This window comes from Cryptomeria japonica, unplaced genomic scaffold, assembly GCF_030272615.1.
Source record: "Cryptomeria japonica unplaced genomic scaffold, Sugi_1.0 HiC_scaffold_187, whole genome shotgun sequence".
NCBI classification, from domain to species: Eukaryota; Viridiplantae; Streptophyta; class Pinopsida; order Cupressales; family Cupressaceae; genus Cryptomeria; species Cryptomeria japonica.
Window position 1 is genome coordinate 214,592 of NW_026729009.1, and position 72,089 is coordinate 286,680.

The following is a 72,089-nucleotide window of genomic DNA, read 5'->3' on the forward strand; positions in this document are numbered from 1 at the left end:
AACAATACATATGGGCTGCATAAGAATAAAAGGGCTTGAAGCACAACTAGCATCTCCAATTACTTGCATGATGGTTTTCGTGTCCTCTTCCTAAACCAATCGTGACAGCTATATGAATTGGAACCTCAATACAATTTAACCCCAAATGCTTGATCTATGATATATCGTAGCTCCAAATAAGACATCATACAAGATAGAAGGAACACACATCTACCTTCCAATGTTTAATTTCACAGCTTACTAGATACCTCATAACAAGGTTAAAATAGGTGCAAACACCTCTAAAATTAGTTTATCGCAATAACATGTTATTGGGAAAAACTAATTTAGAGGTGTTTGCACATATTTCAACAAGTTATTGGACTAAACTACTTTTTATGATGTTTGAACCTATTTTGACCTTCTTTTCTACTATCTGGTAAGCTATGAAATTAAACATTGGAAGGTAGATGTGGTTTCCTTATCTTTATAAACTCCTCCATCTTGATGATGGATGATGGAGTATAATCTAAAATGTTGATGTGAAAAATATCTCACACAATTGAAATATAAATTGTGATATATAGTGAGATCACTCTTAGAAACAACAAACTAGTGCACGGTTCTCTTTCAATTAATCCCCCATGGTGTGTTCAACAATTTGCATCAAAGTAAAAATTAGAGAGCAATGCGGGACCGGGAGAAGGGAGAGACTTTGAATTTGAAATTAGGACTAGGCGGCAAAACCCTGCAATGGACAAGCAAACCAGGGGGAGGGCGGAAAGGATGGATCTCAGGACTGCCTGATTCCTCTGAGCCAAATGGAAAGGACCTAGTGGATGGGAACCCAAAAGCTGGTGACAAGCCTCTCGATCCTGATGGGGGGGATGGAGCATCATGTGCTAGACACAGCCCAAGGAAGAGACCTATTTGTAGGGACAATGGTCGATCGTAGACGTCTCTATTCGTTGTCAAACCGAGTGGAAAGTCCTCGCTACTCCCAGTTCATAATATCTCAGAACCAGAAAAGGGTAGATCTTCTATTGCAGTTCCAGACCCAGTAATTGAGCATAACATTAGCCTTATGGCAATGACTCGGGTTGGAAAAATTTTGTGCCCAACGCTGAATATTGATGTTGTCGGGACATTTGTGAAACATAAATGGACGCATAAAGGTCAAGTGGAGATAACGGCTATATCCAAAGGTGCGTTATTGATGCCATTTTCATGTGAAGAAGACATGTTGAGGGTGCTTTGTGATGGTCCTTGCTTGATTGGAAAATCTACGCTTGCACAAAATGGTCGCCTAAGATGGACCTAAATGAGTTATTTTTGGTACAAGCTCCTGTTTGGGTCAGATTGTCGAGCCTTCCTCTAGAGTTATGGGTTGAGGATGTTTTAAAGGAATCGCTAGTTCCTTTTGGGAACTCTTATCTATGGATCCTATCACAATAGCTAGAAGAATACTTACCTTTGCAAGGATTTGTATGGGAGTTATGCAAGGCACGAATATGCCATTATCTATCAAGATTAACTCCAGATTGGGGAAGTGGATCCAACCTATAGAATATGAAAGTGTCCCTTTTGCATGTTTTCACTGCAAAAAATCGAGGCATAATTCTAGAAAATGCCCTCTACAGGTCGTCAAATAGAAAGAGAAGAAAGATAAGACAACGCAATGGAGAGCCAAAAAACCTTCTAAGCAACTGAAGATTGCTGAAAAAGAAAAAAATGGCAGAAGAACCCCAAAGTGTTAGCATCCCTGATACCTTCGAGTAACATGGGAAAATTAACATGGAAAAACCCAAAAACCAGATGGTTGAAGAAGGGAAAGAGGATCAAACAGGAAAATACGAGAGAGAACGGCAAAACACCAATCAGGAGGAACAATGAAGTGATACTCTGGAAGATGGAGAAATATAGGTGGTGTTGCAGACCAAGGAGGAAGCGGATTTGAATTGAATTGTGGAAAACACTAACAGAGATGGCCCTAGATCCGACTATGAGGAAGCCTAGAGGTTTTTGATCCTTGGAGGGATCTTGTGTGATAAAATTTAATTCAAACCATGTGTGATAAGGGCTCAAAGAAGTCAGTCATCATACATTTTCTTGAATATATTTTTGCCCTATTAAGAGATCCCTCTTGAATTTATATAAAAAATAATACATTTTATTGAGAAGGGTCTAAATGAGCATGTAGAATTCCTCATAATTAAAAGAATATTTTAAAAGTGTAGCCAGATTGAGATATTCTCAATCCTCTGTTGACGCAGTTGATGTAGAACCAGGTGATGCAGTGAATAAAAGAGTTTTGAAATTTGTGACGCCGCTGAAAAAGAAATCTGCTTAAAGAACAAACCTAGTTCATTGTCAAAGATCTTACAGTTGTTTGATTCAAGACCTATTTCCATAGTATTATATACACCAACATAATGGGGCTTCCTCTTCAAGCATTTCTTAGGGAAAATTCATCTATCCATCCCTTACCATTAAACAAGTCATGCTTTTTCACAACCCTTTAATTATCATGATCAATAGATATGAACCCGACCATGACATATAGAACACAAATGGAACAAAGATCCATAATTCTGAAGAAAATCAAATATATTAGATAGGAATACAAAAACAACCTGAGAAGGAAAAAAAGTTGAGGAACCTTTAGATTAAGAACCTCTTCGCCCACTATAATAATGATCGCCCTCTAGATTGTCGCACAATCCCACTTGAAGATGTACTTCATATGCTTCATTGTGTGGGACACATGAGTTGGAAACTCACAGTCAGTAAATGTAATTGAAATGCATTATTTCAAATGCTTATACTCTATTATTTCAACCAGCAGTAGACAAAGAGAACAAAGAGAAAAAAATGATGAAACAAAATGTTCATTTTTCCCTCCTAAATCCATCTCCTCAAATGCCACCCAAATCTACGGAAACAGTAAGCTCAAAATAGAAATGTAATCATACAAGTGAGGGATTTGAAGTAGATTGAAGTAATTATTTTCCTACTTTCTTAACCTTGCCAGTATCTGATCAAAACCTATTGCACATCGAAAAATCATTTCCATTTTTATGAGATGCTCTAGGAATGTACCACGATTCCCTAAGGAAAAGCAACTTGACAGTCAAATCAGAAAGAAGGAATTATAATCGGCCTTAAATGGTGTTACCAATATATATTTCCCACACTACTTGGTAATCTTGCACAAATGTTGGAAAGATGCCACCTCAGTCATGTCGAAGAACACTTTTCCTATGATGTGAGAAGAATGACAGTCTTTTAAATCTTCACTACCATGCTTCATCTGAATGTGTTGTGTCTTATGTCCGTTAAATATGATGCATGCGTCAGTTCGCCTGAAATAATCAGAACAAAATAAGGCTAATTAAATGGTTGTGACATGGCTAAGGGTGTCAATTCTTCATCCATGAGGATTTCTTCATAAATTAACAAAATTTCGCCCAAATTTAGCCAACATCCTTTATCGGCTAGGAAATCTTCTAATCCATTGGAAGATCCAAGTTTCCATCCAGCCATCCTTATGATTGAAGGTTTTTGTCCTCACTGATGAGATAATGTAAAGCATTAGACAAATTCATCAAATCAATCATGCCTTTCTTCTTCCATCCAATCTCCCTATAAAGAACTCCAAGAAGCATCTAGAACATTAGGTCGTCTTAGCTGATTAAAATGTTAATTATACTTTGGAGAACTTTATTATAATAAAGTGATATATATATATATATATATATAATTTAATTAAAATAATTACATTAAAATAATTACATTAAATCATCATTTAAATATTTTTAATAATTTTTACCACTTAATAAACGTAAATTTAATTATAAATGTCACGTAAAAATTGGGAACATTACACTTTTTTGTTTTCAATTGATTTTTCTTGATGATTCATATTGTCCTGCAAATCTTTTTGAGTGATACTCAACTACTAATTTCTTTGTTACTACTACTTCTAACTTTCTTAGAGGATTTTTTAGGACGAACCATTTCACTATTCAACTTTCACTATGATCCTTTGATATCATCACAAGTTGTGAAACTTGAACCAAGATATGTCTCTAAATTTCTTTCAAGAAGTGGGTTATCTCAATGGGAAAACCTTTTATCATCTATTTTGAAAATTAGCTTATCTCCAACCCAATGGAGAAATAGAAATAATGCAGGTATTATAAACTAGAAATAAGTTTCCTATTTAGACCATTCATATCAGTCTAATTCTAAATAATTGTCTTCTAAATTTACTTCATTTTTTATTCCCAGTTAGTGTCAACGTGTAATGTTCCCTTTTGGGATGATCCTAAATCTTTCCCTAAAATCAAATGTTCAATTAAAAATAAGAAATATAGAATATTAATTATAAATTTCCTTTCCAATGTAAACTTTGGTACTAACCCTACAAATATAGAATATAGAACTCCATTTCCCATAATCAACCATAATAGGGGTTGGAGAAGAAGCACGATAAGACACCTGGAACAGTCACCATAACTAAGCCCAAGAGTGTGGAGCATCTAACGAGGAAAACATGATACCTTGGCCCCAAGTGGCAGGAACGCTTCTCCATCCAACATGAGGTAAGCTACTTAAAAGGAGGACTTGTATCAACTCTCCAAACTGTGGTTGCACAATAGGGTTCCTGGAATGTTCGCCATAATTAAGACCAATGGCATGTAGCTCTATTCTTGGGTGTGAGAAAGTTACAATCACATGGGGAGGGGGGGGGGGGGGTGGTGGGCAACATTTTCTTGTTCAATGCACCTTGTATGTCTTATTAAAAAAGAATACACAAGTGTGAGACATCTATGATAGGAGAGGAATCACTGTATTCTTCATAATTATGAAAGGTAGTGATGATGACCTCTTGTCCTAGTTTATGAATAGCATGAAAAGTGGGAGATTTATGGTGGGTGGTATCAATTTAGAGGTTTCAGAAGAGATTATTGTCCGAGTGATTGCGTTGAAGTGTGATGGAAAAAAAGTCTCTCGAATAAGTAAACAAATTCTTATGAGGAGTGCATTTCAATGTTTCTAGAGAATGGTGAGGGACTAAAGAGACACTAGAATCGATTTAGAAAAGAAAACATTTCATTATTGTGAGGATCCATTACCTACCATATGATAAAGTACTTCATATTGGAGGGACAATTTGTAACAATCCACAGGTACAATTTCCCCATTCTTAATCACTTAAGACATAATAAGCTTGTTAGTTATCCATTATTTTTATTTTCTTCCCTGGACAAGTGTTCTTTTAAAGATTTTTACCCACCCTTATATAAGGGCTTCATTTATACCATTTACAATTACTGCTTGGATAAAACCCCACTCTCAACCCCACTGCACCGTATAATTCTCCTAATGATCATGACCAGAAGCCTCCTCATCCTAGTAGTTCCAAAAGGAAATTTTCCTCTAAAGATGAAAGACGCATCTCTCTCCCACGCCATTTTATTTGGATGTCTAATGGTTTGGGGTCATTCCTTACTTAATCTAATAAAAAACAACTAGAAACTATAGAAGATTGAGGAAACCAACATGCGAGCACTAGAGAAACTAAGATTGATCTAACAATAGTAGGTCTTATATGGCCTACCACTCCTTATTGAGAAACTCTTGTTTTACTTCAAATGACTTTTCACTACGGAAGAGGCTTGAACCAGCCACTGCAAGCAAAGGAGGATACAAGTAGGGAGTGTCCTCTAAATGGCTTTTCTTTTTTTGAACTAGAGTGGTGAGAACTATGATGAGGCTAAAGACCAGCTTATTGCAACTTTCATTTCTCTTTTCTCTTATGCAACTCCTATTGAAAATATTGAATAATAATGACTATACTATTGACAAATACCTTACAATAAACAATTAAATTCAGATTGTATTTTTTAAAGTATAGTATAACATCATGTAAACCAAAAATATTTTTCCAATACTTGATACAAATATATAATACAATAATTACTTACTACACGTATGTATATTATATTAAAGCATTAATCCTAAAACCGAATTTTAACAATAGTATTATATCTTAAATCAAACTACAAACTTTCACCTGCCTTAGCCTGTAATTAGAATCGTTTTCTCCCTTACTATTCATCAACGAACAACGATAATTACTAACGGTAGCATTGCGGTGCAGACGGAAAATAATACAAATCAAAACAAATGCTAAAACTTATAATTCTTGTGAACAAGAACAAATCAAAATTGAAGGTAAAACGTATATATCTTGTGAAACGTATAATTCTTGTGAACAACAATCGAAAAAAAGACAAATGATATAAGGCATCAACCTGATTTCTCGTATTAACTGTTTGAGGTGCTGAGTATTTATCGTTTATTTTGTGGTGTCCCATGCTCTAAATCTTGCAGTTCCCATGCATTACTCAGCAACAGAAACTCATACACAGTCCTCGTGATAAATACTAGCTTTATCCCACGACTAACAAGTCTATAAATTTAGCGCACAATTCTAAATTGCATATCAAAGAAAGAAGAGAATCCATATGGCCAAGGCAATGGAAGCGCTTTTGGCAGTGGTGTTGTTGCTGTTTTGTGGTGAGTGGCAGGTGGTTCGTGGAGAATTCGATTACAGAGATGCTCTATCTAAGTCTATCCTCTTTCTAGAGGCCCAACGATCCGGTAAACTCCCACAATCTCAGCGAGTAAAGTGGAGAGGAGATTCTGGCCTCACAGATGGGAAGTTGCAAAACGTAAGTAGAAGGAGAAATAAATCCCTATTCAATTTATTTAGAAATAAAAATAGAAGTGGATCATACTATCATTCCAAATTGACTCCATACAAAATTTTATGTGCAACTCAACTGCAGGTTGATTTAGCTGGGGGTTACTACGATGCAGGCGATAACGTGAAATATGGGCTTCCCATGGCATTCACTATCACCACACTCGCTTGGGGCACACTGGATTATGGGAAAGAGTTGAAAGCTGCAGGAGAGATTCAGAATGCAAGGGACGCTATTAGATGGGGAACTGACTACTTTCTCAAGGCTAGTGCAACTCCAAATGAATTATGGGTTCAGGTAAAGAAATCTAATCTAAAATATTCAGCATTCATTCTTCAAGATTATGAAAAACTGACGAGGTTGATCTTGATGCATGAAATAGGTGGGTGATCCCCAGGCAGACCATAATTGTTGGGAGCGTCCAGAAGATATGGACACTCCTCGATCTCTTTACAAGATTGATAAAGACACCCCTGGATCAGAAATTGCAGCAGAAACGGCCGCAGCCTTGGCTGCCTCCTCCATTGTTTTCAGATTCACAAACCCTCGTTACTCACACCTTCTCCTCCAACGTTCTCAATCGGTATGTTTGGGTGCTCAAGTAAAATAGAAAACATAGCTGTTAACTAACACAGCAAAATCAACAAGTTTCATCCATCCATTTTGAGAAAAACCTTATACATCCATCTTCTTTCTAACCGGCCATTCATGTTTCCCTTCAGCTCTTCAGCTTTGCCGATCGATACAAGGGCACCTACGGAGGAGAGTGTCCATTTTATTGCTCTGTTTCAGGCTACAATGTAAGAAGACTTTGGTTTTCTCTTAACATATGCACTTGTAACCAGAATTTGGTTTTCTTTTAACATATGCACTTGTAAATATGATCTCAGGACGAGCTTCTATGGGCTGCATCTTGGCTATACAGAGCTACCAAATCCTCATATTATTCCAACTATATTATCCAGCACGACGATGTAAAGGCATATGTTAATGAATTCAACTGGGACCTCAAATATGCTGGAGTTCAAGTGCTTCTAACAGACGTAAGCGTAGACTGATTGGTGCAATTTTTTAAATAAAATGTAATATAAACATACTCTAGCTTAAAGCTAACTTATGCACTTCACCAACCAGTTATATTTCCAAGGGGAAGCTCAATTCTCAGCCTATAGAAGTAATGCAGAACGCTTTGTTTGTTCACTTCTTCCAGGCAGTCCCATTCGTTCTGTTAAAACCACCCCAGGTGAACTCTCTATCTCTTCACCAGTACCACTAACAATCAATCCTTTTTCTAGTCACAACCATATAAATCCTCTGTTACTACTCCTCTTCTAATCATAGCCCTCAAAATTCTCTTAGTGATATCTGTAATACAATTCTTTTGTTACAGGAGGTTTGTTGTATGTTAGAGATGGCGCCAACACTCAATATGTTACCAGTGCTGCTTTTTTGATGGCAAGATACAGTGATTTACTATCAGCTAAGAAGCGAACATTGTCATGCGGCAACACTCTCTTTAAACCCAACGACGTTATGGGCTTCGCAAAGCTACAAGTAAGCACACTACATTATCTGTTTTTGTATTTTGGAGCATACAATATAACGAATCCTAATCATATCCTTTGCAGATTGATTATTTATTAGGAAGGAATCCTCTGGGCATTTCATATATGGTAGGATACGGTTCCAAATATCCAAGGCAACCACATCACAGAGGAGCATCTGTAGTTTCCATTCATCAACAACCAAGGAAGATCAAATGCATTGAAGGTTTTATGAACTGGTTTCACAAAGATTCTTCCAATCCAAACACACTAATTGGGGCAATAGTGGGGGGCCCAGATAAATATGATCGTTTTGTAGACCTCAGGACCAAATCTAGCATGCTTGAACCTACAACATACATAAATTCTCCTCTTGTGGGTGTTCTTGCAAAATTGTACAGAATGACATGCAAAACTAACAGGCAGTGTTGATTTTCTTGGACATCAAAGAACTAGGAAAAATCTTTCCATCAATCATTGGAAATGACAGATTATGTTGCACTAGAGTATTTACAATTGTGGGAGGCTATATGAGAAAAGGCCCCCAAGATGAATCATGTCATTATTAACACAATAAAAATTATTATTTTCAAGTTACAGCTTTTATGTTGGTTCTAAAGTAAAAAATATATAAATCTATTTATGTTAGAATTAGAATTGAATATTATTAATAGTTTATGTTTTAATATAATAAAAAAGTGATATTATTAATTTTTTTGTTATGCTGATAGGTATTATACAATTTCATTAGGGGTAGTTAGAATTTGTATACATACAAATTTCTCCTTAAATCACATGGATGAACAATAATCATGGTCATTATTACTTGATTATGAAACTAGTTTACTTTTTAATATTGTTACAATTATTAATATGAAATTTAATATTGTTAAAATTGCTAAATTGAAATGTGTAATGTGCTCAAAGGTGTGATATGATTATATTAAGGATGGTGATAACTTGTGCACATACAAACTTTTTCTTAAATTACATTCATCAACAATAACCATTGTCATCAATTAATTATAATACTTTCACCCTCTAAAAAATGGAAATCCCCCATCCCATGTCTTCATTATTATACATGAGCCAAATTTATTTGTTGGATTGTACATTGTCTCTCACATTATTATACATCAACCAATTTATTTGTTGCATTGTACATTGTCTCTCGCGCTTTTTTATCACAAATTCATAGGTGCTCAATGAAGCCGTGCCTATTTACTCTAAAGCATATTTTCTAAACAATTTAATTCACTCATCTCACTATTTCTTTTAAATACAAGTAATAATAACTCAATGTGACAATAATTCTCGCAACAATAATATATTAATGAATAAAAACTCAATCGCCAATAAGTTGAAAACAGCAATTATGCTTTTACCATGAGCCCAAGTACCTTGGAAAGAAATAATAAAGCAATAAATAAAATGCATCATTCACATTATAGCCATCAACAAATGGCTGAAGAGAGAAACCCTTCACGCCGATGTGCAATTGGTTATGTAGCTTTTGAATACCACATTATTTTATTTTTCTAAAGAAAATATGATGTTTTATTTTCATTTTATATTTTCTTCCCCTACAAGTTCCCATTCATTCACCTGGCAATATATTGATTTACTTCTTATGATTTTGATTTTTTTTTAAATAATTGTTTACAATTTTATATTTATAGGTAATTCTTTTATTGACAAGTTGTGGAATGAGGGCCCACTCATATAAAAAATGGCATATAAAATAGAGAGTGAAATCTAATTGAAAAATGAGGAGAAAAGAAGAGGAAGAAGACAGAGGAAGTTGACAAAGTTTAAGTTTGCTAAAACATATTAACAAACCATCCTTCCAAAATTTGACTAAAAGTAACTTTGCTTTAATGTCAAAGGACAAAAAGACTTCACTATTTTTCTTTAATTTTCTCTTGGTAAGGAGTGCTTGAGAGATCCACTAAGAGGCCTTTCAAATAGAGGCTTGGGATTCCATTTTATATTTTTCAACCCTGGATTTCATACTTGGTCACTTATCAAGTTTACCAATGTTTAATCAAAATCGTACTCTTAGTCTAGCGTGATATTCGTGATGTTAGGGCAAATAAATTCATCTTAATGGTCCAAAAATTCATTCAGAAAACAAATGCGCTACTTACATGAAACATGAAGGAGATCCTCATCTTCAAAAGGATGGAATTTTTCCTATTGAGAAATATCCTTACTTTTAGAGGTTTGATGATTGCACTGGAAAGTCACCAAACAACACAATTCTACAGCACAAGAGAGAACTATATTCATAGAAATAACCCCAACAACCATAGTAATAAAGGAATTTTGCAAGGAATAATTTAATAAAATCCAATTGTTTTGTCAAAATAAGTCAAGATTAGAGCTACCATTTTTGTAAATCCCTTTCTGGAGGTCACCAATATAAAGATTTGATATATATTTTGTATTGCAGCCCATAATTTTGAGCCCCATTTATTAAATCTAAAACAACGCTCTGAAAGACCATAACGACTAGTATGCTGAAACCATGCACCATATAAAATTTAATTCCAACCATGTGTGATAAAGGCTCAAAGAAGTTAGCCATCATGCATTTTCTTGAATATATTTTTGCCCTATTAAGAGATCCCTCTTTAATTTCTATAAAAAATAATACACTTTATTGAGAAGGGTCTAAATGAGCATGTATAATTCCTCATAATTAAAAGAATATTTTAAAAGTGTAGCCAAATTGAGATATTCTCGATCCTATGTTGACGCAGTTGATGTAGAACCAAGTGATGACGTGAATAAAAGAGTTCTGAAATTTGGGATGCCTCTGAAGAAGGAATCTGCTCAAAGAACAAACTTGGTTCATTGTCAAAGATCTTACAGTTGTTTGATTCAAGACCTATTTTCATAGTATTATCTAGACTAACATAATGGGGCTTCTTCAAAAGAAAAATTTAGGGAAAATACATCTATCCATCCCTTACCTTTAAACAAGTCATGCTTTTTCACAACCCTTTCAATATCATGATCAGTAGATACGAACCCGTACCTGACATATAGAACACAAATGGAACAGAGATCCATAATTCTGAAGCAAATCAAATGCATTAGATAGGAATACAAAAACAACCTAAGAAGGAAAAAAAAATTGAGGAGCCTTCAGGTTAAGAACCTCTTCGCCCACTATAATAATGATCGCCCGCTAGATTGTCGCACAATCCCACTTGAAGATGTACTTCATATGCTTCGTTGTGTAGGACACATATGTTGGAAACTCACAGTTAGTAAATGTAACTCAAATGCATCAGTTCAAAGGATTATACTCTATTATTTCAACCACTAGTAGACATAGAGAACAAAGAGAAAAAAATGATGAAACAAAATGTTCATTTTTCCCTCCTAAATCCATCTCCTCAAATGCCACCCAAATCTACGGAAACAGTAAGCTCAAAATAGAAATGTAATCATACAAGTGAGGTATTTGAAGTAGATTGAAGTAATTATTTTCTTACTTTCTTAACCTTTCCAGTGTCTAATCAAAACCTATTGCACATCAAAAAATCATTTCTATTTTCATGAGATGCGCTAGAAAAGTACCATGATTTCCTAAGGAAAAGCCACTTGACACTCAAATCAGAAAAAAGGAATTATAATCGACCTTAAATGGTGTTACTAATATATACATACATAGATACATACATATATCTTTGTGTGTGTTTGTGTGTACGTAGACAAATTTGTCATCCCATTATGGAGGCGAGATGTGGGCATATAAGGAAAGAAAGTAGACAAATGGTCCATTCAAGTTAAGCTAGGAGGTCAAATGACAAATGTACTTTCAAGTCCTTGAACTTAATGGATAGGCTCAAGGAACCTTATATGATCTCTCGTGGGCTTCATAGCATGGATGAGTCATTGGGTAAATCCTCAAAGAAAACTCACATGTATTTATAATTATTAGGATTATGATTAGAATTGTCTTTATAACTTGTTGGACTATATGTGTATCTTTTGATAACAAATTTGATTGCAAGTTATAAATCAAGACACTAAGTTGACAAATCTCTACTTCCAACACAATCCCAACACTTGTTCAGAATTTTAGGGACAATCAAATAGAGCCCTAATAGAAATTAGTGATTCTCATGATAGCAACAAAATAGTGGAAGATGACCAAAAAGAGGGCACAATAAAGTAGGTCAACCTTTGGAGACTCAATGTTTAACCAATTTCATTTGGATTGACCTGAAAACTCTTTCACAAAAGGATGCTTTTCCATAATTTCCAAGATAATAATCCTAGAGTCAAGTTTCCAAGACATATCTTAGATACAATCATCATAGATCTTAAAATCAAGAGGCTCAAAAGGAAAGGTGACCTTAATATCCCTAAGAGATAAAAGGTAGGGTTGATTTCCAGTTCTAATGAAGGGTAGGAAAAGTGAGAGAAAGAGGAATGTTCTCCCCATACATATAAGGAGGACACACAACCTCAACTTTATAATTTAACCATATGTCTAATGTGGGCTATTTTTTAAATTTGGGATTCTAAAAAACACTATATATCTAATAAGGCTTCGAAACATTTTTTTAGTGTTGTGTATCAATATAGATGTAAAGGCTCCTTTATCAAAAGGGAGACTCTAGAGAGGTAGCTTCAGCTAAGGGTAGAAACATAGAACTAGAGTCCTTGTATTTCTGTTAGGGGGAACACAAATATTTAGATCGACCTCTCTGTGATCATTCCAATCTAACCATATTATCCTATAAAAATGGAAAATGCACGACAAGATTGTTTCCCGCAAGGAATTAGTAATTGTGTCAAGTAATAATTCATCAAAGATGCAACTATTGTGGACAACAGATAATGAGTCCACAATCATTTCCATGTGATTTCACTACCTTAAATTCAACTCATTTCACTCTTACCCTTACGTTATTTACTCCTTAACACCCTATTGATTTTTTATCTTTTTAGGTCTTTCCCTACATAACAAATCCATTATTTCAATGACTGAAATTTCCTACATTAGCCACTGTTGACCACCCTATACAAAACACCTTTTCCCTCTCAATGTCATTTTCCCTAATTCATTTTTCATTTATAATATTGCACTCGTCATTGACCAGCTTTCACTTGGCAATGCATATTAAAAATTGATTTTTTTTTTTGGATTGGCTAGAACCTTTGAATATATCTCTAATATTAGAAAGCCACATAAGTCAACCACATGTATAGTCAAACTGAGACAATAGTGAGAGACAAAAAATATGTAAATAAATATCTTAATGCATTAACTCAATGAAATATTTAACTTAATAAGATATAAATTTAAATTGAAATATTTTTTGTCATCTAGAATAGAAAGTTTTCTATCTAGGATAGAGACATGTGATGACCATACAAGATAGCACACAGGAACAAATCATATAAAAAGTACATAGTATTCACAAGTAAGGTTATTTAGAAAAAATATCTACACTAACACCCTCCATGCACAACTAGGTGGATACAAAGAGATTAGGGTCTTGAAAAGTACAAAGAAACCCTAACAAAGTTGTTAAAGAGAAAACACCTAGTGGGAAAGACTTCCCATTGATGTGGAAAGAGGATGGAAGCAGATTAACTCCATAATATGTTAATGAAAAAGTCTTGAATATTCATGCCTACCTTGATGTTGATCTTGAGTTATGACTAAAACTGATATATGGTAACAAGTACCACAAAGATTCAAGCACACTAACCATAATGAATGACCCTCAAACTAACATGTGACATGATGCAAATGAAATGACATATTCAAGATCATTAACCAAATGCTCTAAATATGAGATGTTATCTCAAATGTACTAAAATGTGTGATGTTATGAGTATGATGTGCTCAAGAAAAACTAAATAATCTAGATACAATTCATGCAAGTTGTCATCAAGAAGAAGATGATATGCAATTAAACGTTTTATGCATGAATCTTCTCTAGGATGGAACATTATTGAAGTTCAATTATTACAATACCCTCGAACCACGCTTGACTTAGTACTTTATCATATTCATTTCCTCGATTAGCACTAACAATTTTTAAAATAATCTCTATAGTCAAATGGGATAAATGAAGCATGCAAAAAACAAGTAGAACATACAATTACCAAGAATGAAAAGAAGCTTATAGTATGCAAAAACAAAATCCTTCTGGTCTTTACAACACGTATAGGAAACTAATCTAAACAATACATATGGGCTGCATAAGAATAAAAGGGCTTGTAGCACAACTAGCATCTCCAATTACTTGCATGATGGTTTTCGTGTCCTCTTCCTAAACCAATGATGACAACTATATGAATTGGAACCTCAATACAATTTAACCCCAAATGCTTGATCTATGATATATCGTAGCTCCAAATAAGAAATCATACAAGATAGAAGGAACACACATCTACCTTCCAATGTTTAATTTCACAGCTTACTAGATACCTCATAACAAGGTTAAAATAGGTGCAAACACCTCTAAAATTAGTTTATCGCAATAACATGTTATTGGGAAAAACTAATTTAGAGGTGTTTGCACATATTTCAACAAGTTATTGGACTAAACTACTTTTTATGATGTTTGAACCTATTTCGACCTTCTTTTCTACTATCTAGTAAGCTATGAAATTAAACATTGGAAGGTAGATGTGGTTTCCTTATCTTTATAAACTCCTCCATCTTGATGATGGATGATGGAGTATAATCTAAAATGTTGATGTGAAAAATATCTCACACAATTGAAATATAAATTGTGATATATAGTGAGATCACTCTTAGAAACAACAAACTAGTGCACGGTTCTCTTTCAATTAATCCCCCATGGTCTGTTCAACAATTTGCATCAAAGTAAAAATTAGAGAGCGATGCGGGACCGGGAGAAGGGAGAGACTTTGAATTTGAAATTAGGACTAGGTGGGAAACCCTGCAATGGACAAGCAAACCAGGGGGAGGGCGGAAAGGATGGATCTCAGGACTGCCTGATTCCTCTGAGCCAAATGGAAAGGACCTAGTCGATGGGAACCCAAAAGCTGGAGACTCAACGTTTAACCAATTTCATTTGGATTGACCTGAAAACTCTTTCAAAAAAGGATGCTTTTCCATAATTTCCAAGATAATAATCCTAGAGTCAAGTTTCCAAGACATATCTTAGATACAATCATCATAGATCTTAAAATCAAGAGGCTCAAAAGGAAAGGTGCCCTTAATATCCCTAAGAGATAAAAGGTAGGGTTGATTTCCAGTTCTAATGAAGGGTAGGAAAAGTGAGAGAAAGAGGAATGTTCTCCCCATACATATAAGGAGGACACACAACCTCAACTTTATAATTTAAACATATGTCTAATGTGGGCTATTTTATAAATTTGGGATTCTAAAAAACACTATATATCTAATAAGGCTTCGAAACATTTTTTTAGTGTTGTGTATCAATATAGATGTAAAGGCTCCTTTATCAAAAGGGAGACTCTAGAGAGGTAGCTTGAGCTAAGGGTAGAAACATAGAACTAGAGTCCTTGTATTTTTGTTAGGGGGAACACAAATATTTAGATCGACCTCTCTTTGATCATTCCAATCTAACCATATTATCCTATAAAAATGGAAAATGCACGACAAGATTGTTTCCCGCAAGGAATTAGTAATTGTGTCAAGTAATAATTCATCAAAGATGCAACTATTGTGGACAACAGATAATGAGTCCACAATCATTTCCATGTGATTTCACTGCCTTAAATTCAACTCATTTCACTCTTACCCTTACGTTATTTACTCCTTAACACCCTATTGATTTTTTATTTTTTTAGGTCTTTCCCTACATAACAAATCCATTATTTCAATGACTGAAATTTCCTACATTAGCCACTGTTGACCACCCTATACAAAACACCTTTTCCCTCTCAATGTCATTTTCCCTAATTCATTTTTCATTTATAATATTGCACTCGTCATTGACCAGCTTACACTTGGCAATGCATATTAAAAATTGAATTTTTTTTTTGGATTGGCTAGAACCTTTGAATATATCTCTAATATTAGAAAGCCACATAAGTCAACCACATGTATAGTCAAACTGAGACAATAGTGAGAGACAAAAAATATGTAAATAAATAGCTTAATGCATTAACTCAATGAAATATTTAACTTAATAAGATATAAATTTAAATTGAAATATTTTTTGTCATCTAGAATAGAAAGTTTTCTATCTAGGATAGAGACATGTGATGACCATACAAGATAGCACACAGGAACAAATCATATAAAAAGTACATAGTATTCACAAGTAAGGTTATCTAGAAAAAATATCTACACTAACACCCTCCATGCACAACTAGGTGGATACAAAGAGATTAGGGTCTTGAAAACTACAAAGAAACCCTAACAAAGTTGTTAAAGAGAAAACACCTAGTGGGAAAGACTTCCCATTGATGTGGAAAGAGGATGGAAGCAGATTAACTCCACAATATGTTAATGAAGAAGTCTTGAATATTCATGCCTACCTTGATGTTGATCTTGAGTTATGATTAAAACTGATATATAGTAACAAGTACCACAAAGATTCAAGCACACTAACCATAATGAATGACCCTCAAACTAACATGTGACATGATGCAAATGAAATGACATATTCAAGATCATTAACCAAATGCTCTAAATATGAGATGTTATCTCAAATGTACTAAAATGTGTGATGTTATGAGTATGATGTGCTCAAGAAAAACTAAATAATCTAGATACAATTCATGCAAGTTGTCATCAAGAAGAAGATGATATGCAATTAAACTTTTTATGCATGAATCTTCTCTAGGATGGAACATTATTGAAGTTCAATTATTACAATACCCTCGAACCACGCTTGACTTAGTACTTTATCATATTCATTTCCTCGATTAGCACTAACAATTTTTAAAATAATCTCTATAGTCAAATGGGATAAATGAAGCATGCAAAAAACAAGTAGAACATACAATTACCAAGAATGAAAAGAAGCTTATAGTATGCAAAAACAAAATCCTTCTGGTCTTTACAACACGTATAGGAAACTAATCTAAACAATACATATGGGCTGCATAAGAATAAAAGGGCTTGAAGCACAACTAGCATCTCCAATTACTTGCATGATGGTTTTCGTGTCCTCTTCCTAAACCAATCGTGACAGCTATATGAATTGGAACCTCAATACAATTTAACCCCAAATGCTTGATCTATGATATATCGTAGCTCCAAATAAGACATCATACAAGATAGAAGGAACACACATCTACCTTCCAATGTTTAATTTCACAGCTTACTAGATACCTCATAACAAGGTTAAAATAGGTGCAAACACCTCTAAAATTAGTTTATCGCAATAACATGTTATTGGGAAAAACTAATTTAGAGGTGTTTGCACATATTTCAACAAGTTATTGGACTAAACTACTTTTTATGATGTTTGAACCTATTTTGACCTTCTTTTCTACTATCTGGTAAGCTATGAAATTAAACATTGGAAGGTAGATGTGGTTTCCTTATCTTTATAAACTCCTCCATCTTGATGATGGATGATGGAGTATAATCTAAAATGTTGATGTGAAAAATATCTCACACAATTGAAATATAAATTGTGATATATAGTGAGATCACTCTTAGAAACAACAAACTAGTGCACGGTTCTCTTTCAATTAATCCCCCATGGTGTGTTCAACAATTTGCATCAAAGTAAAAATTAGAGAGCAATGCGGGACCGGGAGAAGGGAGAGACTTTGAATTTGAAATTAGGACTAGGCGGCAAAACCCTGCAATGGACAAGCAAACCAGGGGGAGGGCGGAAAGGATGGATCTCAGGACTGCCTGATTCCTCTGAGCCAAATGGAAAGGACCTAGTGGATGGGAACCCAAAAGCTGGTGACAAGCCTCTCGATCCTGATGGGGGGGATGGAGCATCATGTGCTAGACACAGCCCAAGGAAGAGACCTATTTGTAGGGACAATGGTCGATCGTAGACGTCTCTATTCGTTGTCAAACCGAGTGGAAAGTCCTCGCTACTCCCAGTTCATAATATCTCAGAACCAGAAAAGGGTAGATCTTCTATTGCAGTTCCAGACCCAGTAATTGAGCATAACATTAGCCTTATGGCAATGACTCGGGTTGGAAAAATTTTGTGCCCAACGCTGAATATTGATGTTGTCGGGACATTTGTGAAACATAAATGGACGCATAAAGGTCAAGTGGAGATAACGGCTATATCCAAAGGTGCGTTATTGATGCCATTTTCATGTGAAGAAGACATGTTGAGGGTGCTTTGTGATGGTCCTTGCTTGATTGGAAAATCTACGCTTGCACAAAATGGTCGCCTAAGATGGACCTAAATGAGTTATTTTTGGTACAAGCTCCTGTTTGGGTCAGATTGTCGAGCCTTCCTCTAGAGTTATGGGTTGAGGATGTTTTAAAGGAATCGCTAGTTCCTTTTGGGAACTCTTATCTATGGATCCTATCACAATAGCTAGAAGAATACTTACCTTTGCAAGGATTTGTATGGGAGTTATGCAAGGCACGAATATGCCATTATCTATCAAGATTAACTCCAGATTGGGGAAGTGGATCCAACCTATAGAATATGAAAGTGTCCCTTTTGCATGTTTTCACTGCAAAAAATCGAGGCATAATTCTAGAAAATGCCCTCTACAGGTCGTCAAATAGAAAGAGAAGAAAGATAAGACAACGCAATGGAGAGCCAAAAAACCTTCTAAGCAACTGAAGATTGCTGAAAAAGAAAAAAATGGCAGAAGAACCCCAAAGTGTTAGCATCCCTGATACCTTCGAGTAACATGGGAAAATTAACATGGAAAAACCCAAAAACCAGATGGTTGAAGAAGGGAAAGAGGATCAAACAGGAAAATACGAGAGAGAACGGCAAAACACCAATCAGGAGGAACAATGAAGTGATACTCTGGAAGATGGAGAAATATAGGTGGTGTTGCAGACCAAGGAGGAAGCGGATTTGAATTGAATTGTGGAAAACACTAACAGAGATGGCCCTAGATCCGACTATGAGGAAGCCTAGAGGTTTTTGATCCTTGGAGGGATCTTGTGTGATAAAATTTAATTCAAACCATGTGTGATAAGGGCTCAAAGAAGTCAGTCATCATACATTTTCTTGAATATATTTTTGCCCTATTAAGAGATCCCTCTTGAATTTATATAAAAAAATAATACATTTTATTGAGAAGGGTCTAAATGAGCATGTAGAATTCCTCATAATTAAAAGAATATTTTAAAAGTGTAGCCAGATTGAGATATTCTCAATCCTCTGTTGACGCAGTTGATGTAGAACCAGGTGATGCAGTGAATAAAAGAGTTTTGAAATTTGTGACGCCGCTGAAAAAGAAATCTGCTTAAAGAACAAACCTAGTTCATTGTCAAAGATCTTACAGTTGTTTGATTCAAGACCTATTTCCATAGTATTATATACACCAACATAATGGGGCTTCCTCTTCAAGCATTTCTTAGGGAAAATTCATCTATCCATCCCTTACCATTAAACAAGTCATGCTTTTTCACAACCCTTTAATTATCATGATCAATAGATATGAACCCGACCATGACATATAGAACACAAATGGAACAAAGATCCATAATTCTGAAGAAAATCAAATATATTAGATAGGAATACAAAAACAACCTGAGAAGGAAAAAAAGTTGAGGAACCTTTAGATTAAGAACCTCTTCGCCCACTATAATAATGATCGCCCTCTAGATTGTCGCACAATCCCACTTGAAGATGTACTTCATATGCTTCATTGTGTGGGACACATGAGTTGGAAACTCACAGTCAGTAAATGTAATTGAAATGCATTATTTCAAATGCTTATACTCTATTATTTCAACCAGCAGTAGACAAAGAGAACAAAGAGAAAAAAATGATGAAACAAAATGTTCATTTTTCCCTCCTAAATCCATCTCCTCAAATGCCACCCAAATCTACGGAAACAGTAAGCTCAAAATAGAAATGTAATCATACAAGTGAGGGATTTGAAGTAGATTGAAGTAATTATTTTCCTACTTTCTTAACCTTGCCAGTATCTGATCAAAACCTATTGCACATCGAAAAATCATTTCCATTTTTATGAGATGCTCTAGGAATGTACCACGATTCCCTAAGGAAAAGCAACTTGACAGTCAAATCAGAAAGAAGGAATTATAATCGGCCTTAAATGGTGTTACCAATATATATTTCCCACACTACTTGGTAATCTTGCACAAATGTTGGAAAGATGCCACCTCAGTCATGTCGAAGAACACTTTTCCTATGATGTGAGAAGAATGACAGTCTTTTAAATCTTCACTACCATGCTTCATCTGAATGTGTTGTGTCTTATGTCCGTTAAATATGATGCATGCGTCAGTTCGCCTGAAATAATCAGAACAAAATAAGGCTAATTAAATGGTTGTGACATGGCTAAGGGTGTCAATTCTTCATCCATGAGGATTTCTTCATAAATTAACAAAATTTCGCCCAAATTTAGCCAACATCCTTTATCGGCTAGGAAATCTTCTAATCCATTGGAAGATCCAAGTTTCCATCCAGCCATCCTTATGATTGAAGGTTTTTGTCCTCACTGATGAGATAATGTAAAGCATTAGACAAATTCATCAAATCAATCATGCCTTTCTTCTTCCATCCAATCTCCCTATAAAGAACTCCAAGAAGCATCTAGAACATTAGGTCGTCTTAGCTGATTAAAATGTTAATTATACTTTGGAGAACTTTATTATAATAAAGTGATATATATATATATATATATATAATTTAATTAAAATAATTACATTAAAATAATTACATTAAATCATCATTTAAATATTTTTAATAATTTTTACCACTTAATAAACGTAAATTTAATTATAAATGTCACGTAAAAATTGGGAACATTACACTTTTTTGTTTTCAATTGATTTTTCTTGATGATTCATATTGTCCTGCAAATCTTTTTGAGTGATACTCAACTACTAATTTCTTTGTTACTACTACTTCTAACTTTCTTAGAGGATTTTTTAGGACGAACCATTTCACTATTCAACTTTCACTATGATCCTTTGATATCATCACAAGTTGTGAAACTTGAACCAAGATATGTCTCTAAATTTCTTTCAAGAAGTGGGTTATCTCAATGGGAAAACCTTTTATCATCTATTTTGAAAATTAGCTTATCTCCAACCCAATGGAGAAATAGAAATAATGCAGGTATTATAAACTAGAAATAAGTTTCCTATTTAGACCATTCATATCAGTCTAATTCTAAATAATTGTCTTCTAAATTTACTTCATTTTTTATTCCCAGTTAGTGTCAACGTGTAATGTTCCCTTTTGGGATGATCCTAAATCTTTCCCTAAAATCAAATGTTCAATTAAAAATAAGAAATATAGAATATTAATTATAAATTTCCTTTCCAATGTAAACTTTGGTACTAACCCTACAAATATAGAATATAGAACTCCATTTCCCATAATCAACCATAATAGGGGTTGGAGAAGAAGCACGATAAGACACCTGGAACAGTCACCATAACTAAGCCCAAGAGTGTGGAGCATCTAACGAGGAAAACATGATACCTTGGCCCCAAGTGGCAGGAACGCTTCTCCATCCAACATGAGGTAAGCTACTTAAAAGGAGGACTTGTATCAACTCTCCAAACTGTGGTTGCACAATAGGGTTCCTGGAATGTTCGCCATAATTAAGACCAATGGCATGTAGCTCTATTCTTGGGTGTGAGAAAGTTACAATCACATGGGGAGGGGGGGGGGGGGGTGGTGGGCAACATTTTCTTGTTCAATGCACCTTGTATGTCTTATTAAAAAAGAATACACAAGTGTGAGACATCTATGATAGGAGAGGAATCACTGTATTCTTCATAATTATGAAAGGTAGTGATGATGACCTCTTGTCCTAGTTTATGAATAGCATGAAAAGTGGGAGATTTATGGTGGGTGGTATCAATTTAGAGGTTTCAGAAGAGATTATTGTCCGAGTGATTGCGTTGAAGTGTGATGGAAAAAAAGTCTCTCGAATAAGTAAACAAATTCTTATGAGGAGTGCATTTCAATGTTTCTAGAGAATGGTGAGGGACTAAAGAGACACTAGAATCGATTTAGAAAAGAAAACATTTCATTATTGTGAGGATCCATTACCTACCATATGATAAAGTACTTCATATTGGAGGGACAATTTGTAACAATCCACAGGTACAATTTCCCCATTCTTAATCACTTAAGACATAATAAGCTTGTTAGTTATCCATTATTTTTATTTTCTTCCCTGGACAAGTGTTCTTTTAAAGATTTTTACCCACCCTTATATAAGGGCTTCATTTATACCATTTACAATTACTGCTTGGATAAAACCCCACTCTCAACCCCACTGCACCGTATAATTCTCCTAATGATCATGACCAGAAGCCTCCTCATCCTAGTAGTTCCAAAAGGAAATTTTCCTCTAAAGATGAAAGACGCATCTCTCTCCCACGCCATTTTATTTGGATGTCTAATGGTTTGGGGTCATTCCTTACTTAATCTAATAAAAAACAACTAGAAACTATAGAAGATTGAGGAAACCAACATGCGAGCACTAGAGAAACTAAGATTGATCTAACAATAGTAGGTCTTATATGGCCTACCACTCCTTATTGAGAAACTCTTGTTTTACTTCAAATGACTTTTCACTACGGAAGAGGCTTGAACCAGCCACTGCAAGCAAAGGAGGATACAAGTAGGGAGTGTCCTCTAAATGGCTTTTCTTTTTTTGAACTAGAGTGGTGAGAACTATGATGAGGCTAAAGACCAGCTTATTGCAACTTTCATTTCTCTTTTCTCTTATGCAACTCCTATTGAAAATATTGAATAATAATGACTATACTATTGACAAATACCTTACAATAAACAATTAAATTCAGATTGTATTTTTTAAAGTATAGTATAACATCATGTAAACCAAAAATATTTTTCCAATACTTGATACAAATATATAATACAATAATTACTTACTACACGTATGTATATTATATTAAAGCATTAATCCTAAAACCGAATTTTAACAATAGTATTATATCTTAAATCAAACTACAAACTTTCACCTGCCTTAGCCTGTAATTAGAATCGTTTTCTCCCTTACTATTCATCAACGAACAACGATAATTACTAACGGTAGCATTGCGGTGCAGACGGAAAATAATACAAATCAAAACAAATGCTAAAACTTATAATTCTTGTGAACAAGAACAAATCAAAATTGAAGGTAAAACGTATATATCTTGTGAAACGTATAATTCTTGTGAACAACAATCGAAAAAAAGACAAATGATATAAGGCATCAACCTGATTTCTCGTATTAACTGTTTGAGGTGCTGAGTATTTATCGTTTATTTTGTGGTGTCCCATGCTCTAAATCTTGCAGTTCCCATGCATTACTCAGCAACAGAAACTCATACACAGTCCTCGTGATAAATACTAGCTTTATCCCACGACTAACAAGTCTATAAATTTAGCGCACAATTCTAAATTGCATATCAAAGAAAGAAGAGAATCCATATGGCCAAGGCAATGGAAGCGCTTTTGGCAGTGGTGTTGTTGCTGTTTTGTGGTGAGTGGCAGGTGGTTCGTGGAGAATTCGATTACAGAGATGCTCTATCTAAGTCTATCCTCTTTCTAGAGGCCCAACGATCCGGTAAACTCCCACAATCTCAGCGAGTAAAGTGGAGAGGAGATTCTGGCCTCACAGATGGGAAGTTGCAAAACGTAAGTAGAAGGAGAAATAAATCCCTATTCAATTTATTTAGAAATAAAAATAGAAGTGGATCATACTATCATTCCAAATTGACTCCATACAAAATTTTATGTGCAACTCAACTGCAGGTTGATTTAGCTGGGGGTTACTACGATGCAGGCGATAACGTGAAATATGGGCTTCCCATGGCATTCACTATCACCACACTCGCTTGGGGCACACTGGATTATGGGAAAGAGTTGAAAGCTGCAGGAGAGATTCAGAATGCAAGGGACGCTATTAGATGGGGAACTGACTACTTTCTCAAGGCTAGTGCAACTCCAAATGAATTATGGGTTCAGGTAAAGAAATCTAATCTAAAATATTCAGCATTCATTCTTCAAGATTATGAAAAACTGACGAGGTTGATCTTGATGCATGAAATAGGTGGGTGATCCCCAGGCAGACCATAATTGTTGGGAGCGTCCAGAAGATATGGACACTCCTCGATCTCTTTACAAGATTGATAAAGACACCCCTGGATCAGAAATTGCAGCAGAAACGGCCGCAGCCTTGGCTGCCTCCTCCATTGTTTTCAGATTCACAAACCCTCGTTACTCACACCTTCTCCTCCAACGTTCTCAATCGGTATGTTTGGGTGCTCAAGTAAAATAGAAAACATAGCTGTTAACTAACACAGCAAAATCAACAAGTTTCATCCATCCATTTTGAGAAAAACCTTATACATCCATCTTCTTTCTAACCGGCCATTCATGTTTCCCTTCAGCTCTTCAGCTTTGCCGATCGATACAAGGGCACCTACGGAGGAGAGTGTCCATTTTATTGCTCTGTTTCAGGCTACAATGTAAGAAGACTTTGGTTTTCTCTTAACATATGCACTTGTAACCAGAATTTGGTTTTCTTTTAACATATGCACTTGTAAATATGATCTCAGGACGAGCTTCTATGGGCTGCATCTTGGCTATACAGAGCTACCAAATCCTCATATTATTCCAACTATATTATCCAGCACGACGATGTAAAGGCATATGTTAATGAATTCAACTGGGACCTCAAATATGCTGGAGTTCAAGTGCTTCTAACAGACGTAAGCGTAGACTGATTGGTGCAATTTTTTAAATAAAATGTAATATAAACATACTCTAGCTTAAAGCTAACTTATGCACTTCACCAACCAGTTATATTTCCAAGGGGAAGCTCAATTCTCAGCCTATAGAAGTAATGCAGAACGCTTTGTTTGTTCACTTCTTCCAGGCAGTCCCATTCGTTCTGTTAAAACCACCCCAGGTGAACTCTCTATCTCTTCACCAGTACCACTAACAATCAATCCTTTTTCTAGTCACAACCATATAAATCCTCTGTTACTACTCCTCTTCTAATCATAGCCCTCAAAATTCTCTTAGTGATATCTGTAATACAATTCTTTTGTTACAGGAGGTTTGTTGTATGTTAGAGATGGCGCCAACACTCAATATGTTACCAGTGCTGCTTTTTTGATGGCAAGATACAGTGATTTACTATCAGCTAAGAAGCGAACATTGTCATGCGGCAACACTCTCTTTAAACCCAACGACGTTATGGGCTTCGCAAAGCTACAAGTAAGCACACTACATTATCTGTTTTTGTATTTTGGAGCATACAATATAACGAATCCTAATCATATCCTTTGCAGATTGATTATTTATTAGGAAGGAATCCTCTGGGCATTTCATATATGGTAGGATACGGTTCCAAATATCCAAGGCAACCACATCACAGAGGAGCATCTGTAGTTTCCATTCATCAACAACCAAGGAAGATCAAATGCATTGAAGGTTTTATGAACTGGTTTCACAAAGATTCTTCCAATCCAAACACACTAATTGGGGCAATAGTGGGGGGCCCAGATAAATATGATCGTTTTGTAGACCTCAGGACCAAATCTAGCATGCTTGAACCTACAACATACATAAATTCTCCTCTTGTGGGTGTTCTTGCAAAATTGTACAGAATGACATGCAAAACTAACAGGCAGTGTTGATTTTCTTGGACATCAAAGAACTAGGAAAAATCTTTCCATCAATCATTGGAAATGACAGATTATGTTGCACTAGAGTATTTACAATTGTGGGAGGCTATATGAGAAAAGGCCCCCAAGATGAATCATGTCATTATTAACACAATAAAAATTATTATTTTCAAGTTACAGCTTTTATGTTGGTTCTAAAGTAAAAAATATATAAATCTATTTATGTTAGAATTAGAATTGAATATTATTAATAGTTTATGTTTTAATATAATAAAAAAGTGATATTATTAATTTTTTTGTTATGCTGATAGGTATTATACAATTTCATTAGGGGTAGTTAGAATTTGTATACATACAAATTTCTCCTTAAATCACATGGATGAACAATAATCATGGTCATTATTACTTGATTATGAAACTAGTTTACTTTTTAATATTGTTACAATTATTAATATGAAATTTAATATTGTTAAAATTGCTAAATTGAAATGTGTAATGTGCTCAAAGGTGTGATATGATTATATTAAGGATGGTGATAACTTGTGCACATACAAACTTTTTCTTAAATTACATTCATCAACAATAACCATTGTCATCAATTAATTATAATACTTTCACCCTCTAAAAAATGGAAATCCCCCATCCCATGTCTTCATTATTATACATGAGCCAAATTTATTTGTTGGATTGTACATTGTCTCTCACATTATTATACATCAACCAATTTATTTGTTGCATTGTACATTGTCTCTCGCGCTTTTTTATCACAAATTCATAGGTGCTCAATGAAGCCGTGCCTATTTACTCTAAAGCATATTTTCTAAACAATTTAATTCACTCATCTCACTATTTCTTTTAAATACAAGTAATAATAACTCAATGTGACAATAATTCTCGCAACAATAATATATTAATGAATAAAAACTCAATCGCCAATAAGTTGAAAACAGCAATTATGCTTTTACCATGAGCCCAAGTACCTTGGAAAGAAATAATAAAGCAATAAATAAAATGCATCATTCACATTATAGCCATCAACAAATGGCTGAAGAGAGAAACCCTTCACGCCGATGTGCAATTGGTTATGTAGCTTTTGAATACCACATTATTTTATTTTTCTAAAGAAAATATGATGTTTTATTTTCATTTTATATTTTCTTCCCCTACAAGTTCCCATTCATTCACCTGGCAATATATTGATTTACTTCTTATGATTTTGATTTTTTTTTAAATAATTGTTTACAATTTTATATTTATAGGTAATTCTTTTATTGACAAGTTGTGGAATGAGGGCCCACTCATATAAAAAATGGCATATAAAATAGAGAGTGAAATCTAATTGAAAAATGAGGAGAAAAGAAGAGGAAGAAGACAGAGGAAGTTGACAAAGTTTAAGTTTGCTAAAACATATTAACAAACCATCCTTCCAAAATTTGACTAAAAGTAACTTTGCTTTAATGTCAAAGGACAAAAAGACTTCACTATTTTTCTTTAATTTTCTCTTGGTAAGGAGTGCTTGAGAGATCCACTAAGAGGCCTTTCAAATAGAGGCTTGGGATTCCATTTTATATTTTTCAACCCTGGATTTCATACTTGGTCACTTATCAAGTTTACCAATGTTTAATCAAAATCGTACTCTTAGTCTAGCGTGATATTCGTGATGTTAGGGCAAATAAATTCATCTTAATGGTCCAAAAATTCATTCAGAAAACAAATGCGCTACTTACATGAAACATGAAGGAGATCCTCATCTTCAAAAGGATGGAATTTTTCCTATTGAGAAATATCCTTACTTTTAGAGGTTTGATGATTGCACTGGAAAGTCACCAAACAACACAATTCTACAGCACAAGAGAGAACTATATTCATAGAAATAACCCCAACAACCATAGTAATAAAGGAATTTTGCAAGGAATAATTTAATAAAATCCAATTGTTTTGTCAAAATAAGTCAAGATTAGAGCTACCATTTTTGTAAATCCCTTTCTGGAGGTCACCAATATAAAGATTTGATATATATTTTGTATTGCAGCCCATAATTTTGAGCCCCATTTATTAAATCTAAAACAACGCTCTGAAAGACCATAACGACTAGTATGCTGAAACCATGCACCATATAAAATTTAATTCCAACCATGTGTGATAAAGGCTCAAAGAAGTTAGCCATCATGCATTTTCTTGAATATATTTTTGCCCTATTAAGAGATCCCTCTTTAATTTCTATAAAAAATAATACACTTTATTGAGAAGGGTCTAAATGAGCATGTATAATTCCTCATAATTAAAAGAATATTTTAAAAGTGTAGCCAAATTGAGATATTCTCGATCCTATGTTGACGCAGTTGATGTAGAACCAAGTGATGACGTGAATAAAAGAGTTCTGAAATTTGGGATGCCTCTGAAGAAGGAATCTGCTCAAAGAACAAACTTGGTTCATTGTCAAAGATCTTACAGTTGTTTGATTCAAGACCTATTTTCATAGTATTATCTAGACTAACATAATGGGGCTTCTTCAAAAGAAAAATTTAGGGAAAATACATCTATCCATCCCTTACCTTTAAACAAGTCATGCTTTTTCACAACCCTTTCAATATCATGATCAGTAGATACGAACCCGTACCTGACATATAGAACACAAATGGAACAGAGATCCATAATTCTGAAGCAAATCAAATGCATTAGATAGGAATACAAAAACAACCTAAGAAGGAAAAAAAAATTGAGGAGCCTTCAGGTTAAGAACCTCTTCGCCCACTATAATAATGATCGCCCGCTAGATTGTCGCACAATCCCACTTGAAGATGTACTTCATATGCTTCGTTGTGTAGGACACATATGTTGGAAACTCACAGTTAGTAAATGTAACTCAAATGCATCAGTTCAAAGGATTATACTCTATTATTTCAACCACTAGTAGACATAGAGAACAAAGAGAAAAAAATGATGAAACAAAATGTTCATTTTTCCCTCCTAAATCCATCTCCTCAAATGCCACCCAAATCTACGGAAACAGTAAGCTCAAAATAGAAATGTAATCATACAAGTGAGGTATTTGAAGTAGATTGAAGTAATTATTTTCTTACTTTCTTAACCTTTCCAGTGTCTAATCAAAACCTATTGCACATCAAAAAATCATTTCTATTTTCATGAGATGCGCTAGAAAAGTACCATGATTTCCTAAGGAAAAGCCACTTGACACTCAAATCAGAAAAAAGGAATTATAATCGACCTTAAATGGTGTTACTAATATATACATACATAGATACATACATATATCTTTGTGTGTGTTTGTGTGTACGTAGACAAATTTGTCATCCCATTATGGAGGCGAGATGTGGGCATATAAGGAAAGAAAGTAGACAAATGGTCCATTCAAGTTAAGCTAGGAGGTCAAATGACAAATGTACTTTCAAGTCCTTGAACTTAATGGATAGGCTCAAGGAACCTTATATGATCTCTCGTGGGCTTCATAGCATGGATGAGTCATTGGGTAAATCCTCAAAGAAAACTCACATGTATTTATAATTATTAGGATTATGATTAGAATTGTCTTTATAACTTGTTGGACTATATGTGTATCTTTTGATAACAAATTTGATTGCAAGTTATAAATCAAGACACTAAGTTGACAAATCTCTACTTCCAACACAATCCCAACACTTGTTCAGAATTTTAGGGACAATCAAATAGAGCCCTAATAGAAATTAGTGATTCTCATGATAGCAACAAAATAGTGGAAGATGACCAAAAAGAGGGCACAATAAAGTAGGTCAACCTTTGGAGACTCAATGTTTAACCAATTTCATTTGGATTGACCTGAAAACTCTTTCACAAAAGGATGCTTTTCCATAATTTCCAAGATAATAATCCTAGAGTCAAGTTTCCAAGACATATCTTAGATACAATCATCATAGATCTTAAAATCAAGAGGCTCAAAAGGAAAGGTGACCTTAATATCCCTAAGAGATAAAAGGTAGGGTTGATTTCCAGTTCTAATGAAGGGTAGGAAAAGTGAGAGAAAGAGGAATGTTCTCCCCATACATATAAGGAGGACACACAACCTCAACTTTATAATTTAACCATATGTCTAATGTGGGCTATTTTTTAAATTTGGGATTCTAAAAAACACTATATATCTAATAAGGCTTCGAAACATTTTTTTAGTGTTGTGTATCAATATAGATGTAAAGGCTCCTTTATCAAAAGGGAGACTCTAGAGAGGTAGCTTCAGCTAAGGGTAGAAACATAGAACTAGAGTCCTTGTATTTCTGTTAGGGGGAACACAAATATTTAGATCGACCTCTCTGTGATCATTCCAATCTAACCATATTATCCTATAAAAATGGAAAATGCACGACAAGATTGTTTCCCGCAAGGAATTAGTAATTGTGTCAAGTAATAATTCATCAAAGATGCAACTATTGTGGACAACAGATAATGAGTCCACAATCATTTCCATGTGATTTCACTACCTTAAATTCAACTCATTTCACTCTTACCCTTACGTTATTTACTCCTTAACACCCTATTGATTTTTTATCTTTTTAGGTCTTTCCCTACATAACAAATCCATTATTTCAATGACTGAAATTTCCTACATTAGCCACTGTTGACCACCCTATACAAAACACCTTTTCCCTCTCAATGTCATTTTCCCTAATTCATTTTTCATTTATAATATTGCACTCGTCATTGACCAGCTTACACTTGGCAATGCATATTAAAAATTGATTTTTTTTTTTGGATTGGCTAGAACCTTTGAATATATCTCTAATATTAGAAAGCCACATAAGTCAACCACATGTATAGTCAAACTGAGACAATAGTGAGAGACAAAAAATATGTAAATAAATATCTTAATGCATTAACTCAATGAAATATTTAACTTAATAAGATATAAATTTAAATTGAAATATTTTTTGTCATCTAGAATAGAAAGTTTTCTATCTAGGATAGAGACATGTGATGACCATACAAGATAGCACACAGGAACAAATCATATAAAAAGTACATAGTATTCACAAGTAAGGTTATTTAGAAAAAATATCTACACTAACACCCTCCATGCACAACTAGGTGGATACAAAGAGATTAGGGTCTTGAAAAGTACAAAGAAACCCTAACAAAGTTGTTAAAGAGAAAACACCTAGTGGGAAAGACTTCCCATTGATGTGGAAAGAGGATGGAAGCAGATTAACTCCATAATATGTTAATGAAAAAGTCTTGAATATTCATGCCTACCTTGATGTTGATCTTGAGTTATGACTAAAACTGATATATGGTAACAAGTACCACAAAGATTCAAGCACACTAACCATAATGAATGACCCTCAAACTAACATGTGACATGATGCAAATGAAATGACATATTCAAGATCATTAACCAAATGCTCTAAATATGAGATGTTATCTCAAATGTACTAAAATGTGTGATGTTATGAGTATGATGTGCTCAAGAAAAACTAAATAATCTAGATACAATTCATGCAAGTTGTCATCAAGAAGAAGATGATATGCAATTAAACGTTTTATGCATGAATCTTCTCTAGGATGGAACATTATTGAAGTTCAATTATTACAATACCCTCGAACCACGCTTGACTTAGTACTTTATCATATTCATTTCCTCGATTAGCACTAACAATTTTTAAAATAATCTCTATAGTCAAATGGGATAAATGAAGCATGCAAAAAACAAGTAGAACATACAATTACCAAGAATGAAAAGAAGCTTATAGTATGCAAAAACAAAATCCTTCTGGTCTTTACAACATGTATAGGAAACTAATCTAAACAATACATATGGGCTGCATAAGAATAAAAGGGCTTGTAGCACAACTAGCATCTCCAATTACTTGCATGATGGTTTTCGTGTCCTCTTCCTAAACCAATGATGACAACTATATGAATTGGAACCTCAATACAATTTAACCCCAAATGCTTGATCTATGATATATCGTAGCTCCAAATAAGAAATCATACAAGATAGAAGGAACACACATCTACCTTCCAATGTTTAATTTCACAGCTTACTAGATACCTCATAACAAGGTTAAAATAGGTGCAAACACCTCTAAAATTAGTTTATCGCAATAACATGTTATTGGGAAAAACTAATTTAGAGGTGTTTGCACATATTTCAACAAGTTATTGGACTAAACTACTTTTTATGATGTTTGAACCTATTTCGACCTTCTTTTCTACTATCTAGTAAGCTATGAAATTAAACATTGGAAGGTAGATGTGGTTTCCTTATCTTTATAAACTCCTCCATCTTGATGATGGATGATGGAGTATAATCTAAAATGTTGATGTGAAAAATATCTCACACAATTGAAATATAAATTGTGATATATAGTGAGATCACTCTTAGAAACAACAAACTAGTGCACGGTTCTCTTTCAATTAATCCCCCATGGTGTGTTCAACAATTTGCATCAAAGTAAAAATTAGAGAGCGATGCGGGACCGGGAGAAGGGAGAGACTTTGAATTTGAAATTAGGACTAGGTGGGAAACCCTGCAATGGACAAGCAAACCAGGGGGAGGGCGGAAAGGATGGATCTCAGGACTGCCTGATTCCTCTGAGCCAAATGGAAAGGACCTAGTCGATGGGAACCCAAAAGCTGGAGACTCAACGTTTAACCAATTTCATTTGGATTGACCTGAAAACTCTTTCAAAAAAGGATGCTTTTCCATAATTTCCAAGATAATAATCCTAGAGTCAAGTTTCCAAGACATATCTTAGATACAATCATCATAGATCTTAAAATCAAGAGGCTCAAAAGGAAAGGTGACCTTAATATCCCTAAGAGATAAAAGGTAGGGTTGATTTCCAGTTCTAATGAAGGGTAGGAAAAGTGAGAGAAAGAGGAATGTTCTCCCCATACATATAAGGAGGACACACAACCTCAACTTTATAATTTAACCATATGTCTAATGTGGGCTATTTTATAAATTTGGGATTCTAAAAAACACTATATATCTAATAAGGCTTCGAAACATTTTTTTAGTGTTGTGTATCAATATAGATGTAAAGGCTCCTTTATCAAAAGGGAGACTCTAGAGAGGTAGCTTGAGCTAAGGGTAGAAACATAGAACTAGAGTCCTTGTATTTTTGTTAGGGGGAACACAAATATTTAGATCGACCTCTCTGTGATCATTCCAATCTAACCATATTATCCTATAAAAATGGAAAATGCACGACAAGATTGTTTCCCGCAAGGAATTAGTAATTGTGTCAAGTAATAATTCATCAAAGATGCAACTATTGTGGACAACAGATAATGAGTCCACAATCATTTCCATGTGATTTCACTGCCTTAAATTCAACTCATTTCACTCTTACCCTTACGTTATTTACTCCTTAACACCCTATTGATTTTTTATTTTTTTAGGTCTTTCCCTACATAACAAATCCATTATTTCAATGACTGAAATTTCCTACATTAGCCACTGTTGACCACCCTATACAAAACACCTTTTCCCTCTCAATGTCATTTTCCCTAATTCATTTTTCATTTATAATATTGCACTCGTCATTGACCAGCTTACACTTGGCAATGCATATTAAAAATTGAATTTTTTTTTTGGATTGGCTAGAACCTTTGAATATATCTCTAATATTAGAAAGCCACATAAGTCAACCACATGTATAGTCAAACTGAGACAATAGTGAGAGACAAAAAATATGTAAATAAATAGCTTAATGCATTAACTCAATGAAATATTTAACTTAATAAGATATAAATTTAAATTGAAATATTTTTTGTCATCTAGAATAGAAAGTTTTCTATCTAGGATAGAGACATGTGATGACCATACAAGATAGCACACAGGAACAAATCATATAAAAAGTACATAGTATTCACAAGTAAGGTTATCTAGAAAAAATATCTACACTAACACCCTCCATGCACAACTAGGTGGATACAAAGAGATTAGGGTCTTGAAAACTACAAAGAAACCCTAACAAAGTTGTTAAAGAGAAAACACCTAGTGGGAAAGACTTCCCATTGATGTGGAAAGAGGATGGAAGCAGATTAACTCCACAATATGTTAATGAAGAAGTCTTGAATATTCATGCCTACCTTGATGTTGATCTTGAGTTATGATTAAAACTGATATATAGTAACAAGTACCACAAAGATTCAAGCACACTAACCATAATGAATGACCCTCAAACTAACATGTGACATGATGCAAATGAAATGACATATTCAAGATCATTAACCAAATGCTCTAAATATGAGATGTTATCTCAAATGTACTAAAATGTGTGATGTTATGAGTATGATGTGCTCAAGAAAAACTAAATAATCTAGATACAATTCATGCAAGTTGTCATCAAGAAGAAGATGATATGCAATTAAACTTTTTATGCATGAATCTTCTCTAGGATGGAACATTATTGAAGTTCAATTATTACAATACCCTCGAACCACGCTTGACTTAGTACTTTATCATATTCATTTCCTCGATTAGCACTAACAATTTTTAAAATAATCTCTATAGTCAAATGGGATAAATGAAGCATGCAAAAAACAAGTAGAACATACAATTACCAAGAATGAAAAGAAGCTTATAGTATGCAAAAACAAAATCCTTCTGGTCTTTACAACACGTATAGGAAACTAATCTAAACAATACATATGGGCTGCATAAGAATAAAAGGGCTTGAAGCACAACTAGCATCTCCAATTACTTGCATGATGGTTTTCGTGTCCTCTTCCTAAACCAATCGTGACAGCTATATGAATTGGAACCTCAATACAATTTAACCCCAAATGCTTGATCTATGATATATCGTAGCTCCAAATAAGACATCATACAAGATAGAAGGAACACACATCTACCTTCCAATGTTTAATTTCACAGCTTACTAGATACCTCATAACAAGGTTAAAATAGGTGCAAACACCTCTAAAATTAGTTTATCGCAATAACATGTTATTGGGAAAAACTAATTTAGAGGTGTTTGCACATATTTCAACAAGTTATTGGACTAAACTACTTTTTATGATGTTTGAACCTATTTTGACCTTCTTTTCTACTATCTGGTAAGCTATGAAATTAAACATTGGAAGGTAGATGTGGTTTCCTTATCTTTATAAACTCCTCCATCTTGATGATGGATGATGGAGTATAATCTAAAATGTTGATGTGAAAAATATCTCACACAATTGAAATATAAATTGTGATATATAGTGAGATCACTCTTAGAAACAACAAACTAGTGCACGGTTCTCTTTCAATTAATCCCCCATGGTGTGTTCAACAATTTGCATCAAAGTAAAAATTAGAGAGCAATGCGGGACCGGGAGAAGGGAGAGACTTTGAATTTGAAATTAGGACTAGGCGGCAAAACCCTGCAATGGACAAGCAAACCAGGGGGAGGGCGGAAAGGATGGATCTCAGGACTGCCTGATTCCTCTGAGCCAAATGGAAAGGACCTAGTGGATGGGAACCCAAAAGCTGGTGACAAGCCTCTCGATCCTGATGGGGGGGATGGAGCATCATGTGCTAGACACAGCCCAAGGAAGGGACCTATTTGTAGGGACAATGGTCGATCGTAGACGTCTCTATTCGTTGTCAAACCGAGTGGAAAGTCCTCGCTACTCCCAGTTCATAATATCTCAGAACCAGAAAAGGGTAGATCTTCTATTGCAGTTCCAGACCCAGTAATTGAGCATAACATTAGCCTTATGGCAATGACTCGGGTTGGAAAAATTTTGTGCCCGACGCTGAATATTGATGTTGTCGGGACATTTGTGAAACATAAATGGACGCATAAAGGTCAAGTGGAGATAACGGCTATATCCAAAGGTGCGTTATTGATGCCATTTTCATGTGAAGAAGACATGTTGAGGGTGCTTTGTGATGGTCCTTGCTTGATTGGAAAATCTACGCTTGCACAAAATGGTCGCCTAAGATGGACCTAAATGAGTTATTTTTTGTACAAGCTCCTGTTTGGGTCAGATTGTCGAGCCTTCCTCTAGAGTTATGGGTTGAGGATGTTTTAAAGGAATCGCTAGTTCCTTTTGGGAACTCTTATCTATGGATCCTATCACAATAGCTAGAAGAATACTTACCTTTGCAAGGATTTGTATGGGAGTTATGCAAGGCACGAATATGCCATTATCTATCAAGATTAACTCCAGATTGGGGAAGTGGATCCAACCTATAGAATATGAAAGTGTCCCTTTTGCATGTTTTCACTGCAAAAAATCGAGGCATAATTCTAGAAAATGCCCTCTACAGGTCGTCAAATAGAAAGAGAAGAAAGATAAGACAACGCAATGGAGAGCCAAAAAACCTTCTAAGCAACCGAAGATTGCTGAAAAAGAAAAAAATGGCAGAAGAACCCCAAAGTGTTAGCATCCCTGATACCTTCAAGCAACATGGGAAAACTAACATGGAAAAACCCAAAAACTAGATGGTTGAAGAAGGGAAAGAGGATCAAACAGGAAAATACGAGAGAGAACGGAAAAACACCAATCAGGAGGAACAATGAAGTGATACTCTGGAAGATGGAGAAATACAGGTGGTGTTGCAAACCAAGGAGGAAGCGGATTTGAATTGAATTGTGGAAAACACTAACAGAGATGGCCCTAGATCCGACTATGAGGAAGCCTAGAGGTTTTTGATCCTTGGAGGGATCTTGTGTGATAAAATTTAATTCAAACCATGTGTGATAAGGGCTCAAAGAAGTCAGTCATCATACATTTTCTTGAATATATTTTTGCCCTATTAAGAGATCCCTCTTGAATTTATATAAAAAATAATACATTTTATTGAGAAGGGTCTAAATGAGCATGTAGAATTCCTCATAATTAAAAGAATATTTTAAAAGTGTAGCCAGATTGAGATATTCTCAATCCTATGTTGACGCAGTTGATGTAGAACCAGGTGATGCAGTGAATAAAAGAGTTTTGAAATTTGTGACGCCGCTGAAAAAGAAATCTGCTTAAAGAACAAACCTAGTTCATTGTCAAAGATCTTACAGTTGTTTGATTCAAGACCTATTTCCATAGTATTATATACACCAACATAATGGGGCTTCCTCTTCAAGCATTTCTTAGGGAAAATTCATCTATCCATCCCTTACCATTAAACAAGTCATGCTTTTTCACAACCCTTTAATTATCATGATCAATAGATATGAACCCGACCATGACATATAGAACACAAATGGAACAAAGATCCATAATTCTGAAGAAAATCAAATATATTAGATAGGAATACAAAAACAACCTGAGAAGGAAAAAAAGTTGAGGAACCTTTAGATTAAGAACCTCTTCGCCCACTATAATAATGATCACCCTCTAGATTGTCGCACAATCCCACTTGAAGATGTACTTCATATGCTTCATTGTGTGGGACACATGAGTTGGAAACTCACAGTCAGTAAATGTAATTGAAATGCATTATTTCAAATGCTTATACTCTATTATTTCAACCAGCAGTAGACAAAGAGAACAAAGAGAAAAAAATGATGAAACAAAATGTTCATTTTTCCCTCCTAAATCCATCTCCTCAAATGCCACCCAAATCTACGGAAACAGTAAGCTCAAAATAGAAATGTAATCATACAAGTGAGGGATTTGAAGTAGATTGAAGTAATTATTTTCCTACTTTCTTAACCTTGCCAGTATCTGATCAAAACCTATTGCACATCGAAAAATCATTTCCATTTTTATGAGATGCGCTAGGAATGTACCACGATTCCCTAAGGAAAAGCAACTTGACAGTCAAATCAGAAAGAAGGAATTATAATCGGCCTTAAATGGTGTTACCAATATATATTTCCCACACTACTTGGTAATCTTGCAAAAATGTTGGAAAGATGCCACCTCAGTCATGTTGAAGAACACTTTTCCTATGATGTGAGAAGAATGACAGTCTTTTAAATCTTCACTACCATGCTTCATCTGAATGTGTTGTGTCTTATGTCCGTTAAATATGATGCATGCGTCAGTTCGCCTGAAATAATCAGAACAAAATAAGGCTAATTAAATGGTTGTGACATGGCTAAGGGTGTCAATTCTTCATCCACAAGGATTTCTTCATAAATTAACAAAATTTCGCCCAAATTTAGCCAACATCCTTTATCGGCTAGGAAATCTTCTAATCCATTGGAAGATCCAAGTTTCCATCCAACCATCCTTATGATTGAAGGTTTTTGTCCTCACTGATGAGATAATGTAAAGCATTAGACAAATTCATCAAATCAATCATGCCTTTCTTCTTCCATCCAATCTCCCTATAAAGAACTCCAAGAAGCATCTAGAACATTAGGTCGTCTTAGCTGATTAAAATGTTAATTATACTTTGGAGAACTTTATTATAATAAAGTGATATATATATATATATATATATATAATTTAATTAAAATAATTACATTAAAATAATTACATTAAATCATCATTTAAATATTTTTAATAATTTTTACCACTTAATAAACGTAAATTTAATTATAAATGTCACGTAAAAATTGGGAACATTACACTTTTTTGTTTTCAATTGATTTTTCTTGATGATTCATATTGTCCTGCAAATCTTTTTGAGTGATACTCAACTACTAATTTCTTTGTTACTACTACTTCTAACTTTCTTAGAGGATTTTTTAGGACGAACCATTTCACTATTCAACTTTCACTATGATCCTTTGATATCATCACAAGTTGTGAAACTTGAACCAAGATATGTCTCTAAATTTCTTTCAAGAAGTGGGTTATCTCAATGGGAAAACCTTTTATCATCTATTTTGAAAATTAGCTTATCTCCAACCCAATGGAGAAATAGAAATAATGCAGGTATTATAAACTAGAAATAAGTTTCCTATTTAGACCATTCATATCAGTCTAATTCTAAATAATTGTCTTCTAAATTTACTTCATTTTTTATTCCCAGTTAGTGTCAACGTGTAATGTTCCCTTTTGGGATGATCCTAAATCTTTCCCTAAAATCAAATGTTCAATTAAAAATAAGAAATATAGAATATTAATTATAAATTTCCTTTCCAATGTAAACTTTGGTACTAACCCTACAAATATAGAATATAGAACTCCATTTCCCATAATCAACCATAATAGGGGTTGGAGAAGAAGCACGATAAGACACCTGGAACAGTCACCATAACTAAGCCCAAGAGTGTGGAGCATCTAACGAGGAAAACATGATACCTTGGCCCCAAGTGGCAGGAACGCTTCTCCATCCAACATGAGGTAAGCTACTTAAAAGGAGGACTTGTATCAACTCTCCAAACTGTGGTTGCACAATAGGGTTCCTGGAATGTTCGCCATAATTAAGACCAATGGCATGTAGCTCTATTCTTGGGTGTGAGAAAGTTACAATCACATGGGGAGGGGGGGGGGGGGTGGTGGGCAACATTTTCTTGTTCAATGCACCTTGTATGTCTTATTAAAAAAGAATACACAAGTGTGAGACATCTATGATAGGAGAGGAATCACTGTATTCTTCATAATTATGAAAGGTAGTGATGATGACCTCTTGTCCTAGTTTATGAATAGCATGAAAAGTGGGAGATTTATGGTGGGTGGTATCAATTTAGAGGTTTCAGAAGAGACTATTGTCCGAGTGATTGCGTTGAAGTGTGATGGAAAAAAAGTCTCTCGAATAAGTAAACAAATTCTTATGAGGAGTGCATTTCAATGTTTCTAGAGAATGGTGAGGGACTAAAGAGACACTAGAATCGATTTAGAAAAGAAAACATTTCATTATTGTGAGGATCCATTACCTACCATATGATAAAGTACTTCATATTGGAGGGACAATTTGTAACAATCCACAGGTACAATTTCCCCATTCTTAATCACTTAAGACATAATAAGCTTGTTAGTTATCCATTATTTTTATTTTCTTCCCTGGACAAGTGTTCTTTTAAAGATTTTTACCCACCCTTATATAAGGGCTTCATTTATACCATTTACAATTACTGCTTGGATAAAACCCCACTCTCAACCCCACTGCACCGTATAATTCTCCTAATGATCATGACCAGAAGCCTCCTCATCCTAGTAGTTCCAAAAGGAAATTTTCCTCTAAAGATGAAAGACGCATCTCTCTCCCACGCCATTTTATTTGGATGTCTAATGGTTTGGGGTCATTCCTTACTTAATCTAATAAAAAACAACTAGAAACTATAGAAGATTGAGGAAACCAACATGCGAGCACTAGAGAAACTAAGATTGATCTAACAATAGTAGGTCTTATATGGCCTACCACTCCTTATTGAGAAACTCTTGTTTTACTTCAAATGACTTTTCACTACGGAAGAGGCTTGAACCAGCCACTGCAAGCAAAGGAGGATACAAGTAGGGAGTGTCCTCTAAATGGCTTTTCTTTTTTTGAACTAGAGTGGTGAGAACTATGATGAGGCTAAAGACCAGCTTATTGCAACTTTCATTTCTCTTTTCTCTTATGCAACTCCTATTGAAAATATTGAATAATAATGACTATACTATTGACAAATACCTTACAATAAACAATTAAATTCAGATTGTATTTTTTAAAGTATAGTATAACATCATGTAAACCAAAAATATTTTTCCAATACTTGATACAAATATATAATACAATAATTACTTACTACACGTATGTATATTATATTAAAGCATTAATCCTAAAACCGAATTTTAACAATAGTATTATATCTTAAATCAAACTACAAACTTTCACCTGCCTTAGCCTGTAATTAGAATCGTTTTCTCCCTTACTATTCATCAACGAACAACGATAATTACTAACGGTAGCATTGCGGTGCAGACGGAAAATAATACAAATCAAAACAAATGCTAAAACTTATAATTCTTGTGAACAAGAACAAATCAAAATTGAAGGTAAAACGTATATATCTTGTGAAACGTATAATTCTTGTGAACAACAATCGAAAAAAAGACAAATGATATAAGGCATCAACCTGATTTCTCGTATTAACTGTTTGAGGTGCTGAGTATTTATCGTTTATTTTGTGGTGTCCCATGCTCTAAATCTTGCAGTTCCCATGCATTACTCAGCAACAGAAACTCATACACAGTCCTCGTGATAAATACTAGCTTTATCCCACGACTAACAAGTCTATAAATTTAGCGCACAATTCTAAATTGCATATCAAAGAAAGAAGAGAATCCATATGGCCAAGGCAATGGAAGCGCTTTTGGCAGTGGTGTTGTTGCTGTTTTGTGGTGAGTGGCAGGTGGTTCGTGGAGAATTCGATTACAGAGATGCTCTATCTAAGTCTATCCTCTTTCTAGAGGCCCAACGATCCGGTAAACTCCCACAATCTCAGCGAGTAAAGTGGAGAGGAGATTCTGGCCTCACAGATGGGAAGTTGCAAAACGTAAGTAGAAGGAGAAATAAATCCCTATTCAATTTATTTAGAAATAAAAATAGAAGTGGATCATACTATCATTCCAAATTGACTCCATACAAAATTTTATGTGCAACTCAACTGCAGGTTGATTTAGCTGGGGGTTACTACGATGCAGGCGATAACGTGAAATATGGGCTTCCCATGGCATTCACTATCACCACACTCGCTTGGGGCACACTGGATTATGGGAAAGAGTTGAAAGCTGCAGGAGAGATTCAGAATGCAAGGGACGCTATTAGATGGGGAACTGACTACTTTCTCAAGGCTAGTGCAACTCCAAATGAATTATGGGTTCAGGTAAAGAAATCTAATCTAAAATATTCAGCATTCATTCTTCAAGATTATGAAAAACTGACGAGGTTGATCTTGATGCATGAAATAGGTGGGTGATCCCCAGGCAGACCATAATTGTTGGGAGCGTCCAGAAGATATGGACACTCCTCGATCTCTTTACAAGATTGATAAAGACACCCCTGGATCAGAAATTGCAGCAGAAACGGCCGCAGCCTTGGCTGCCTCCTCCATTGTTTTCAGATTCACAAACCCTCGTTACTCACACCTTCTCCTCCAACGTTCTCAATCGGTATGTTTGGGTGCTCAAGTAAAATAGAAAACATAGCTGTTAACTAACACAGCAAAATCAACAAGTTTCATCCATCCATTTTGAGAAAAACCTTATACATCCATCTTCTTTCTAACCGGCCATTCATGTTTCCCTTCAGCTCTTCAGCTTTGCCGATCGATACAAGGGCACCTACGGAGGAGAGTGTCCATTTTATTGCTCTGTTTCAGGCTACAATGTAAGAAGACTTTGGTTTTCTCTTAACATATGCACTTGTAACCAGAATTTGGTTTTCTTTTAAAATATGCACTTGTAAATATGATCTCAGGACGAGCTTCTATGGGCTGCATCTTGGCTATACAGAGCTACCAAATCCTCATATTATTCCAACTATATTATCCAGCACGACGATGTAAAGGCATATGTTAATGAATTCAACTGGGACCTCAAATATGCTGGAGTTCAAGTGCTTCTAACAGACGTAAGCGTAGACTGATTGGTGCAATTTTTTAAATAAAATGTAATATAAACATACTCTAGCTTAAAGCTAACTTATGCACTTCACCAACCAGTTATATTTCCAAGGGGAAGCTCAATTCTCAGCCTATAGAAGTAATGCAGAACGCTTTGTTTGTTCACTTCTTCCAGGCAGTCCCATTCGTTCTGTTAAAACCACCCCAGGTGAACTCTCTATCTCTTCACCAGTACCACTAACAATCAATCCTTTTTCTAGTCACAACCATATAAATCCTCTGTTACTACTCCTCTTCTAATCATAGCCCTCAAAATTCTCTTAGTGATATCTGTAATACAATTCTTTTGTTACAGGAGGTTTGTTGTATGTTAGAGATGGCGCCAACACTCAATATGTTACCAGTGCTGCTTTTTTGATGGCAAGATACAGTGATTTACTATCAGCTAAGAAGCGAACATTGTCATGCGGCAACACTCTCTTTAAACCCAACGACGTTATGGGCTTCGCAAAGCTACAAGTAAGCACACTACATTATCTGTTTTTGTATTTTGGAGCATACAATATAACGAATCCTAATCATATCCTTTGCAGATTGATTATTTATTAGGAAGGAATCCTCTGGGCATTTCATATATGGTAGGATACGGTTCCAAATATCCAAGGCAACCACATCACAGAGGAGCATCTGTAGTTTCCATTCATCAACAACCAAGGAAGATCAAATGCATTGAAGGTTTTATGAACTGGTTTCACAAAGATTCTTCCAATCCAAACACACTAATTGGGGCAATAGTGGGGGGCCCAGATAAATATGATCGTTTTGTAGACCTCAGGACCAAATCTAGCATGCTTGAACCTACAACATACATAAATTCTCCTCTTGTGGGTGTTCTTGCAAAATTGTACAGAATGACATGCAAAACTAACAGGCAGTGTTGATTTTCTTGGACATCAAAGAACTAGGAAAAATCTTTCCATCAATCATTGGAAATGACAGATTATGTTGCACTAGAGTATTTACAATTGTGGGAGGCTATATGAGAAAAGGCCCCCAAGATGAATCATGTCATTATTAACACAATAAAAATTATTATTTTCAAGTTACAGCTTTTATGTTGGTTCTAAAGTAAAAAATATATAAATCTATTTATGTTAGAATTAGAATTGAATATTATTAATAGTTTATGTTTTAATATAATAAAAAAGTGATATTATTAATTTTTTTGTTATGCTGATAGGTATTATACAATTTCATTAGGGGTAGTTAGAATTTGTATACATACAAATTTCTCCTTAAATCACATGGATGAACAATAATCATGGTCATTATTACTTGATTATGAAACTAGTTTACTTTTTAATATTGTTACAATTATTAATATGAAATTTAATATTGTTAAAATTGCTAAATTGAAATGTGTAATGTGCTCAAAGGTGTGATATGATTATATTAAGGATGGTGATAACTTGTGCACATACAAACTTTTTCTTAAATTACATTCATCAACAATAACCATTGTCATCAATTAATTATAATACTTTCACCCTCTAAAAAATGGAAATCCCCCATCCCATGTCTTCATTATTATACATGAGCCAAATTTATTTGTTGGATTGTACATTGTCTCTCACATTATTATACATCAACCAATTTATTTGTTGCATTGTACATTGTCTCTCGCACTTTTTTATCACAAATTCATAGGTGCTCAATGAAGCAGTGCCTATTTACTCTAAAGCATATTTTCTAAACAATTTAATTCACTCATCTCACTATTTCTTTTAAATACAAGTAATAATAACTCAATGTGACAATAATTCTCGCAACAATAATATATTAATGAATAAAAACTCAATCGCCAATAAGTTGAAAACAGCAATTATGCTTTTACCATGAGCCCAAGTACCTTGGAAAGAAATAATAAAGCAATAAATAAAATGCATCATTCACATTATAGCCATCAACAAATGGCTGAAGAGAGAAACCCTTCACGCCGATGTGCAATTGGTTATGTAGCTTTTGAATACCACATTATTTTATTTTTCTAAAGAAAATATGATGTTTTATTTTCATTTTATATTTTCTTCCCCTACAAGTTCCCATTCATTCACCTGGCAATATATTGATTTACTTCTTATGATTTTGATTTTTTTTTAAATAATTGTTTACAATTTTATATTTATAGGTAATTCTTTTATTGACAAGTTGTGGAATGAGGGCCCACTCATATAAAAAATGGCATATAAAATAGAGAGTGAAATCTAATTGAAAAATGAGGAGAAAAGAAGAGGACGAAGACAGAGGAAGTTGACAAAGTTTAAGTTTGCTAAAACATATTAACAAACCATCCTTCCAAAATTTGACTAAAAGTAACTTTGCTTTAATGTCAAAGGACAAAAAGACTTCACTATTTTTCTTTAATTTTCTCTTGGTAAGGAGTGCTTGAGAGATCCACTAAGAGGCCTTTCAAATAGAGGCTTGGGATTCCATTTTATATTTTTCAACCCTGGATTTCATACTTGGTCACTTATCAAGTTTACCAATGTTTAATCAAAATCGTACTCTTAGTCTAGCGTGATATTCGTGATGTTAAGGCAAATCAATTCATCTTAATGGTCCAAAAATTCATTCAGAAAACAAATGAGCTACTTACATGAAACATGAAGGAGATCCTCATCTTCAAAAGGATGGAATTTTTCCTATTGAGAAATTTCCTTACTTTTAGAGGTTTGATGATTGCACTGGAAAGTCACCAAACAACACAATTCTACAACAGAAGAGAGAACTATATTCATAGAAATAACCCCAACAACCATAGTAATAAAGGAATTTTGCAAGGAATAATTTAATAAAATCCAATTGTTTACTCAAAATAAGTCAGGATTAGAGCTACCATTTTTGTAAATCCCTTTCTGGAGGTTACCAATATAAAGATTTGATACATATTTTGTATTGCAGCCCATAATTTTGAGCCCCATTTATTAAATCTAAAACAACGCTCTGAAAGACCATAACGACTAGTATGCTGAAACCATGCACCATATAAAATTTAATTCCAACCATGTGTGATAAGGGCTCAAAGAAGTTAGCCATCATGCATTTTCTTGAATATATTTTTGCCCTATTAAGAGATCCCTCTTTAATTTCTATAAAAAATAATACACTTTATTGAGAAGGGTCTAAATGAGCATGTATAATTCCTCATAATTAAAAGAATATTTTAAAAGTGTAGCCAAATTGAGATATTCTCGATCCTATGTTGACGCAGTTGATGTAGAACCAAGTGATGACGTGAATAAAAGAGTTCTGAAATTTGGGATGCCTCTGAAGAAGGAATCTGCTCAAAGAACAAACTTGGTTCATTGTCAAAGATCTTACAGTTGTTTGATTCAAGACCTATTTTCATAGTATTATATAGACTAACATAATGGGGCTTCTTCAAAAGAAAAATTTAGGGAAAATACATCTATCCATCCCTTACCTTTAAACAAGTCATGCTTTTTCACAACCCTTTCAATATCATGATCAGTAGATACGAACCCGTACCTGACATATAGAACACAAATGGAACAGAGATCCATAATTCTGAAGCAAATCAAATGCATTAGATAGGAATACAAAAACAACCTAAGAAGGAAAAAAAAATTGAGGAGCCTTCAGGTTAAGAACCTCTTCGCCCACTATAATAATGATCGCCCGCTAGATTGTCGCACAATCCCACTTGAAGATGTACTTCATATGCTTCGTTGTGTAGGACACATATGTTGGAAACTCACAGTTATTAAATGTAACTCAAATGCATCAGTTCAAAGGATTATACTCTATTATTTCAACCACTAGTAGACAGAGAGAACAAAGAGAAAAAAATGATGAAACAAAATGTTCATTTTTCCCTCCTAAATCCATCTCCTCAAATGCCACCCAAATCTACGGAAACAGTAAGCTCAAAATAGAAATGTAATCATACAAGTGAGGTATTTGAAGTAGATTGAAGTAATTATTTTCTTACTTTCTTAACCTTTCCAGTGTCTAATCAAAACCTATTGCACATCAAAAAATCATTTCTATTTTCATGAGATGCGCTAGAAAAGTACCATGATTTCCTAAGGAAAAGCCACTTGACACTCAAATCAGAAAAAAGGAATTATAATCGACCTTAAATGGTGTTACTAATATATACATACATAGATACATACATATATCTTTGTGTGTGTTTGTGTGTACGTAGACAAATTTGTCATCCCATTATGGAGGCGAGATGTGGGCATATAAGGAAAGAAAGTAGACAAATGGTCCATTCAAGTTAAGCTAGGAGGTCAAATGACAAATGTACTTTCAAGTCCTTGAACTTAATGGATAGGCTCAAGGAACCTTATATGATCTCTCGTGGGCTTCATAGCATGGATGAGTCATTGGGTAAATCCTCAAAGAAAACTCACATGTATTTATAATTATTAGGATTATGATTAGAATTGTCTTTATAACTTGTTGGACTATATGTGTATCTTTTGATAACAAATTTGATTGCAAGTTATAAATCAAGACACTAAGTTGACAAATCTCTACTTCCAACACAATCCCAACACTTGTTCAGAATTTTAGGGACAATCAAATAGAGCCCTAATAGAAATTAGTGATTCTCATGATAGCAACAAAATAGTGGAAGATGACCAAAAAGAGGGCACAATAAAGTAGGTCAACCTTTGGAGACTCAATGTTTAACCAATTTCATTTGGATTGACCTGAAAACTCTTTCACAAAAGGATGCTTTTCCATAATTTCCAAGATAATAATCCTAGAGTCAAGTTTCCAAGACATATCTTAGATACAATCATCATAGATCTTAAAATCAAGAGGCTCAAAAGGAAAGGTGACCTTAATATCCCTAAGAGATAAAAGGTAGGGTTGATTTCCAGTTCTAATGAAGGGTAGGAAAAGTGAGAGAAAGAGGAATGTTCTCCCCATACATATAAGGAGGACACACAACCTCAACTTTATAATTTAACCATATGTCTAATGTGGGCTATTTTTTAAATTTGGGATTCTAAAAAACACTATATATCTAATAAGGCTTCGAAACATTTTTTTAGTGTTGTGTATCAATATAGATGTAAAGGCTCCTTTATCAAAAGGGAGACTCTAGAGAGGTAGCTTCAGCTAAGGGTAGAAACATAGAACTAGAGTCCTTGTATTTCTGTTAGGGGGAACACAAATATTTAGATCGACCTCTCTGTGATCATTCCAATCTAACCATATTATCCTATAAAAATGGAAAATGCACGACAAGATTGTTTCCCGCAAGGAATTAGTAATTGTGTCAAGTAATAATTCATCAAAGATGCAACTATTGTGGACAACAGATAATGAGTCCACAATCATTTCCATGTGATTTCACTACCTTAAATTCAACTCATTTCACTCTTACCCTTACGTTATTTACTCCTTAACACCCTATTGATTTTTTATCTTTTTAGGTCTTTCCCTACATAACAAATCCATTATTTCAATGACTGAAATTTCCTACATTAGCCACTGTTGACCACCCTATACAAAACACCTTTTCCCTCTCAATGTCATTTTCCCTAATTCATTTTTCATTTATAATATTGCACTCGTCATTGACCAGCTTACACTTGGCAATGCATATTAAAAATTGATTTTTTTTTTTGGATTGGCTAGAACCTTTGAATATATCTCTAATATTAGAAAGCCACATAAGTCAACCACATGTATAGTCAAACTGAGACAATAGTGAGAGACAAAAAATATGTAAATAAATATCTTAATGCATTAACTCAATGAAATATTTAACTTAATAAGATATAAATTTAAATTGAAATATTTTTTGTCATCTAGAATAGAAAGTTTTCTATCTAGGATAGAGACATGTGATGACCATACAAGATAGCACACAGGAACAAATCATATAAAAAGTACATAGTATTCACAAGTAAGGTTATTTAGAAAAAATATCTACACTAACACCCTCCATGCACAACTAGGTGGATACAAAGAGATTAGGGTCTTGAAAAGTACAAAGAAACCCTAACAAAGTTGTTAAAGAGAAAACACCTAGTGGGAAAGACTTCCCATTGATGTGGAAAGAGGATGGAAGCAGATTAACTCCATAATATGTTAATGAAAAAGTCTTGAATATTCATGCCTACCTTGATGTTGATCTTGAGTTATGACTAAAACTGATATATGGTAACAAGTACCACAAAGATTCAAGCACACTAACCATAATGAATGACCCTCAAACTAACATGTGACATGATGCAAATGAATTGACATATTCAAGATCATTAACCAAATGCTCTAAATATGAGATGTTATCTCAAATGTACTAAAATGTGTGATGTTATGAGTATGATGTGCTCAAGAAAAACTAAATAATCTAGATACAATTCATGCAAGTTGTCATCAAGAAGAAGATGATATGCAATTAAACGTTTTATGCATGAATCTTCTCTAGGATGGAACATTATTGAAGTTCAATTATTACAATACCCTCGAACCACGCTTGACTTAGTACTTTATCATATTCATTTCCTCGATTAGCACTAACAATTTTTAAAATAATCTCTATAGTCAAATGGGATAAATGAAGCATGCAAAAAACAAGTAGAACATACAATTACCAAGAATGAAAAGAAGCTTATAGTATGCAAAAACAAAATCCTTCTGGTCTTTACAACACGTATAGGAAACTAATCTAAACAATACATATGGGCTGCATAAGAATAAAAGGGCTTGTAGCACAACTAGCATCTCCAATTACTTGCATGATGGTTTTCGTGTCCTCTTCCTAAACCAATGATGACAACTATATGAATTGGAACCTCAATACAATTTAACCCCAAATGCTTGATCTATGATATATCGTAGCTCCAAATAAGAAATCATACAAGATAGAAGGAACACACATCTACCTTCCAATGTTTAATTTCACAGCTTACTAGATACCTCATAACAAGGTTAAAATAGGTGCAAACACCTCTAAAATTAGTTTATCGCAATAACATGTTATTGGGAAAAACTAATTTAGAGGTGTTTGCACATATTTCAACAAGTTATTGGACTAAACTACTTTTTATGATGTTTGAACCTATTTCGACCTTCTTTTCTACTATCTAGTAAGCTATGAAATTAAACATTGGAAGGTAGATGTGGTTTCCTTATCTTTATAAACTCCTCCATCTTGATGATGGATGATGGAGTATAATCTAAAATGTTGATGTGAAAAATATCTCACACAATTGAAATATAAATTGTGATATATAGTGAGATCACTCTTAGAAACAACAAACTAGTGCACGGTTCTCTTTCAATTAATCCCCCATGGTGTGTTCAACAATTTGCATCAAAGTAAAAATTAGAGAGCGATGCGGGACCGGGAGAAGGGAGAGACTTTGAATTTGAAATTAGGACTAGGTGGGAAACCCTGCAATGGACAAGCAAACCAGGGGGAGGGCGGAAAGGATGGATCTCAGGACTGCCTGATTCCTCTGAGCCAAATGGAAAGGACCTAGTCGATGGGAACCCAAAAGCTGGAGACTCAACGTTTAACCAATTTCATTTGGATTGACCTGAAAACTCTTTCAAAAAAGGATGCTTTTCCATAATTTCCAAGATAATAATCCTAGAGTCAAGTTTCCAAGACATATCTTAGATACAATCATCATAGATCTTAAAATCAAGAGGCTCAAAAGGAAAGGTGACCTTAATATCCCTAAGAGATAAAAGGTAGGGTTGATTTCCAGTTCTAATGAAGGGTAGGAAAAGTGAGAGAAAGAGGAATGTTCTCCCCATACATATAAGGAGGACACACAACCTCAACTTTATAATTTAACCATATGTCTAATGTGGGCTATTTTATAAATTTGGGATTCTAAAAAACACTATATATCTAATAAGGCTTCGAAACATTTTTTTAGTGTTGTGTATCAATATAGATGTAAAGGCTCCTTTATCAAAAGGGAGACTCTAGAGAGGTAGCTTGAGCTAAGGGTAGAAACATAGAACTAGAGTCCTTGTATTTTTGTTAGGGGGAACACAAATATTTAGATCGACCTCTCTGTGATCATTCCAATCTAACCATATTATCCTATAAAAATGGAAAATGCACGACAAGATTGTTTCCCGCAAGGAATTAGTAATTGTGTCAAGTAATAATTCATCAAAGATGCAACTATTGTGGACAACAGATAATGAGTCCACAATCATTTCCATGTGATTTCACTGCCTTAAATTCAACTCATTTCACTCTTACCCTTACGTTATTTACTCCTTAACACCCTATTGATTTTTTATTTTTTTAGGTCTTTCCCTACATAACAAATCCATTATTTCAATGACTGAAATTTCCTACATTAGCCACTGTTGACCACCCTATACAAAACACCTTTTCCCTCTCAATGTCATTTTCCCTAATTCATTTTTCATTTATAATATTGCACTCGTCATTGACCAGCTTACACTTGGCAATGCATATTAAAAATTGAATTTTTTTTTTGGATTGGCTAGAACCTTTGAATATATCTCTAATATTAGAAAGCCACATAAGTCAACCACATGTATAGTCAAATTGAGACAATAGTGAGAGACAAAAAATATGTAAATAAATAGCTTAATGCATTAACTCAATGAAATATTTAACTTAATAAGATATAAATTTAAATTGAAATATTTTTTGTCATCTAGAATAGAAAGTTTTCTATCTAGGATAGAGACATGTGATGACCATACAAGATAGCACACAGGAACAAATCATATAAAAAGTACATAGTATTCACAAGTAAGGTTATCTAGAAAAAATATCTACACTAACACCCTCCATGCACAACTAGGTGGATACAAAGAGATTAGGGTCTTGAAAACTACAAAGAAACCCTAACAAAGTTGTTAAAGAGAAAACACCTAGTGGGAAAGACTTCCCATTGATGTGGAAAGAGGATGGAAGCAGATTAACTCCACAATATGTTAATGAAGAAGTCTTGAATATTCATGCCTACCTTGATGTTGATCTTGAGTTATGATTAAAACTGATATATAGTAACAAGTACCACAAAGATTCAAGCACACTAACCATAATGAATGACCCTCAAACTAACATGTGACATGATGCAAATGAAATGACATATTCAAGATCATTAACCAAATGCTCTAAATATGAGATGTTATCTCAAATGTACTAAAATGTGTGATGTTATGAGTATGATGTGCTCAAGAAAAACTAAATAATCTAGATACAATTCATGCAAGTTGTCATCAAGAAGAAGATGATATGCAATTAAACTTTTTATGCATGAATCTTCTCTAGGATGGAACATTATTGAAGTTCAATTATTACAATACCCTCGAACCACGCTTGACTTAGTACTTTATCATATTCATTTCCTCAATTAGCACTAACAATTTTTAAAATAATCTCTATAGTCAAATGGGATAAATGAAGCATGCAAAAAACAAGTAGAACATACAATTACCAAGAATGAAAAGAAGCTTATAGTATGCAAAAACAAAATCCTTCTGGTCTTTACAACACGTATAGGAAACTAATCTAAACAATACATATGGGCTGCATAAGAATAAAAGGGCTTGAAGCACAACTAGCATCTCCAATTACTTGCATGATGGTTTTCGTGTCCTCTTCCTAAACCAATCGTGACAGCTATATGAATTGGAACCTCAATACAATTTAACCCCAAATGCTTGATCTATGATATATCGTAGCTCCAAATAAGACATCATACAAGATAGAAGGAACACACATCTACCTTCCAATGTTTAATTTCACAGCTTACTAGATACCTCATAACAAGGTTAAAATAGGTGCAAACACCTCTAAAATTAGTTTATCGCAATAACATGTTATTGGGAAAAACTAATTTAGAGGTGTTTGCACATATTTCAACAAGTTATTGGACTAAACTACTTTTTATGATGTTTGAACCTATTTTGACCTTCTTTTCTACTATCTGGTAAGCTATGAAATTAAACATTGGAAGGTAGATGTGGTTTCCTTATCTTTATAAACTCCTCCATCTTGATGATGGATGATGGAGTATAATCTAAAATGTTGATGTGAAAAATATCTCACACAATTGAAATATAAATTGTGATATATAGTGAGATCACTCTTAGAAACAACAAACTAGTGCACGGTTCTCTTTCAATTAATCCCCCATGGTGTGTTCAACAATTTGCATCAAAGTAAAAATTAGAGAGCAATGCGGGACCGGGAGAAGGGAGAGACTTTGAATTTGAAATTAGGACTAGGCGGCAAAACCCTGCAATGGACAAGCAAACCAGGGGGAGGGCGGAAAGGATGGATCTCAGGACTGCCTGATTCCTCTGAGCCAAATGGAAAGGACCTAGTGGATGAGAACCCAAAAGCTGGTGACAAGCCTCTCGATCCTGATGGGGGGGATGGAGCATCATGTGCTAGACACAGCCCAAGGAAGGGACCTATTTGTAGGGACAATGGTCGATCGTAGACGTCTCTATTCGTTGTCAAACCGAGTGGAAAGTCCTCGCTACTCCCAGTTCATAATATCTCAGAACCAGAAAAGGGTAGATCTTCTATTGCAGTTCCAGACCCAGTAATTGAGCATAACATTAGCCTTATGGCAATGACTCGGGTTGGAAAAATTTTGTGCCCAACGCTGAATATTGATGTTGTCGGGACATTTGTGAAACATAAATGGACGCATAAAGGTCAAGTGGAGATAACGGCTATATCCAAAGGTGCGTTATTGATGCCATTTTCATGTGAAGAAGACATGTTGAGGGTGCTTTGTGATGGTCCTTGCTTGATTGGAAAATCTACGCTTGCACAAAATGGTCGCCTAAGATGGACCTAAATGAGTTATTTTTGGTACAAGCTCCTGTTTGGGTCAGATTGTCGAGCCTTCCTCTAGAGTTATGGGTTGAGGATGTTTTAAAGGAATCGCTAGTTCCTTTTGGGAACTCTTATCTATGGATCCTATCACAATAGCTAGAAGAATACTTACCTTTGCAAGGATTTGTATGGGAGTTATGCAAGGCACGAATATGCCATTATCTATCAAGATTAACTCCAGATTGGGGAAGTGGATCCAACCTATAGAATATGAAAGTGTCCCTTTTGCATGTTTTCACTGCAAAAAATCGAGGCATAATTCTAGAAAATGCCCTCTACAGGTCGTCAAATAGAAAGAGAAGAAAGATAAGACAACGCAATGGAGAGCCAAAAAACCTTCTAAGCAACTGAAGATTGCTGAAAAAGAAAAAAATGGCAGAAGAACCCCAAAGTGTTAGCATCCCTGATACCTTCGAGTAACATGGGAAAACTAACATGGAAAAACCCAAAAACCAGATGGTTGAAGAAGGGAAAGAGGATCAAACAGGAAAATACGAGAGAGAACGGCAAAACACCAATCAGGAGGAACAATGAAGTGATACTCTGGAAGATGGAGAAATATAGGTGGTGTTGCAGACCAAGGAAGAAGCGGATTTGAATTGAATTGTGGAAAACACTAACAGAGATGGCCCTAGATCCGACTATGAGGAAGCCTAGAGGTTTTTGATCCTTGGAGGGATCTTGTGTGATAAAATTTAATTCAAACCATGTGTGATAAGGGCTCAAAGAAGTCAGTCATCATACATTTTCTTGAATATATTTTTGCCCTATTAAGAGATCCCTCTTGAATTTATATAAAAAATAATACATTTTATTGAGAAGGGTCTAAATGAGCATGTAGAATTCCTCATAATTAAAAGAATATTTTAAAAGTGTAGCCAGATTGAGATATTCTCAATCCTATGTTGACGCAGTTGATGTAGAACCAGGTGATGCAGTGAATAAAAGAGTTTTGAAATTTGTGACGCCGCTGAAAAAAAATCTGCTTAAAGAACAAACCTAGTTCATTGTCAAAGATCTTACAGTTGTTTGATTCAAGACCTATTTCCATAGTATTATATACACCAACATAATGGGGCTTCCTCTTCAAGCATTTCTTAGGGAAAATTCATCTATCCATCCCTTACCATTAAACAAGTCATGCTTTTTCACAACCCTTTAATTATCATGATCAATAGATATGAACCCGACCATGACATATAGAACACAAATGGAACAAAGATCCATAATTCTGAAGAAAATCAAATATATTAGATAGGAATACAAAAACAACCTGAGAAGGAAAAAAAGTTGAGGAACCTTTAGATTAAGAACCTCTTCGCCCACTATAATAATGATCGCCCTCTAGATTGTCGCACAATCCCACTTGAAGATGTACTTCATATGCTTCATTGTGTGGGACACATGAGTTGGAAACTCACAGTCAGTAAATGTAATTGAAATGCATTATTTCAAATGCTTATACTCTATTATTTCAACCAGCAGTAGACAAAGAGAACAAAGAGAAAAAAATGATGAAACAAAATGTTCATTTTTCCCTCCTAAATCCATCTTTTCAAATGCCACCCAAATCTATGGAAACAGTAAGCTCAAAATAGAAATGTAATCATACAAGTGAGGGATTTGAAGTAGATTGAAGTAATTATTTTCTTACTTTCTTAACCTTGCCAGTATCTGATCAAAACCTATTGCACATCGAAAAATCATTTCCATTTTTATGAGATGCGCTAGGAATGTACCACGATTTCCTAAGGAAAAGCAACTTGACAGTCAAATCAGAAAGAAGGAATTATAATCGGCCTTATGGTGTTACCAATATATATTTCCCACACTACTTGGTAATCTTGCACAAATGTTGGAAAGATGCCACCTCAGTCATGTTGAAGAACACTTTTCCTATGATGTGAGAAGAATGACAGTCTTTTAAATCTTCACTACCATGCTTCATCTGAATGTGTTGTGTCTTATCTCCGTTAAATATGATGCATGCGTCAGTTCACCTGAAATAATCAGAACAAAATAAATAAACAAAATAAGGCTAATTAAATGGTTGTGACATGGCTAAGGGTGTCAATTCTTCATCCACGAGGATTTCTTCATAAATTAAGAAAATTTCGCCCAAATTTAGCAAACATCCTTTATCGGCTAGGAAATCTTCTAATCCATTGGAAGATCCAAGTTTCCATCCAACCATCCTTATGATTGAAGGTTTTTGTCCTCACTAATGAGATAATGTAAAGCATTAGACAAATTCATCAAATCAATCATGCCTTTCTTCTTCCATCCAGTCTCCCTATAAAGAACTCCAAGAAGCATCTAGAACATTAGGTCGTCTTAGCTGATTAAAATGTTAATTATACTTTGGAGAACTTTATTATAATAAAGTGATATATATATATATAATTTAATTAAAATAATTACATTAAATCATCATTTAAATATTTTTAATAATTTTTACCACTTAATAAACGTAAATTTAATTGTAAATGTCACGTAAAAATTGGGAACATTACACTTTTTTGTTTTCAATTGATTTTTCTTGATGATTCATATTGTCCTGCAAATCTTTTTGAGTGATACTCAACTACTAATTTCTTTGTTACTACTACTTCTAACTTTCTTAGAGGCTTTTTTAGGACGAACCATTTCACTATTCAGCTTTCACTATGATCCTTTGATATCATCACAAGTTGTGAAACTTGAACCAAGATATGTCTCTAAATTTCTTTCAAGAAGTGGGTTATCTCAATGGGAAAACCTTTTATCATCTATTTTGAAAATTAGCTTATCTCCAACCCAATGGAGAAATAGAAATAATAGAGGTATTATAAACTAGAAATAAGTTTCCTATTTAGACCATTCATATCAGTCTAATTCTAAATAATTGTCTTCTAAATTTACTTCATTTTTTATTCCCAGTTAGTGTCAACGTGTAATGTTCCCTTTTGGGATGATCCTAAATCTTTCCCTAAAATCAAATGTTCAATTAAAAATAAGAAATATAGAATATTAATTATAAATTTCCTTTCCAATGTAAACTTTGGTACTAACCATACAAATATAGAATATAGAACTCCATTTCCCATAATCAACCATAATAGGGGTTGGAGAAGAAGCACGATAAGACACCTGGAACAATCACCATAACTAAGCCCAAGAGTGTGGAGCATCTAACGAGGACAACTTGATACCTTGGCCCCAAGTGGCAGGAACGCTTCTCCATCCAACATGAGGTAAGCTACTTAAAAGGAGGACTTCTATCAACTCTCCAAACTGTGGTTGCACAATAGGGTTCCTGGAATGTTCGCCATAATTAAGACCAATGGCATGTAGCTCTATTCTTGGGTGTGAGAAAGTTACAATCACATGGGGAGGGGGGGGGCGGGGGTGGGGGGCAACATTTTCTTGCTCAATGCACCTTGTATGTCTTATTAAAAAAGAATGCACAAGTGTGAGACATCTATGATAGGAGAGGAATCACTGTATTCTTCATAATTATGAAAGGTAGTGATGATGACCTCTTGTCCTAGTTTATGAATAGCATAGAAAGTGGGAGATTTATGGTGGGTGGTATCAATTTAGAGGTTTCAGAAGAGATTATTGTCCGAGTGATTGCGTTGAACTGTGATGGAAAAAAGTCTCTCGAATAAGTAAACAAATTCTTATGAGGAGTGCATTTCAATGTTTCTACAGGATGGTGAGGGACTAAAGAGACACTAGAATCGATTTAGCAAAGAAAAAATTTCATTATTGTGAGGATCCATTACCTACCATATGATAAAGTTCTTCATATTGGAGGGACAATTTGTAACAATCCACAGGTACAATTTCCCCATTCTTAATCACTTAAGACATAATAAGCTTGTTAGTTATCCATTATTTTTATTTTCTTCCCTGGACAAGTGTTCTCTTAAAGATTTTTACCCACCCTTATATAAGGGCTTCATTTATACCATTTACAATTACTGCTTGGATAAAACCCCACTCTCAACCCCACTGCACCGTATAATTCTCCTAATGATCATGACCAGAAGCCTCCTCATCCTAGTAGTTCCAAAAGGAAAATTTCCTCTAAAGATGAAAGACGCATCTCTCTCCCACGCCATTTTATTTGGATGTCTAATGGTTTGGGGTCATTCCTTACTTAATCTAATAAAAAACAACTAGAAACCATAGAAGATTGAGGAAACCAACATGCGAGCACTAGAGAAACTAAGATTGATCTAACAATAGTAGGTCTTATATGGCCTACCACTCCTTATTGAGAAACTCTTGTTTTACTTCGAATGACTTTTCACTACGGAAGAGGCTTGAACCAGCCACTGCAAGCAAAGGAGGATACAAGTAGGGAGTGTCCTCTAAATGGCTTTTCTTTTTTTGAACTAGAGTGGTGAGAACTATGATGAGGCTAAAGACCAGCTTATTGCAACTTTCATTTCTCTTTTCTCTTATGCAACTCCTATTGAAAATATTGAATGATAATGACTATACTATTGACAAATACCTTACAATAAACAATTAAATTCAGATTGTATTTTTTAAAGTATAGTATAACATCATGTAACCAAAAATATTTTTCCAATACTTGATACAAATATTTAATACAATAATTACTTACTACACGTATGTATATTATATTAAAGCATTAATCCTAAAACCGAATTTTAACAATAGTATTATATCTTAAATCAAACTACAAACTTTCACCTGCCTTAGCCTGTAATTAGAATCGTTTTCTCCCTTACTATTCATCAACGATCAACGATAATTACTAACGGTAGCATTGCGGTGCAGACGGAAAATAATACAAATCAAAACAAATGCTAAAACTTATAATTCTTGTGAACAAGAACAAATCAAAATTGAAGGTAAAACGTATATATCTTGTGAAACGTATAATTCTTGTGAACAACAATCGAAAAAAAGACAAATGATATAAGGCATCAACCTGATTTCTCGTATTAACTGTTTGAGGTGCTGAGTATTTATCGTTTATTTTGTGGTGTCCCATGCTCTAAATCTTGCAGTTCCCATGCATTACTCAGCAACAGAAACTCATACACAGTCCTCGTGATAAATACTAGCTTTATCCCACGACTAACAAGTCTATAAATTTAGCGCACAATTCTAAATTGCATATCAAAGAAAGAAGAGAATCCATATGGCCAAGGCAATGGAAGCGCTTTTGGCAGTGGTGTTGTTGCTGTTTTGTGGTGAGTGGCAGGTGCTTCGTGGAGAATTCGATTACAGAGATGCTCTATCTAAGTCTATCCTCTTTCTAGAGGCCCAACGATCCGGTAAACTCCCACAATCCCAGCGAGTAAAGTGGAGAGGAGATTCTGGCCTCACAGATGGGAAGTTGCAAAACGTAAGTAGAAGCAGAAATAAATCCCTATTCAATTTATTTAGAAATAAAAATAGAAGTGGATCATACTATCATTCCAAATTGACTCCATACAAAATTTTATGTGCAACTCAACTGCAGGTTGATTTAGCTGGGGGTTACTACGATGCAGGCGATAACGTGAAATATGGGCTTCCCATGGCATTCACTATCACCACACTCGCTTGGGGCACACTGGATTATGGGAAAGAGTTGAAAGCTGCAGGAGAGATTCAGAATGCAAGGGACGCTATTAGATGGGGAACTGACTACTTTCTCAAGGCTAGTGCAACTCCAAATGAATTATGGGTTCAGGTAAAGAAATCTAATCTAAAATATTCAGCATTCATTCTTTTAGATTATGAAAAACTGACGAGGTTGATCTTGATGCATGAAATAGGTGGGTGATCCCCAGGCAGACCATAATTGTTGGGAGCGTCCAGAAGATATGGACACTCCTCGATCTCTTTACAAGATTGATAAAGACACCCCTGGATCAGAAATTGCAGCAGAAACGGCCGCAGCCTTGGCTGCCTCCTCCATTGTTTTCAGATTCACAAACCCTCGTTACTCACACCTTCTCCTCCAACGTTCTCAATCGGTATGTTTGGGTGCTCAAGTAAAATAGAAAACATAGCTGTTAACTAACACAGCAAAATCAACAAGTTTCATCCATCCATTTTGAGAAAAACCTTATACATCCATCTTCTTTCTAACCGGCCATTCATGTTTCCCTTCAGCTCTTCAGCTTTGCCGATCGATACAAGGGCACCTACGGAGGAGAGTGTCCATTTTATTGCTCTGTTTCAGGCTACAATGTAAGAAGACTTTGGTTTTCTCTTAACATATGCACTTGTAACCAGAATTTGGTTTTCTTTTAACATATGCACTTGTAAATATGATCTCAGGACGAGCTTCTATGGGCTGCATCTTGGCTATACAGAGCTACCAAATCCTCATATTATTCCAACTATATTATCCAGCACGACGATGTAAAGGCATATGTTAATGAATTCAACTGGGACCTCAAATATGCTGGAATTCAAGTGCTTCTAACAGACGTAAGCGTAGACTGATTGGTGCAATTTTTTAAATAAAATGTAATATAAACATACTCTAGCTTAAAGCTAACTTATGCACTTCACCAACCAGTTATATTTCCAAGGGGAAGCTCAATTCTCAGCCTATAGAAGTAATGCAGAACGCTTTGTTTGTTCACTTCTTCCAGGCAGTCCCATTCGTTCTGTTAAAACCACCCCAGGTGAACTCTCTATCTCTTCACCAGTACCACTAACAATCATTCCTTTTTCTAGTCACAACCATATAAATCCTCTGTTACTACTCCTTTTCTAATCATAGCCCTCAAAATTCTCTTAGTGATATCTGTAATACAATTCTTTTGTTACAGGAGGTTTGTTGTATGTTAGAGATGGCGCCAACACTCAATATGTTACCAGTGCTGCTTTTTTGATGGCAAGATACAGTGATTTACTATCAGCTAAGAAGCGAACATTGTCATGCGGCAACACTCTCTTTAAACCCAACGACGTTATGGGCTTCGCAAAGCTACAAGTAAGCACACTACATTATCTGTTTTTGTATTTTGGAGCATACAATATAACGAATCCTAATCATATCCTTTGCAGATTGATTATTTATTAGGAAGGAATCCTCTGGGCATTTCATATATGGTAGGATACGGTTCCAAATATCCAAGGCAACCACATCACAGAGGAGCATCTGTAGTTTCCATTCATCAACAACCAAGGAAGATCAAATGCATTGAAGGTTTTATGAACTGGTTTCACAAAGATTCTTCCAATCCAAACACACTAATTGGGGCAATAGTGGGGGGCCCAGATAAATATGATCGTTTTGTAGACCTCAGGACCAAATCTAGCATGCTTGAACCTACAACATACATAAATTCTCCTCTTGTGGGTGTTCTTGCAAAATTGTACAGAATGACATGCAAAACTAACAGGCAGTGTTGATTTTCTTGGACATCAAAGAACTAGGAAAAATCTTTCCATCAATCATTGGAAATGACAGATTATGTTGCACTAGAGTATTTACAATTGTGGGAGGCTATATGAGAAAAGGCCCCCAAGATGAATCATGTCATTATTAACACAATAAAAATTATTATTTTCAAGTTACAGCTTTTATGTTGGTTCTAAAGTAAAAAATATATAAATCTATTTATGTTAGAATTAGAATTGAATATTATTAATAGTTTATGTTTTAATATAATAAAAAAGTGATATTATTAATTTTTTTGTTATGCTGATAGGTATTATACAATTTCATTAGGGGTAGTTAGAATTTGTATACATACAAATTTCTCCTTAAATCACATGGATGAACAATAATCATGGTCATTATTACTTGATTATGAAACTAGTTTACTTTTTAATATTGTTACAATTATTAATATGAAATTTAATATTGTTAAAATTGTTAATTTGAAATGTGTAATGTGCTCAAAGGTGTGATATGATTATATTAAGGATGGTGATAACTTGTGCACATACAAACTTTTTCTTAAATTACATTCATCAACAATAACCATTGTCATCAATTAATTATAATACTTTCACCCTCTAAAAAATGGAAATCCCCCATCCCATGTCTTCATTATTATACATGAGCCAAATTTATTTGTTGGATTGTACATTGTCTCTCACATTATTCTACATCAACCAATTTATTTGTTGCATTGTACATTGTCTCTCGCACTTTTTTATCACAAATTCATAGGTGCTCAATGAAGCAATGCCTATTTACTCTAAAGCATATTTTCTAAACAATTTAATTCACTCATCTCACTATTTCTTTTAAATACAAGTAATAATAACTCAATGTGACAATAATTCTCGCAACAATAATATATTAATGAATAAAAACTCAATCGCCAATAAGTTGAAAACAGCAATTATGCTTTTACCATGAGCCCAAGTACCTTGGAAAGAAATAATAAAGCAATAAATAAAATGCATCATTCACATTATAGCCATCAACAAATGGCTGAAGAGAGAAACCCTTCACGCCGATGTGCAATTGGTTATGTAGCTTTTGAATACCACATTATTTTATTTTTCTAAAGAAAATATGATGTTTTATTTTCATTTTATATTTTCTTCCCCTACAAGTTCCCATTCATTCACCTGGCAATATATTGATTTACTTCTTATGATTTTGATTTTTTTTTAAATAATTGTTTACAATTTTATATTTATAGGTAATTCTTTTATTGACAAGTTGTGGAATGAGGGCCCACTCATATAAAAAATGGCATATAAAATAGAGAGTGAAATCTAATTGAAAAATGAGGAGAAAAGAAGAGGAAGAAGACAGAGGAAGTTGACAAAGTTTAAGTTTGCTAAAACATATTAACAAACCATCCTTCCAAAATTTGACTAAAAGTAACTTTGCTTTAATGTCAAAGGACAAAAAGACTTCACTATTTTTCTTTAATTTTCTCTTGGTAAGGAGTGCTTGAGAGATCCACTAAGAGGCCTTTCAAATAGAGGCTTGGGATTCCATTTTATATTTTTCAACCCTGGATTTCATACTTGGTCACTTATCAAGTTTACCAATGTTTAATCAAAATCGTACTCTTAGTCTAGCGTGATATTCGTGATGTTAGGGCAAATAAATTCATCTTAATGGTCCAAAAATTCATTCAGAAAACAAATGAGCTACTTACATGAAACATGAAGGAGATCCTCATCTTCAAAAGGATGGAATTTTTCCTATTGAGAAATTTCCTTACTTTTAGAGGTTTGATGATTGCACTGGAAAGTCACCAAACAACACAATTCTACAGCACAAGAGAGAACTATATTCATAGAAATAACCCCAACAACCATAGTAATAAAGGAATTTTGCAAGGAATAATTTAATAAAATCCAATTGTTTTGTCAAAATAAGTCAAGATTAGAGCTACCATTTTTGTAAATCCCTTTCTGGAGGTTACCAATATAAAGATTTGATATATATTTTGTATTGCAGCCCATAATTTTGAGCCCCATTTATTAAATCTAAAACAACGCTCTGAAAGACCATAACGACTAGTATGCTGAAACCATGCACCATATAAAATTTAATTCCAACCATGTGTGATAAAGGCTCAAAGAAGTTAGCCATCATGCATTTTCTTGAATATATTTTTGCCCTATTAAGAGATCCCTCTTTAATTTCTATAAAAAATAATACACTTTATTGAGAAGGGTCTAAATGAGCATGTATAATTCCTCATAATTAAAAGAATATTTTAAAAGTGTAGCCAAATTGAGATATTCTCGATCCTATGTTGACGCAGTTGATGTAGACCCAAGTGATGACGTGAATAAAAGAGTTCTGAAATTTGGGATGCCTCTGAAGAAGGAATCTGCTCAAAGAACAAACTTGGTTCATTGTCAAAGATCTTACAGTTGTTTGATTCAAAATAGAAATGTAATCATACAAGTGAGGTATTTGAAGTAGATTGAAGTAACTATTTTCTTACTTTCTTAACCTTTCCAGTGTCTAATCAAAACCTATTGCACATCAAAAAATCATTTCTATTTTCATGAGATGCGCTAGAAAAGTACCATGATTTCCTAAGGAAAAGCCACTTGACACTCAAATCAAAAAAAAGGAATTATAATCGACCTTAAATGGTGTTACTAATATATACATACATACATACATACATATATCTGTGTGTGTGTTTGTGTGTACGTGCGTGCACGCATGTACATACATACATACATACATATATATATATATATATATGTGTGTGTGTGTATGTATAGATATACATATATACATATATATACATATATGTATGTATATAATCACTGTATAATAAAACAAATAATTAATTTCTTTAAAGTTTCATCCAATTTGTCATTCCATTATGGAGGCGAGATGTGGGCATATAAGGAAAGAAAGTAGACAAATGGTCCATTCAAGTTAAGCTAGGAGGTCAAATGACAAATGTACTTTCAAGTCCTTGACCTTAATGGATAGGCTCAAGGAGCCTTATATGATCTCTCGTGGGCTTCATAGCATGGATGAGTCATTGGGTAAATCCTCAAAGAAAACTCACATGTATTTATAATTATTAGGATTATGATTAGAATTGTCTTTATAACTTGTTGGACTATATGTGTATCTTTTGATAACAAATTTGATTGCAAGTTATAAATCAAGACACTAAGTTGACAAATCTCTATTTCCAACACAATCCCAACACTTGTTCAAAATTTTAGGGACAATCAAATAGAGTCCTAATAGAAATTAGTGATTCTCATTATAGCAACAAAATAGTGGAAGATGACCAAAAAGAGGGCACAATAAAGTAGGTCAACCTTTGGAGACTCAATGTTTAACCAATTTCATTTGGATTGACCTGAAAACTCTTTCACAAAAGGATGCTTTTCCATAATTTCCAAGATAATAATCCTAGAGTCAAGTTTCCAAGACATATCTTAGATACAATCATCATAGATCTTAAAATCAAGAGGCTCAAAAGGAAAGGTGACCAATATCCCTAAGAGATAAAAGGTAGGGTTGATTTCCAGTTCTAATGAAGGGTAGGAAAAGTGAGAGAAAGAGGAATGTTCTCCCCATACATATAAGGAGGACACACAACCTCAACTTTATAATTTAACCATATGTCTAATGTGGGCTATTTTATAAATTTGGGATTCTAAAAAACACTATATATCTAATAAGGCTTCGAAACATTTTTTTAGTGTTGTGTATCAATATAGATGTAAAGGCTCCTTTATCAAAAGGGAGACTCTAGAGAGGTAGCTTGAGCTAAGGGTAGAAAAATAGAACTAGAGTCCTTGTATTTTTGTTAGGGGGAACACAAATATTTAGATCGACCTGTCTATGATCATTCCAATCTAACCATATTATTCTATAAAAATGGAAAATGCACGACAAGATTGTTTCCCGCAAGGAATTAGTAATTGTGTCAAGTAATAATTCATCAAAGATGCAACTATTGTGGACAACAGATAATGAGTCCACAATCATTTCCATGTGATTTCACTGCCTTAAATTCAACTCATTTCACTCTTACCCTTACGTTATTTACTCCTTAACACCCTATTGATTTTTTATTTTTTTAGGTCTTTCCCTACATAACAAATCCATTATTTCAATGACTGAAATTTCCTACATTAGCCACTGTTGACCACCCTATACAAAACACCTTTTCCCTCTCAATGTCATTTTCCCTAATTCATTTTTCATTTATAATATTGCACTCGTCATTGACCAGCTTACACTTGGCAATGCATATTAAAAATTGATTTTTTTTTTTGGATTGTCTAGAACCTTTGAATATATCTCTAATATTAGAAAGCCACATAAGTCAACCACATGTATAGTCAAACTAAGACAATAGTGAGAGACAAAAAATATGTAAATAAATAGCTTAATGCATTAACTCAATGAAATATTTAACTTAATAAGATATAAATTTAAATTGAAATATTTTTTGTCATCTAGAATAGAAAGTTTTCTATCTAGGATAGAGACATGTGATGACCATACAAGATACCACACAGGAACAAATCATATAAAAAGTACATAGTATTCACAAGTAAGGTTATCTAGAAAAAATATCTACACTAACACCCTCCATGCACAACTAGGTGGATACAAAGAGATTAGGGTCTTTAAAAGTACAAAGAAACCCTAACAAAGTTGTTAAAAAGAAATGACCTAGTGGGAAAGAATTCCCATTGATGTGGAAAGAGGATGGAAGCAGATTAACTCCATAATATGTTAATGAACAAGTCTTGAATATTCATGCCTACCTTTATGTTGATCTTGAGTTATGACTAAAACTGATATATGGTAACAAGTACCACAAAGATTCAAGCACACTAACCATAATGAATGACCCTCAAACTAACATGTGACATGATGCAAATGAAATGACATATTCAAGATCATTAACCAAATGCTCTAAATATGAGATGTTATCTCAAATGTACTAAAATGTGTGATGTTATGAGTATGATGTGCTCAAGAAAAACTAAATAATCTAGATACAATTCATGCAAGTTGTCATCAAGAAGAAGATGATATGCAATTAAACTTTTTATGCATGAATCTTCTCTAGGATGGAACATTATTGAAGTTAAATTATTACAATACCCTCGAACCACGCTTGACTTAGTACTTTATCATATTCATTTCCTCGATTAGCACTAACAATTTTTAAAATAATCTCTATAGTCAAATGGGATAAATGAAGCATGCAAAAAACAAGTAGAACATACAATTACCAAGAATGAAAAGAAGCTTATAGTATGCAAAAACAAAATCCTTCTGGTCTTTACAACACGTATAGGAAACTAATCTAAAGAATACATATGGGCTGCATAAGAATAAAAGGGCTTGTAGCACAACTAGCATCTCCAATTACTTGCATGATGGTTTTCGTGTCCTCTTCCTAAACCAATCGTGACAGCTATATGAATTGGAACCTCAATACAATTTAACCCCAAATGCTTGATCTATGATATATCGTAGCTCCAAATAAGAAATCATACAAGATAGAAGGAACACACATCTACCTTCCAATGTTTAATTTCACAGCTTACTAGATACCTCATAACAAGGTTAAAATAGGTGCAAACACCTCTAAAATTAGTTTATCGCAATAACATGTTATTGGGAAAAACTAATTTAGAGGTGTTTGCACATATTTCAACAAGTTATTGGACTAAACTACTTTTTATTATGTTTGAACCTATTTCGACCTTCTTTTCTACTATCTAGTAAGCTATGAAATTAAACATTGGAAGGTAGATGTGGTTTCCTTATCTTTATAAACTCCTCCATCTTGATGATGGATGATGGAGTATAATCTAAAATGTTCATGTGAAAAATATCTCACACAATTGAAATATAAATTGTGATATATAGTGAGATCACTCTTAGAAACAACAAACTAGTGCACGGTTCTCTTTCAATTAATCCCCCATGGTGTGTTCAACAATTTGTATCAAAGTCAAAATTAGAGAGTGATGCGGGACCGGGAGAAGGGAGAGACTTTGAATTTGAAATTAGGACTAGGCAGGAAACCCTGCAATGGACAAGCAAACCAGGGGGAGGGCGGAAAGGATGGATCTCAGGACTGCCTGATTCCTCTGAGCCAAATGGAAAGGACCTAGTGGATGGGAACCCAAAAGCTGGAGACAAGCCTGTCGATCCTGATGGGGGGGATGGAGCATCATGTGCTAGACACAGCCCAAGGAAGGGACCTATTTGTAGGGACAACGGTCGGTCGTAGACGTCTCTATTCGGTGTCAAACCGAGTGGAAAGTCCTCGCTACTCCCAGTTCATAATATCTCAGAACCAGAAAAGGGTAGATCTTCTATTGCAGTTCCAGACCCAGTAATTGAGCATAACATTAGCCTTATGGCAATGACTCGGGTTGGAAAAATTTTGTGCCCGACGCTGAATATTGATGTTGTCGGGACATTTGTGAAACATAAATGGACGCATAAAGGTCAAGTGGAGATAACGGCTATATCCAAAGGTGCGTTATTGATGCCATTTTCATGTGAAGAAGACATGTTGAGGGTGCTTTGTGATGGTCCTTGCTTGATTGGAAAATCTACGCTTGCACAAAATGGTCGCCTAAGATGGACCTAAATGAGTTTTTTTTTGTACAAGCTCCTGTTTGGGTCAGATTGTCGAGCCTTCCTCTAGAGTTATGGGTTGAGGATGTTTTACAGGAATCGCTAGTTCCTTTTGGGAACTCTTATCTATGGATCCTATCACAATAGCTAGAAGAATACTTACCTTTGCAAGGATTTGTATGGGAGTTATGCAAGGCACGAATATGCCATTATCTATCAAGATTAACTCCAGATTGGGGAAGTGGATCCAACCTATAGAATATGAAAGTGTCCCTTTTGCATGTTTTCACTGCAAAAAATCGAGGCATAATTCTAGAAAATGCCCTCTACAGGTCGTCAAATAGAAAGAGAAGAAAGATAAGACAACGCAATGGAGAGCCAAAAAACCTTCTAAGCAACCGAAGATTGCTGAAAAAGAAAAAAATGGCAGAAGAACCCCAAAGTGTTAGCATCCCTGATACCTTCGAGCAACATGGGAAAACTAACATGGAAAAACCCAAAAACCAGATGGTTGAAGAAGGGAAAGAGGATCAAACAGGAAAATACAAGAGAGAACGGCAAAACACCAATCAGGAGGAACAATGAAGTGATACTCTGGAAGATGGAGAAATACAGGTGGTGTTGCAAACCAAGGAGGAAGCGGATTTGAATTGAATTGTGGAAAACACTAACAGAGATGGCCCTAGATCCGACTATGAGGAAGCCTAGAGGTTTTTGATCCTTGGAGGGATCTTGTGTGATAAAATTTAATTCAAACCATGTGTGATAAGGGCTCAAAGAAGTCAGTCATCATACATTTTCTTGAATATATTTTTGCCCTATTAAGAGATCCCTCTTGAATTTATATAAAAAATAATACATTTTATTGAGAAGGGTCTTAATGACCATGTAGAATTCCTCATAATTAAAAGAATATTTTAAAAGTGTAGCCAGATTGAGATATTCTCAATCCTATGTTGACGCAGTTGATGTAGAACCAGGTGATGCAGTGAATAAAAGAGGTTTGAAATTTGTGATGCCTCTGAAAAAGAAATCTGCTTAAAGAACAAACCTAGTTCATCGTCAAAGATATTACAGTTGTTTGATTCAAGACCTATTTCCATAGTATTATATACACCAACATAATGGGGCTTCCTCTTCAAACATTTCTTAGGGAAAATTCATCTATCCATCCCTTACCATTAAACAAGTCATGCTTTTTCACAACCCTTTAATTATCATGATCAATAGATATGATTCCGACCATGACATATAGAACACAAATGGAAAAAAGATCCATAATTCTGAAGAAAATCAAATGCATTAGATAGGAATACAAAAACAACCTGAGAAGGAAAAAAAGTTGAGGAACCTTTAGATTAAGAACCTCTTCGCCCACTATAATAATGATCGCCCTCTAGATTGTCGCACAATCCCACTTGAAGATGTACTTCATATGCTTCATTGTGTTGGACACATGAGTTGGAAACTCACAGTCAGTAAATGTAATTGAAATGCATTATTTCAAATGCTTATACTCTATTATTTCAACCAGTAGTAGACAAAGAGAACAAAGAGAAAAAAATGATGAAACAAAATGTTCATTTTTCCCTCCTAAATCCATCTCCTCAAATGCCACCCAAATCTATGGAAACAATAAGCTCAAAATAGAAATGTAATCATACAAGTGAGGGATTTGAAGTAGATTGAAGTAATTATTTTCTTACTTTCTTAACCTTGCCAGTATCTGATCAAAACCTATTGCACATCGAAAAATCATTTCCATTTTTATGAGATGCGCTAGGAATGTACCACGATTTCCTAAGGAAAAGCAACTTGACAGTCAAATCAGAAAGAAGGAATTATAATCGGCCTTAAATGGTGTTACCAATATATATTTCCCACACTACTTGGTAATCTTGCACAAATGTTGGAAAGATGCCACCTCAGTCATGTTGAAGAACACTTTTCCTATGATGTGAGAAGAATGACAGTCTTTTAAATCTTCACTACCATGCTTCATCTGAATGTGTTGTGTCTTATGTCCGTTAAATATGATGCATGCGTTAGTTCACCTGAAATAATCAGAACAAAATAAGGCTAATTAAATGGTTGTGACATGGCTAAGGGTGTCAATTCTTCATCCACGAGGATTTCTTCATAAATTAACAAAATTTCGCCCAAATTTAGCCAACATCCTTTATCGGCTAGGAAATCTTCTAATCCATTGGGAGATCCAAGTTTCCATCCAACCATCCTTATGATTGAAGGTTTTTGTCCTCACTAATGAGATAATGTAAAGCATTAGACAAATTCATCAAATCAATCATGCCTTTCTTCTTCCATCCAGTCTCCCTATAAAGAACTCCAAGAAGCATCTAGAACATTAGGTCGTCTTAGCTGATTAAAATGTTAATTATACTTTGGAGAACTTTATTATAATAAAGTGATATATATATATATATATATATATATATCAATAATTTAATTAAAATAATTACATTAAATCATCATTTAAATATTTTTAATAATTTTTACCGCTTAATAAACGTAAATTTAATTATAAATGTCACGTAAAAATTTGGAACATTACACTTTTTTGTTTTCAATTGATTTTTCTTGATGATTCATATTGTCCTGCAAATCTTTTTGAGTGATACTCAACTACTAATTTCTTTGTTACTACTACTTCTAACTTTCTTAGAGGCTTTTTTAGGACGAACCATTTCACTATTCAACTTTCACTATGATCCTTTGATATCATCACAAGTTGTGAAACTTGAACCAAGATATGTCTCTAAATTTCTTTCAAGAAGTGGGTTATCTCAATGGGAAAACCTTTTATCATCTATTTTGAAAATTAGCTTATCTCCAACCCAATGGAGAAATAGAAATAATGCAGGTATTATAAACTAGAAATAAGTTTCCTATTTAGACCATTCATATCAGTCTAATTCTAAATAATTGTCTTCTAAATTTACTTCATTTTTTATTCCCAGTTAGTGTCAACGTGTAATGTTCCCTTTTGGGATGATCCTAAATCTTTCCCTAAAATCAAATGTTCAATTAAAAATAAGAAATATAGAATATTAATTATAAATTTCCTTTCCAATGTAAACTTTGGTACTAACCCTACAAATATAGAATATAGAACTCCATTTCCCATAATCAACCATAATAGGGGTTGGAGAAGAAGCACGATAAGACACCTGGAACAGTCACCATAACTAAGCCCAAGAGTGTGGAGCATCTAACAAGGAAAACTTGATACCTTGGCCCCAAGTGGCAGGAACGCTTCTCCATCCAACATGAGGTAAGCTACTTAAAAGGAGGACTTGTATCAACTCTCCAAACTGTGGTTGCACAATAGGGTTCCTGGAATGTCCGCCATAATTAAGACCAATGGCATGTAGCTCTATTCTTGGGTGTGAGAAAGTTACAATCACATGGGGAGGGGGGGGGGGGGGGGGGTGGTGGGCAACATTTTCTTGTTCAATGCACCTTGTATGTCTTATTAAAAAAGAATACACAAGTGTGAGACATCTATGATAGCAGAGGAATCACTGTATTCTTATTAATTATGAAAGGTAGTGATGATGACCTCTTGTCCTAGTTTATGAATAGCATGAAAAGTGGGAGATTTATGGTGGGTGGTATCAATTTAGAGGTTTCAGAAGAGATTATTGTCCGAGTGATTGCGTTGAAGTGTGATGGAAAAAAAGTCTCTCGAATAAGTAAACAAATTCTTATGAGGAGTGCATTTCAATGTTTCTAGAGAATGGTGAGGGACTAAAGAGACACTAGAATCGATTTAGAAAAGAAAACATTTCATTATTGTGAGGATCCATTACCTACCATATGATAAAGTACTTCATATTGGAGGGACAATTTGTAACAATCCACAGGTACAATTTCCCCATTCTTAATCACTTAAGACATAATAAGCTTGTTAGTTATCCATTATTTTTATTTTCTTCCCTGGACAAGTGTTCTTTTAAAGATTTTTACCCACCCTTATATAAGGGCTTCATTTATACCATTTACAATTACTGCTTGGATAAAACCCCACTCTCAACCCCACTGCACCGTATAATTCTCCTAATGATCATGACCAGAAGCCTCCTCATCCTAGTAGTTCCAAAAGGAAATTTTCCTCTAAAGATGAAAGACGCATCTCTCTCCCACGCCATTTTATTTGGATGTCTAATGGTTTGGGGTCATTCCTTACTTAATCTAATAAAAAACAACTAGAAACCATAGAAGATTGAGGAAACCAACATGCGAGCACTAGAGAAACTAAGATTGATCTAACAATAGTAGGTCTTATATGGCCTACCACTCCTTATTGAGAAACTCTTGTTTTACTTCAAATGACTTTTCACTACGGAAGAGGCTTGAACCAGCCACTGCAAGCAAAGGAGGATACAAGTAGGGAGTGTCCTCTAAATGGCTTTTCTTTTTTTGAACTAGAGTGGTGAGAACTATGATGAGGCTAAAGACCAGCTTATTGCAACTTTCATTTCTCTTTTCTCTTATGCAACTCCTATTGAAAATATTGAATGATAATGACTATACTATTGACAAATACCTTACAATAAACAATTAAATTCAGATTGTATTTTTTAAAGTATAGTATAACATCATGTAAACCAAAAATATTTTTC

The 72,089-nt window shown here is 34.5% G+C and overlaps 4 protein-coding genes across 4 annotated transcripts; all 4 read left to right on the top strand.

Moving 5' to 3' along the window:
• The first annotated feature begins 6,512 nt into the window (after positions 1–6,512).
• LOC131053162 (endoglucanase 16-like) lies at positions 6,513–8,728 on the top strand. Its single transcript, XM_057987782.1, has 8 exons — positions 6,513–6,719; positions 6,837–7,049; positions 7,135–7,335; positions 7,475–7,552; positions 7,643–7,795; positions 7,887–7,995; positions 8,143–8,306; positions 8,381–8,728. Exons 1-8 carry the CDS (start codon positions 6,513–6,515, stop codon positions 8,726–8,728), a joined length of 1,473 nt encoding a protein of 490 aa, XP_057843765.1.
• Positions 8,729–23,868: 15,140 nt separating this feature from the next.
• Positions 23,869–26,084, top strand: LOC131867878 (endoglucanase 16-like). Its single transcript, XM_059215559.1, has 8 exons — positions 23,869–24,075; positions 24,193–24,405; positions 24,491–24,691; positions 24,831–24,908; positions 24,999–25,151; positions 25,243–25,351; positions 25,499–25,662; positions 25,737–26,084. Exons 1-8 carry the CDS (start codon positions 23,869–23,871, stop codon positions 26,082–26,084), a joined length of 1,473 nt encoding a protein of 490 aa, XP_059071542.1.
• Positions 26,085–41,224: 15,140 nt separating this feature from the next.
• LOC131867879 (endoglucanase 16-like) lies at positions 41,225–43,440 on the top strand. Its single transcript, XM_059215560.1, has 8 exons — positions 41,225–41,431; positions 41,549–41,761; positions 41,847–42,047; positions 42,187–42,264; positions 42,355–42,507; positions 42,599–42,707; positions 42,855–43,018; positions 43,093–43,440. The coding sequence occupies exons 1-8, from the start codon at positions 41,225–41,227 to the stop codon at positions 43,438–43,440; spliced, it is 1,473 nt and encodes a 490-aa protein (XP_059071543.1).
• Positions 43,441–58,566: 15,126 nt separating this feature from the next.
• Positions 58,567–67,093, top strand: LOC131053164 (endoglucanase 16-like). The gene is made up of 9 exons (XM_057987783.2): positions 58,567–58,773; positions 58,891–59,103; positions 59,189–59,389; positions 59,529–59,606; positions 59,697–59,849; positions 59,941–60,049; positions 60,197–60,360; positions 60,435–60,745; positions 66,727–67,093. Exons 1-9 carry the CDS (start codon positions 58,567–58,569, stop codon positions 67,091–67,093), a joined length of 1,803 nt encoding a protein of 600 aa, XP_057843766.2.
• Positions 67,094–72,089: the final 4,996 nt, after the last annotated feature.

Excerpts from the sequence above, each read along its gene's own strand:
- LOC131867878 (XM_059215559.1), top strand. The coding sequence starts at position 23,869 with ATGGCCAAGGCAATGGAAGCGCTTTTGGCAGTGGTGTTGTTGCTGTTT. Across the intron at positions 25,152-25,242 it reads TTCAAGTGCTTCTAACAGAC|TTATATTTCCAAGGGGAAGC; the intron begins GTAAGCGTAGAC and ends TTCACCAACCAG. Across the intron at positions 25,663-25,736 it reads TGGGCTTCGCAAAGCTACAA|ATTGATTATTTATTAGGAAG; the intron begins GTAAGCACACTA and ends TATCCTTTGCAG.
- LOC131053162 (XM_057987782.1), top strand. The coding sequence starts at position 6,513 with ATGGCCAAGGCAATGGAAGCGCTTTTGGCAGTGGTGTTGTTGCTGTTT. Across the intron at positions 6,720-6,836 it reads CAGATGGGAAGTTGCAAAAC|GTTGATTTAGCTGGGGGTTA; the intron begins GTAAGTAGAAGG and ends ACTCAACTGCAG. Across the intron at positions 7,050-7,134 it reads CAAATGAATTATGGGTTCAG|GTGGGTGATCCCCAGGCAGA; the intron begins GTAAAGAAATCT and ends TGCATGAAATAG.
- LOC131053164 (XM_057987783.2), top strand. The coding sequence starts at position 58,567 with ATGGCCAAGGCAATGGAAGCGCTTTTGGCAGTGGTGTTGTTGCTGTTT. Across the intron at positions 59,607-59,696 it reads GCTCTGTTTCAGGCTACAAT|GACGAGCTTCTATGGGCTGC; the intron begins GTAAGAAGACTT and ends ATATGATCTCAG. Across the intron at positions 60,361-60,434 it reads TGGGCTTCGCAAAGCTACAA|ATTGATTATTTATTAGGAAG; the intron begins GTAAGCACACTA and ends TATCCTTTGCAG.
- LOC131867879 (XM_059215560.1), top strand. The coding sequence starts at position 41,225 with ATGGCCAAGGCAATGGAAGCGCTTTTGGCAGTGGTGTTGTTGCTGTTT. Across the intron at positions 41,762-41,846 it reads CAAATGAATTATGGGTTCAG|GTGGGTGATCCCCAGGCAGA; the intron begins GTAAAGAAATCT and ends TGCATGAAATAG. Across the intron at positions 42,708-42,854 it reads TTCTGTTAAAACCACCCCAG|GAGGTTTGTTGTATGTTAGA; the intron begins GTGAACTCTCTA and ends CTTTTGTTACAG.